A 72,089-nucleotide genomic window follows, 5' to 3' on the forward strand; every position below is an offset into this window, starting at 1 on the left:
AGAGAATCACTCATCAAACGATAAAGTCTGTGTGACCTTTTCGGCAGCCTCCCCAGAGAGATGAATGGAAAGACAAAGGCACCGACATAACAGATTCTCTAAACGGGCTTCTTATCCTCTCTGGCCTCCTTGGGGCTGTGCTGTTGGCCCTCAGATGGGAGAAACAGTGCAGCGTCGCCTTCCATCTTAAACACGATGTCTGCTGGAAAATAGGGAAAACACGCATCCATCACACGGCGGCAGAAACGTTCACCTGGATATCATTCAGAAAACCTGATTAATAACTGGCTTAATCTGCTCCACACAAAGATGAAGGAGGGTGTTAATGGACATGTAATAATTTAGGTTTCTGTACCCCTGCTGCACAAGACCAAAGAAAAAGAAGCTGTTAAGATTCATTGGAGTTCAATCAAAAAAACCTCAGCATGAGACATCCAAAGTACTCAGCACTTTCAATCTCCAATGGACATTAGAAGCCAAGAGAAACGTACACTTCCTAAGAATACAGCATGGCCCGTTTTTCTTTCTTTTTTTTTCTTCCAAGCAGCCTGAGGTTGTTATTTTTTAAACTGGTCTGGATCTGTTGTCCACTATGCTTTCCAACCGTCTTTCAAATGTTTTCTTTGGACCAGGACTGCATTTTGACACGTTTTGAGTTTGTGGAGTGGCAGGTTTCGTTTCACTGTCGTCAAAGAATTCATTAACTGCAGTCATCAGTTCCCCTTATTTTGCCACTGCAATGTAATGCTTCTTGCTTGTTTAGTGTTTAGTGTTTTTCCTCATGCAAAGCTCTTTGAATTGCCTTGTTGCTGAAATACAGATAAACTTCCCTCGCCCTGCTGCAAAGTTAAAGGGTCGACGCAGTTGGCTGAACGTCCGCTGATAAAAGTTTCATGCATTAGAAGACATGTGACCAACTGAATTTAACTGCATTGTCGAATTGAGAATAACTGATTCAAACTTTGAGATCTGATTGTGTTGGCTTCCAACAGTCACATTGGATTCTGCATAGCAGGAAACTAATATGACTTTTGTGGCGACTTGGGCTTACAAAAGTGACTTGATCCTCCAACTACTTCCTGCCATCTTCTTCTTCATGGTTTGTGCCAGAAGCAACATGCTGTTGTTGATCATGTAACTCGTGTGATGCAAAAAAGTGTTTCAGTTGCAGTTTTACAAAGTAAACCAATTTGTAAAACAGCCAAAAAAAACCAACCTCATCCTAGTGACAAAACTTATCAAAAACTAGTTTTTTTTTTATTTATTTGCGTGTTCCCGTTGAGCAAATTTATTTTCGAAACGTCACATCTTGCAAGTATGTGGTCAACGAAATAGCTGCATTTCAAATGCAGGCAGATTCTAAATGCAGGTGGCAAACAAGACAACTCTTGAAGATCAAATAAGTAATAAGCCAAAAAAAAGGTGAACAACCAAAGTGCCACGGCGTTGGAAACCTCTGCAGCAGAATACACGCATTGTTTCTGCAACCAGCTAGGCGTTCTTGTCCTCTCACACCTGCTTGTGCTTTACATACATGAACGTGACAGTGTGTGCTGACCTTTGGGATCTTGAAGTGAATGGATGAAGACAGAGTGATTGAGGTGCAGCCCCGCTCCAAGCGAAAGAAATGTTTTGCATGATTGCGACCACTCAGTCTGACGTGGGAAAGAAATCTGTTTACCCAGGAGCTATAATGTGACTTTTGTTCTCCATTTACATTTCCTGCCGCAGCCCTCCCTGTGCAGCCGTTGCAGCTCTGAGATCATTGTGAGCAGATCTGGAAGGTGTTTAAAAAGAAAGGGGGGGAAAAAAATGTTTTTATTCTGCTGGCCTCCTTCTAAAGTTCAGTAATTTCACATCCCTGAAATGCATTTGATTGCTAGAGTATCGACTGAAAGCGATATTGCAAAATGACAATTTGCAAGGGAGGTTGTAGGAATGAAAAGGATTTCTGTCAGGATTATCCAATCTTTGTCTGATTATCCAGGAAACACGAGGCCGTGTCAGGTAGAGGGGAGGTATGCAAGTCTGTTTACTACCAGCTCAGAGCGTGAGCGTTCGTGGCGTCCCCTTAAAAAGCAACTGCGCTTTGTACACTGACTGAAACAATTAGCATGAGAATTGAACCATCACAACGCACCAGCACGGCGTTTGATTGCCCCCCGGGTGCCCGCTCGATTCAGCCAATCCGTCGGCGTCTCCCGGCTTTCTCTAACAACAACAAACATTTCTTTGGCTGCGACATTAAAAGAACAAGTCCAAATCCTGGATGTGTTTGTTGTTCCACTTGAAGAAGATCAGCGGTTGGCTGTCAAAATGATATTCTGTCAGCGAGCGAAGCGCCATAACCTTTATTGTGAGGCACTTTCTTCTTCAAGAGGAAACGCTTTGCACAAATGACAGGGTAATTTCCAGGCAGCTTTGGTGAAACTGATTAAAAGTGCTGCTGTTAAGAAAGATTGTTGCTAAGACGTCTTGTTGCTAAAGAGCCAAGAGAGAGGAGGAAAACTATGTGGAGATTGGAAACACAATGGAATAATGAAGGCTTAGAGTTTGACTGAAAACAATTTGTTTCAAACTCTGATCCCAAGCAACTTTTTTTTCCACATTAATGTACAAAAACTCTCGATGACCTAGAGAATTAAACAGCTGTTTGGCTGCTCAGCAACGTTTAGGCAACACGTTTCACCTGTATTGAGAGCTACAAACAGTTTCATACCTCGTTTTGTCTCAGTAAAACTGTAAACGTCAGCGAGAGACCAACACAAAGTTGTGAATAAATCTGAAGTTGGAGGAAAATGACAGATGATTTAATATCAAGGGAGGTGGACTGATCCTGACAGAGTGAGGAAGAGCGAACCCAAAGGGTTCGGTCTGTGTGGATGGCAGGAGAGCAGGGGGACTGATGAAGGTTTGCTGATGGTGTCCAAAGTCATCAGAGAATTATTTAAACTACAAGCACAAAGAGCCAAAAACTAAAACAAAGAATCAAGAGAAACACTTCAAAGTTTCAAGGAACAGCACAAGAAGGTCAAACGGCTTCGTACAACCAGTGAGGTTAACGGTCGAATAAAGAGTAGTCATCCTGCAGCTCCTTAAAAAGCCCCAGCACACTGATGAAGAGATTGCAGACAGGTGTGCAGCAGGTAGCCCAAGCCATCCAGCAGAGATCCTCTATTAAAACACACTCGCACACACACACGAACACACTCAAGCACCAGGATCCTGACCGCGTGTGTTGAGCCTTGAGTGAAAACTCAACTGTGCTGGACAAAGAGTCACAAACACTCGGTTGTGGAACTGTTCCTCAACAAAGACTAAAGGATATTCACTCAGTCTCTGGGCAGATTTGAGAGTTAGACAAGAAAGATTTCAAACAGAAATAGAAGCAGAGAGTGATACAAAACGAGAGAAGAACAAGGGATAGAGCAAAATGGAGAGAAGGCTTTGAAAGAGAGAAAGGCAGCACAGCCTGAGGTTTCAGTATTTCGGTTTCTTTTCTTTTGTTACTGTTACCAGCAACTTGAAACTTTCCTTTTATTTTTGGGATTGTTTGGTCCCGACTCCAACTAAGAGCTTGATAGAGATGCAGAATTCACATCAGCTTCGTCCGGACATGAATTCTGGACAGTGAAAGCCCTCACAACCACACCTGCTGAGATCTGACTCCATGGATTAAGATCAATCTGTGATCCACAAGAGGAGCTGGAGCTGATTCACCTGGAGTCTCCGAGATTCACCTGGAGTCTCCAGAGACCTTGAGGACGAAATTTATTCAGCTGCTTTGACCAGCAGCTAAATTGAGATCCAGGGTGTGAGGTGGTGGTACAGGCAGTCTCCACCTTTCATTAAGAATTTTGGACCTTTAGCACAAACATAATATTGCCATGCTTATAAATATTTGTAAATATGAAATGGATGATGCATAATGAGTATAATTTTTCATATTAGTGAGCTAGTGAGTAACGTTATAACTAATTTCACAAATGTCTATTTACAGTCAGATAATGGAACCATAATTTGACAGTGGCTGACATGTACAAACACGCAGCAAATGGTGAAATGCGCTGAAAAAACACACGAATGATGCCAACTCCAAAACACACACACACACAAATGCAACAGAAAAATTATGCAAAAAAGGGCTGCAAACACAGACAATAGGGGCAAAGGGAAAAATTGCACAAATACCGCAAACAACAGCAAGTATGAAGAGCTGAAAACCTGCTCCACCAAACAAAAGTCCTCCAGACCACTAGAGGAAGTCAACCACCAAATCATTTGTGACCAGACACTCAGTAAAGATGGGATGTCATGATCTAATGGGATGTCTAAAAGAAAGCTGGAGAAAGAAAGAAAAGGTGCGAGCAGCATCATATTCATATAGGTAATATCTACTCTTGACTCAGCCTAGTGGTCTGGAGCATTTCCATTTTGAGGAGCGAGTTTGCAGCATTTTGTACTTCTTGATGTTGCCATTTGCAGTATTTTCCCTTTTGCTTCCATTTCCTGTGGTTGCATCATTTTCTGTTCCATTTGTGTTTGTGAGTTTTGGAGTTTGCGCCATGTTTGCTGTGCATTTGCATCCGTCAACCACCTTATAATCTAGCCTTGCTGTACATGTTCTGCATAAGAAGCAAAAACAACACAAATCAGTTCAGCCCTTTTGTCACTTTGAGGTTCGGCCATCTGGGGTGTAAAACATCATGTTAGGGAGGAACTTTGATCAACACCATGTCCTCGGTGCCAAATCACGGCAAATAGAAGAAAAACTCTGTAAATATGTTTAAAATAAGTAAATCTAACTCAACAGTAGGTTGCTGTAGAACGTATTTGCAGTATGGAAGACCACTGGCCATGTACCTGCGTCAGACTGTGCTGTCGGCAGCTGTCCCTGATGCTCATTTTCCCCAGCAGGGTTTGGGTTCAGCTGAGAGGTCAAGCAAACATTGTCATTTTGCTCAGCCCTGGGTGGGTTGGCCCTGCACCTCACCAACCTGCAGCACTGCATCAAACATCTCCTCTGTGATTACCGCCTCTGACACATGGACATAGCTGGCCAGCTGCTGCGCCACCTGTCAGAGTAAAGACCTGAAGCAGAGGAGAAATTAATGGGAGCGAGCACGAGGATGAAAGTTGGGCGGGCTTGAAGACATAAAGGACAGGGAATGAGACCAGAATAGGAAATGTTGGACACATGGATGAGAGAGTGGGGGGTGCGGGGGGTGAGGATAATGGAAATGTGTGGAGATAATGAAAAAGAGAAAATTGAAGGACGCAGAAAGGGGACAGAGTGGGGAAAAAAAAAAGACAAAGAGCGGGACTGAGTTCAAGATGCAGAATTCCAAAAAGCAGAGACTTCATGAAAGACATAATTAAATTGTGGCATTCATTGATTCTCTTTTGTAATGTCAGAAAACTGAAAGCGACTGCAGCCATAAAACGACAGACATTTGTATTAATTCCTGCGGGCCTCTTTATACGGAGCGCGGTTGGTATTCAGGGACATCATTACCAAAACCTACAAAAGCTCTTATCAGCTGCAGCGGGCTGCCTGTGTGTCTGAGGTGTGTGTTTGTTTCACACGACTCGCCTCCTATCTCTGTTTCACATCTTTTGCCATCTGAGTGGAATGGGCAGTCCAGCTCCTCTACTGTGTTTTTTGACATTTCCATTAGTCAGGATGAAAGCCGAACAGGAATCAGACTCACTGGACAAGCCTTCATACAGAGCAGGAACAAAGGCGCCGGAGCACCTTTCTCCGTTTGTGCAGAACTTCATAAAAATATGGCCATAAAAATATTTTCTGCTGCTATTCAAAACAGCTAGCAGCTACTCACAGGGATTAATGCTCCCCTCCTGGGGTTTTTCAGTGTCAGGGCTTTCATTATAAGGCTCAATGGGGCACGAGTCTTTCATTAAAGGCTCAAGATCATGTCTCACTGGGGTTCGGTCACGTTTGTGCCTGCAGCTATTTCTGTATGTAAGCACACTTTAGATTTTAATTTTTTTTTTTTTTGGACATTACAACCTCAAATGTCAATGGATTTCATTTTATATGACAATCCAACACAAAATGGAACCAATTTATTATTTCTTTTTTAGCAAATAATTTGTGTTCAGCTTCTTAATTAAAATACAGTGAAGATCATAAAGCAGGAAAGGAGATGCAAGGTTAGAAAATAAAACAATATCCCAAGCTTTGAAAACCTGTCTTCAGTACAGCGTAGTATGGAGTCCCAAATACTCTCGTTTCTGTCTCCTTATTGTTTGCAGAAAATTTGCATAGAGTTGAAAAAACTGGTATAAAATTCCAGTTCTCAAGGGCTGGTGCCCTGCAACTGTGTCCCAGTCGTCCTGCATCTGGAGCCGTCGCTGGTCTGCTTGGCTTTCACATAACTCAAACTGCGCCAGAGTTCGTTCAGCCACACTGAGACCAAGTTTGCTTTTTGGTCCGCATCAGAGTTTGGTTGCATATTCACACCAAACCCCAATCAAACCTGACTGTCTGGGAAAACGAACCAGAGTTCAGTTAAAGCGGACTAACCAGTGCTGGTGTGAATTCACCCTCAATGTCCAGATTTTAATTTTCTAATCATCTCTCAAAACAAACTGCTGCTCAGCATCTTCATTTAGGTGAAGCACATTTAAGAACAAAGGGAACCAAACAGTTTGTGACACGAAGATGGTAGAACAGCCTTCCTTTGTGGACTTGTGTTTCAGAAAGGAGCAATAAACTTGTTAAAACAGGCTTTCTGTTTACTTTCATTGTCTTTTTTTTTGCTGTTATTTTATCTTTCTTTTATCTGCACTTAGTTTTAATAGTCATTTTATTGGTTTTCCGCATAGTGTTTTCTGATGATTTTGTCTGTAAAAGGCACTTAAATAAACTTTACTTCAGAACTGCCTCTTTCCTGCAGTATGGACTCAACGGTGTCAATGCTGCGCTGGGCAGCTCAGTCGTTGGAGCATCGTGAGGCTGGAGTTCTTCACGCGTTCGTCCTGGGTTACGTTCCCAGTTTCGGGGTTCAATACAGAGAATAAAAATAAAAAAAAAAACACATTTAAACCATGTCAAAAACATTCCCCTGAAATGTAAACAGTTAAATAATCTGACCAACAATGGTGAAAATGACTTTGAGATACATTAGATTGAGCAAAATCTTCTTTGAACTCTGTGGACTGTGCTAATGAGATTGTCCAAAATGACTGTAAAGTCATGATATAATGTTTAAAACATTTATTGACATGCAAGTGCACTTTAAAGTCATAAATAATTCTCTTTCTCTGCTAAGTTAAGCTTGTATTTTTTCATTGCCGGTTTAATACCTTAAGTAATCCACTGTTCCAGACAGTAATATTCCCTATCTGGCATATTATGTGCTCCCTGTGCCAAGGTAAACAAAGGGGTCTAAAAAAATGTGAGCCTAGTTTTCCTAATGGCTATCTGTTGTAGACGTGGCACAAAAGTTTGACTTGTGTCTGAGAGCTGAGTCAGTGAAGTGTGCAGCAGAGTGGTGAAGAGTTGGTGCACAGAGCTGGAGCTGCACACCAAACAGCCTCCCAGAGAAAGAGTCCCTGGGCAGGCAGCGTCTGTGTGACCCACTGCTGACGATTCTTTCCAGGCCCAGAGCGACCTGATGGAACCTGGAGCAAGAAGCCCAGCCTGCTTCTGGGAAAGTAAACAGGATCCGACCCAAAATGGAGGTACCCTGGGCGGCGGATGACTCAGTTGGGAGAGCAGACGCATCATGTCCAGAGGCTATAGTCTTCCACGTCCTGGGTTCAGTTCCTGGTCTCGGGTCATTTGCTGCATGTCTTCCCCTTCTCTCTCTCTATCCTGTCAAATTACTGCCCAATAAAGGCCACAAGGGCCTAAAGATCTTTAAAAAGAAAAAATGGAGGTACTCTCTATCCTGTCATAAGACTGGTTTCTGACACCTGATCTGCTGACCTTCCTTTGTTGGGATTGTGATTATGAATTCTTCCAAACTTTCCCTTTAGACACCAGTCAGGTATTTAGAAATCTTAATTATGCGTGCAAACCAGAAGTTCTGCCTCCCAGAGAGATGTTTGATAAATTAAACCTTTTATCAGCTAAAAAAAACCTGAATGTTCATTCTCCAACTTCTCCCTTTAAGTACATAGTTAAATTTCAGAATCATTTATATCTTGTTAATTGATCAGTATATTAGTGATTCTTAATTGTTTGATTATTGAATCTATTAGTAATTTCCAAATAAATTTTTCATACATTTGAAACTCGTAAAGATATGTAATTTAAGGATTTATTTATTAATTTCACCATATTCCTTATTCTACCCATGCATCCTGTCTAAGCTTAAGCAGTGACATTTGTCGAACTACTCAATTTCCCCGCAAAACACTGCAAATTGGTTGGGGTTTAAATTACATTTACAACATGAAATTACGTATCAAGAAGTTGTACAGGACATAGATCTGGTCAGTGACGGACACTGATAACTAAAAAAGTTAGTTGCGCTAACCTTAAAGCCCTAACCATAAACACTAGTTCAGCCAATGCTAGAAAACTATGTCAAAATTATATTTAGTGGAAGCTAATGCTAAAGCGCTAACTTCAGTTCAAATTATATCTGCCATTGAAAGACATTATATTTTACATTCTGTAAAGCCCTTTGATATATTTGTATGTTGTTCTCCTCTAACCATGATTTATTTTCTTACTGTATGTTTCAAATAAAGCTCTTGGGGAGGAAAAAACGAGAATGTGAGGAGAGGAAATGGAATTGCCGTCTCTTCACGCACTTCAAAATAAGAGCATGAATACAGACGTCTGTCGAACTGACGAATTCTTAACCAAAACTTCGAGACAGATGTTTTCGACTGAAACTTGACCAAACAGACAAGTAAATTACAGCTTCAGAATTTATATGGGAAAATTAATTTATGGAAAACTAAACGGGGAGGATGTGATGTAAAGCAAGCCAAGAAAACATCCCACACTATTACACCAGCAGCCTGAACTGATGCATGCCACAGCTATCTGAATATGAGTGTAGTTCTCTGCTACTCTCTGTAGAACCGGCTTTAAAGTTCAACATGTTGTACGGTCAGAGACAGTATTTACATACCTGTCAAGTCTCTTGTTTTGCTCAAACAAAACATTCCTCTTTCTCGCTGTGCTCCCGTTGTTGTGTTTTGCTGTAAATATCCCGTATGTTGGCTCCGCCCACCGCTCTTTCATTGGTTTCTTCACGCAGTACGGCTTTTAGCTGACGTTTTTATTTAAACTATTAAAATTTACTGCATTTAAGTCTTAGAAGTAAAATAAGTATAAATGGTGAGGATTTTTTTTTTTTTTAAATCTGTTTTGGAGGATATCTTCAGTCTGGTGAGATCTCACGTTAAGACTTTCCACACGGCGGTGGCATAAGGCAATAAGGTTTGAACAATCACACCCAAATACAGCCTTTTCTATTCATAATTAGAGAAGGCTGTGGTCTCACTCCAGCGCCCCCCCACCCCACGCCACCCACGCCCACCTGGCCTCATTTCTCAGCAGTAATTTCTCCACAGCAACAGGTGGCACCTAAACCTCCTCCAATATTACCCAAGCACAATCCCTACACAGATCATACAGGGAGCTGTCTCGTCGAATAACGCCACCAGGCAGGTAGCAGCAGTACGTGCAATTGCCGGCGAGGGGGACCGGAGGTCCGGGCCTGATCTGTGTCCACGCTCTGCAGCTGTTCATTTTCAGAGCGACACGGACACGCAAACACACGGCAGTGCAGAAGGAGGGATTATGGGTCAGCACATGTAAATGCCAGCAGTGTGTTCCCAGGCAGAAAGGAGTAATTAATTGCATCGGTTCAACTGATGAGAGCAGAGTGACTGTGTGGCTTCACTGAGCAGGTGGCAGCAATCTCAACCTGCTCTCCATATTATCCAGATCAGGCTTTATTGCATCTCATACCTGCAGTGAAACATATTGGGAGAAGTTGGAGTCTAATCAAGGCGACGCTAAAACCTGGGCAGTGGCTGAGAAGACGACAAAGAGTTTGCACATTTGTTTTGCAATAGGCTCGTCCTTTACTGTGAAGGTTCTTTGAGAGCTTTTAACGACAGTTTAAAAAAAAATCAACGAACAGACATAATCTGTTGTCAGCAAGAATGAATAAATGATCCTTTTGGATGTAAAACTTGCATCTATTCTAACCTACATACATGATCTCATTGTTTAACAGAGGAACTACCAGAGAGAAAAGTCTGGTGTTTTAAACTTCAAGGTTTAGTTCAAGTAAACCTCAACACCTACGACAAGAAACCGACAGACTAATGAGCGCTTCCCGCCTGAAAAGATGGGGGTTTTGTTCAGCATCTTGACATGAAACACTGTACCTTCAGCAATTATATCCATCTCTGGATAAGTATGTAAAATGCCTTAAAAAATAATCCTCATAGCATAGCAGTAGCATAACATTGAAACTGGAAAATGTGGCCATTAATTGGAGTAAAAACAAAACTATATTTTTGTAAAAAAAAAAAAAATGCAGATTTCTCTGAATGCATTCACAGCTTTTGCTGGTTATTAAGGTTCTGCTAGGTATGCAAACACCTGAGTGCTTTAAAAAAAAAGAAAAAGAAATCACCTTCAGATTTATTCTTTCCTCCCTGTCAACTCCTAATTCTGGGATTGGCAGCTGGAGCCCGGCGGGGAGCTCAATGAATAATTTGTGGGCAGTAAGAGCTTCAGGCAGGTGGAAAAAATCATAGACAAAAGTAATAAAATGGTGGAGTCAACAGCTTCATGAACTATTTATCTCTCTTGAACTGATATGTCCTCCTTGAATCTCCTTCTGTTCTCCGTCCACCTCACTTGTCAGAGCCCGCAGCGGTCCGCACTTTATTGAAACCTTGATTCGGTTTCCCAACATGTCACTTTCTAAGGACTGTGTGCAATAAACGAGACGGGTTATTGGGGAGCAGAAAAGAGAAGATGGGGGCTAATGAAAAACTATATACTGTTGCTGGAAAGAAAAAAGACAAGAAAGTGCTGTGTGCGGCGTGACTGGCGGCTGGAGGAGACAACAGTTGACAGTGATCAATAACATTAATATGGGCTCCAGCGAAGTCTCTGCTTCTGGCATATTAACTATCTGCTTGCGTAGACAGGAAATATCAATGCGGTGCTTAACCTTTATTAATATTTTTAATAAACCAAACTCATCAAGTGCTCTGTTTTTAGGTTTTAGCAATTAGTGGAGCAGAGAAAGTTTATTTTACACCAGAATGGTTCACTTCTTATTGAAAACATGAAGGTTTGTATAAAAACCCCCCCAAAAAAACAAATATATCTGAGGTCATAAAATAATGAAGACAAAGGAAATCCAATTACAGGTCTGCATACAGTCAATACCAACTTGAATATTTTATTAGTTTAGTCATCTAATGATTTATTCTAAAAAAAAAAAAAAAACTGAACTGCTTCAAAGCTTCAACACAAGGTGAAGTATTTATAACATCCATTTTCACTTGTTTTACAATTGGTGCTCTTATTAGATAAATCACATAAATCTGCTCACAAAACTTTTCTCCAGATTTGTCCGTCGTAGTAAAGTGGTGATTTTAGAACAACTGTTTCTTTCTCGGTTGACATCGTTGATGTATATATATATATATATATATATATATATATATATATATATATATATTAGATGAATGGACCAATAGGTTTGGCTATCGGAGCATGGTGGGGTGTTTAAATGACACACAAAGGCAGTTAAATGAATTTAAAGAACAACTGGCTTTAGTGACATAAATCATAAAATTGACAAACGGTTGTACAAGACACACAATTATGAAAGTAAAATTACACACAATAAAACACAAGAAATAATAATAATACTTGGCCAAGTGCTAGTTCTCAGTTTTAAATATTTTGGGTGCACCCTGGTAATCTGAATTCTAAATAGTAATAGGCAACAAATTAATCAATTTCAGTTCCAATTAGGTTCAACTCAACACCGTTCACATAAGAATTTCCTACACAGCAGTTTGTTATAAAGTTCCAAATAAAAACTGGTCCAAAAGGTAAGGTCCAAAATTCCAGGATTTAAAAACCTGACCTGTCAACAGACAGGACCAGCAGAATAATAGAATTTTATTAAACTGTTCTAGATTTAATCCCAAAATCATGTTTCTGTAGACATCATATTTGACATCAATTTGTTATCAAATAATTTGCAATATAACAATTCTCTTTTACCTCAATGCAGTATTTCACTACATTGTCAATTTACTTTTCTGTAAATTGCAAAAGCATTTTTTCAAACACAATATTAAACATTACATTTTACCCACAATCAGTAAAAGTTTACATTTGAATAATTAAATAGTTCAGATAAACACCATTATTCAACAGAAATGTGATAAAACAAAAACTCAAATGAAAGGCACAGAATATGCTCACCGATCTCAATGCGACACGTTTGGGACAACAGCATGGTAGCTCTCAGTCCGGACCCGTGGGGCATTAGATAATGTAACAAGGCATATTTTCCATGCTTTAACCTCAATAATCTGAGCTTTCATCGTGAACAAAGTAAGAATATACTATAATTTAGGCTCAACATTCAGCTGAACGGAGAACGAGATGAACTTCGAGAAAACCAGTAGTCAATAAGAGCTAACGAGGCTAACGAGTTAGCTCTAACAGTGCTCGGCAGAAAAACTGAAGTTCAGTCTTTTTTTACTCACTTCACAACTTCACAAACTGGGAAAGGGTTTGTTTCGAGTTCGTATCCAGTACTACAACCGTCTTAACACACACCCTGCACAGCTTAACAGTTTCCTCCTCGTGGCGGATCTCTCCCGCTTACACACACAATGCTGTAGACACGGGGAAGAAGGGCGGGACTTACAGCGGCAGTCTGAATTCTGATTGGTTTAAACACACTGGAAACTAAACTTCCTATTGGCTAGGTAGACCACCTAGCTTCCCTAACCTTCATTTCTTAAAGAGGCATCCCCATTTTATGTGAGTTACACTCGCCCTGTGTCGTGGTAGTTATGGTTTGTTTTTCGCTGAAGATCCAAACCAATTTCTTTTCATCTAACGCTGACTGTTGGAGTTAAGTGGCTGAACTGGGACATAACATTTGGGATATCCTCCCAAACATCTATTTGGAACAAATAATGCGGGTTAATATTAAACTTCTTCCTCTGAACTATGCTTAGTATCTGGATCTGTGCCATGAAAGGAAACTGGTCACATGAAATCCACCAGCTGCATTCTTAAGTTTGGTAAACTTATAAAATAGTTGTTTTAATGTCCAACAACTACAATGCTAGATATTTAAATAGACAGGCATATATAAATATCCCAGGTAAGGGATATTTCTCAGCCATGCAAAATGTTCACCCAAAAATCAACATTACGATAACAGGAGTGAGTAGGACTGTAGAGATTTACCTAAAGTCAATTGAATCTATAGCAATGAACAGAAATCAGTCTGGAAACAATTTTTCTTGTTTTAAATTGTGCATAAGTAGAGGAAATTCTTACTTTCCTTCTAAGTGTTAAGTATGGATCAAGACCACTTTGAATGAATTACAAAAAAAAAACTATTTTCTCAAAGGTCAAATGTAAGAAATTTTGAGATAATGAAAAAAAAAAACAACACGTTGCTGTCCGTCTTTGCGTTCACGTTGCTACGTGTATGTCCAAAATTTGATAATTTAAATGTGAGAAATGCCACTGCTATCTCCTCACACAGCTATGAATTAAAGACATGAGGCCCTTTCTATTTTTTTCCCATTCCCACCCCAGCTGGGGTTGGCTGACGCTGGGCCTCCAGGGTGCATGGAAGTAGATTTAAAGCCCTGAACCAACATCAGTTATTCAATTTTCGAGGCAACTCATGACAAGACTTTGAAACTTTGTCGAAACACTCACCAAATGCTTCCGAGCAAGCACAGTTAAGATGTTTCCTCCATTTACACAAATGAATAATTGAGAAAAAAAAAATATTTAAAAGGGAGAAAAGCAAATGCGGCCCCCTTTTTGCCTCCCCTTTTAAAACGCTGTTTGCGTTCGGCATCCTCACTGTGTTCAGTGTTTTATTTAAAGAACAACATTTCAGTCTGACTGTCCATCTGTCGGCGCGCGCACACACAGGACATTTGTGCAGTTTTTCCTCCCAGATGCCTTGAAAGCCCAGAAACAAAAGCCAGAAAAGGATGTGCACTTCCATGAAAGGTAAAAAACAAGTAAATATCAGCTGCGTCTGTCCTGTTCTGCTGCTACTGTAAGGAACGCCGTCTAGACGCACAGCTGGTCTGTCTGATTCGCAGCATTCAACAAAGTCTTTTCAAACACTCCAGTGTTCCGGCTTTTACCCAAATTAGCCCCCTTTGTACGGCTCTGCTTAGCAACAGCGAGCGTTGCCGCGCCGTTTTCTCCACAGAGGCCTCCTGCGCCGCTCAGACCGGTAAAAAGGACACAATGCGGCAGGTACACTCCACAATGAATAAACCCGTGTGCTCAATTTAGACAGGCCGATGATGGATCTGAGGCTGTCTGCTGTGAGCACATCAATCCTGCCTATTCTAACACCAGCTCCCAGCTGGCTCGCCTTCACATTTTATTCAGGTCAGAACACTGACAAACACACGCATGTCTACATCGACTCACAGCTAGCCAAACATAATGCGACTTACAAGGAAAAGGCAAGGTAAAAAAAAATAAAAAATCAATTCGCAGTGCTGGGCAGCAGCCTTGTATTCTTTTTTATCCAGCCTACCTGAGGAGGAAGTAAAATATCCCAATATATTTGGTATTTAGACCTGCATTGGTTTAATCCCAGTGTTTTGATATTCTCCTTAAAGGTTTGCTTTCGAGCATAAAGCAATTGTTTGTAATATAATATTTCAGTCTTTTACACTGTTGCTACTTTTACACTGGATAGCTATTTACATAAAAATGTTTTTTTCATCAGTGATGTTCCATATCAATTTGCGTTACAAAACACAAGAGAAAATATTTGAATGCAGCGTAACAGTATGAAAATAACATTTGCAGTAGTTTTTAAGTTCATTTCTATTATTCCTGACACAACTTTCAACGCTGTTTACTGCATGTACAGACAGGTATAGATCATAAGAATTCATTTCATTCTTGAATTTTGTGAAAGCTCCATATAATGAACCTCTATGATTTGAAAAAGCAGGAACAGATGATCTATTTCACTATTTTCTATTTCACCCACAGAGCTAACAGTTATAGTAATGTGAAAGTCTACGAGACATTTATCTTTATGCCAATGTCACAATAGGCAACGTTAATATAGCAAATAATTGCTTGAGCTACGTTAAATATTATCTCATTAAATAATTGCATTACCAGTATTGTAATTACTGATGCTTGTTGTTTAATGCAGCAGAAAATGTCTCAGATGAACATTAAGATGTGTTGGTAAAGTCGTTAAGAATTTACCACTGCTTAATTGTCTAAACAGCAGATGTAGACAGATGCAACTTTTTCAACAAAACCATTCAGTTCAAATGGAAATCTTTTTTTTTTTTTTTTTTCCCCCAGTAGTTGGATAAACTGTTTTCAGTGTCTGCAAAAAAAAAAAAAAAAAAATCTAAATCGAATACTTGGCTAGTTATGTGTTCGTTTGTCACAAGTCATAGTTGCTACAACGTTTCCCGACATTATATTGCATGTGCAGCATAAACTAATTTACTTCTTAAATACAAACCTTTGGGTTCTTATTGTTTTCAGTGTTTTACTTAAAGAATATAATAGTAGAAATTGGGACGTCTCTACGCAGCTCCAAGTTCAATGGTGAATATAAATCACAGTAAAGGTTGCACAAAAAAAAAAATAAAAAAAATAGTTCTGACCTTTTGTATCACAATAAATCATAGGCGTACAAAAATATACATCGTGTTGTGTATTTTTGTTAACATTTTTTTTTCCCCCTTAGTGTTTCAGCTCATAAAATTAGGAGAAATACTGAGCGTTGTTTTTGGCTTGTTTTGTTAACTTTTAGTTGTCGCCACCACAGTCATTAAATCCCATCGGTTTTCTGCCTCGAACATTGCTCAACTCTGGTGGGAAGGAAGGCAATTCCCAGATCTGAGAACAAATCAAACACGGCATTAATTAGCATAAGGAGAGTTTATTTGATCTCGGAGGATCATGAAAAGACTGATAATTAAATTGGGTATTTGCCCACATATCTGATGCTTGCAGTGAACTACATCATGTCACTTTGCAAACTATATCTGGATTAGCTCAGGATTACGAGGTGATTCAAGATGCAACTCTACCATTCATACTTGTTTCTGTTTGTCTTTTCCTTATGGGAGTTTATTCAGTTTCTTTTTTTATATATATATAGTAAATTAACATCAATATTAATTTCCTGTGATGACTTGACACCAGCACCAACTGCAGTTTCCCTCCCGCATGAAAAAATAAAATCTCGCTTTAATGTTTAATCCGCGTTCTTAAATAAAACATAACGTAAAGCAGGAATGTGAACTTCCCGTCTTCTTCCTTGCCCTCTGCGATGGGTTCACCTTTTGGTCAGGCCAAATGACTGAGGAGGTAAAAAGAAAAAGAAAGAAAGAAAGAAAGAAAGCGTGAGGCAGCAGGAAGAGCACTCTGAGCACAGTCATCCCAATTACAGCACAGCACTTGGCCTTTAGAAGAAAAATCATAGAAGTGACTCAACTGAGGGTCAGCTTGCCAATAGAGATGCTGAGGGGGACCCTCCATTTTCACCTTGCCGCTGGTAAAAGCTCAAGATGGGTCAGGAGAAAGAGCCGGCCCGAAGTGGACGGGAACAGATGTTTGTTGCGTTCGAACGCAGCGAGGACTTGCTGACTTGAGTGAAAAAAAAAAAAAAAAAAGCGCAGAGATAGCCAACCGCTTTGGAGCATTTATATTCACGCTGAGAACTAAGAGCATGTTTTTGTGGATTTCTCTTTTTAAAGTGCACTTTCTGAGCTACGCTGACAACAAGAGAGACCTGGATGGAGTTTTAGCATCGGTTCATGTTTTAGGTGTAGGTTTTGTGTATTTACTGATGCTTTTTTCCATTCTCCTGGTAGCTGTTTTGCTACTTTATCTGTTATTCTGCTATGACCCTGTGGCCGGCCTGGTCCTAAGCCCGGTTTCGAAACACCGCTGTAAAAATATAGTTGTCCTTACAAATTCATTCTTACTTTGCTTTTCTGTCACACTTTTGTTTTTTTTGTTTCAATCAGACAATTACAAAATGCAACTTTTAAATGATGGTGTCAATCCAAACCAATGCATCCCTATATGTGAAAAAGCAGCTGCCTTAATAGTATTAGTTTGAATATCCATATTTTTGGATGGCGAAGTTAAATCCCACCAGCTGAACCCACATCTGACTCGTAGAATCAAGACATCACTTTTTAATGGAACCTGTCCGAGAACATGAAGCGGACTCAACACGTTTCAATCCGCGGTGAGAGTCATTACCCACAAACAGAGAAAACATGGGAGAGTCATGAACCTTCCCAAGAATGGCTGGCCAATCACAGCGACCTCATCCAGGAGGCAACAAAAGATCAAGAACCACAACTAAAGTGCAGCAGGTTCTCGGCGCTCATGGTTTAAGAATGAAATGAGAGACTGAGCAAAACTCGCATCCGCGGAAGAGTTCAGGGCCAGAAGAAAACAAAGGTCAGCTTCAGGTTTACCAAAGCAAACACAAAACATCTTGATTCTGAAAACTGTTGCCTAGAACTGCGAGATAAAAGTGAAACTATTTGGGAGGTCTGTGTCCTGTTACATCTGGAGTAACTAACAGCATTTCAGGACGACACCGACAAACACGGTAGCGATAGTGGTGACCTTTGGGCCGTTTTAAGAGCCACACTCTCTTGTAACTTCTCCAGTTCTTTGCACATAAAGAAAACTTCAGGTGAACCAAAATTTGGTCTGTTTATTGGTCAGATGGTGGGGAACAGAATGTAAATACAGGAAGTAGATGCTGTGATCTGAGTTAGTGGGAAACATGCAGAATTTAGTCATTCATTTGTATTTATTCATTTGTACGTTTCTCCACAGCATCTGAGTGGTACGCCAAACCATTCTGAGAATATATTTACTGTACGGCATCCCACAATGCAACTCAAATCTGGCTACAGGAAGGCATGTGGCTCAAAGATGCAGCTGTGTTGCATCAAGGAGCAAGCCATTCTGGAGTCCGATTGGACCTGTTCCTAATCCAGCTGTTGTGGTCACTTCTACACAACCGAACAACACCGTAGCCACTTCCGGGTTGATCGACTTTTCATTTCTGATTTCCAACTTTCAGAAGCTGTTCTATTTATTTTTTCCTATTTGCAATGAGGAATTCCCACTTCTGAGTACAAAGTGAAACAACGATAAAGACTAAAATCACATTATTATTGATTTTAGATGATTTATTTTTAAAAAATTGCAACCGTCAATAACTCACTGACCTCTTGAAATCAATTAACGTGACTTTGTTACATTTAGGCCGAGCGATGTCAGTCAAGTTCGATTCAAGTGATAAAATGGCTTCATGGATCAGCGATGGATTTAAGAGATTAAAAGGTTCACCCATCCTTTCCATGTTGTTGACACACTGCAGCCGATTACGGTCATTAGCATTATCTGGCTCATCAATAAGCACTTGGGTGGACCATCAATCTTCCCCTGTTGACCCTCAGAGGACGCTGTCCAGGGTTTCCGGCAGCCCAAAGCAGCCGCAGAGTCACTGTCCTGGTGTTTCCTGGACAAAGACGGCTTCTGTTCGAATGCTGTGTCTCTTTAAGCACTCCTCTGCATGTCAGCATGGCGGCTCTTTGCTGCAGTGGTCTTGTTTGTCGTGTCTGTTGACTTGATCAGTCTCTGAAGGTTTCTGCGTGGGGGGGCAGATTTTGGAAGAGAAAGAGATGCCTTCGATTTTCCCTCGAGTTGGAGGTTTATCCTGTATCCGTCAACTTCAGTAATGTCTTGTACAGAGTTATCATTTATACATGCAGTGTAGGTGTAGCTCTGAGTGTGTGACAGTGTAAATGTCGGATATGGCGGTGTCAGTGCCAGTCAGCCAAAAGACTATGGCGGTGTCAGCGGATGACAGCGCGATGTGAAAGAGCGCCGCGGTGAATGACAATGTCTGCACTCAGAAACCAGCAAGCTGTCTCAGAGACGGACCGGTGGAGGAAACGAGAAGACAGGAAGTAGAAAAGGATGCTACAATTCATCATGCAGGAGTTCTCCCTCGACGTTGTCCAAAGCGCCCATCAGCAGCAGGGCTCCAGTGGTGTCGTCTCGAACAAAGACGATGAACGGATGGTCGGCGTAGAACAGCTTGGGTCGCTCCGTGTTCTCCTCCTCCAGATCTGCGTCCTCTTTGCCAGCTGTGGGACCGAGCTCTAAGGAGGCCCAGTGGAGGGCGCCGCCGAGGTGAAGCTTCCCTTTGCTCTTGTCGGACATCCCGGAGAAGTCGGCTGCCTTCTGGTCCCAGGCGTCGCTCAAACCCAGAGAAGTCAGCTGTTTCTGGAGTTGGACGAAAACAAAAGTGAGCAGAGTTATCGGAGCATGTTGAACATGGACATAGAAAAAGAGACGCCACATTGACTTTGATGCCCTCCCTTGGCATCTTCCATATTGTCTCCATGGAAATTGGTATGATTTTAATTATGCTTAGTAACCAGAATTTCCAAATAAAGACTAAAGTGTTGATTCAACACTTTAGTCAAAATATGTTTTGTTTTTTAGCCACAACTAAATATATTCACCTTTAGGGCTAACTGTCACTCAGACTAAAATGAATTTTATCTGGAAATAAAAATAATAGAGTGTGTGCTTAAAATCCACTTAAATTACAGTTACTTACCTATGAAAAAACAGCAAACTACTAACTTTAACATAGTGCTTAAACTGCACTTAATTTTGCCATTTTGTCAAAAAAAAAACTAAGGGATAGAAGTAGATGGCTAGAAAAATAGACATATAGGAAAAACTACTTTGAGGTTGAACAGAACGGACACATAAGGCTAAAACAGATAGCTTGTCCGCTAATGCTATCTAGATAAACAAACCAAAACATCCAGTATATATATATATATATATATATATATATATATATATATATATATATATATATATATATATAAAATATATTTAGAAATGAGATGCAAGTAAAAACAAATTATTTTCAAACTGTACATTGTTTAAAACCTTTCAATATACAAGTTTCAGAAAGAGATTATTGGTTCAGCAGCAATGATTTCAAATGAACTGAACTTGAAACACTTTTCCTCACAAATGAGAACTTTTATACGCCGATACGCAACTTTGCGTGAAGTGCGTCGCCCAGGGGAACGTCGACATGCAACAGGAGACAGCGGGAATCGAACCACGACCTCCTGATCGCAGGGGAACTACTCCACCCACTGACCGGGGATATGAATAGATTAGAGCTCATAGTATTACGTCTTCATTGGCATTTTGCTACTTTTTGTTTTGCCTTTATTCATTTACAGTCCCGTTGCTAAATCCTCAGAATGTCTGGATTTGATCTACGTGTTCCCAAATCGGCTACCCCTGAGTCTCCAGGCCATCCGACTCGGAGACGTCCTGCAAAGTGTATGCAAACAAGCAGCTGCCAAGACGCTGATAAATTATGCACTCAGGGAGACCAAACGACGAGTGGGAGGGGAAGAATATTTTAAAATTTTTATGATGCTGTGACATTCAGAAGTGGAGACGTGCTCCTTCTCCTGAACCTCGTCACATGATTAACCTGAACTCAGCGCACCCTCCCCAAAACAGTAACTTTTCCGACTGGGTGGGGCTTCGGCGTGCCGCTTATTGACTTAGCATCCCCAAAAAAAAAAAAAAAAAGAAACCGGGTGTCGGGGAGGACACTGACAGTTGCCCTTGTTGTGATCTGGCAGAACAAAGTAGGCGACAGGCCGAAAGGAGACGGAAGGAGGAAGCAGAGGATGAATAATTTAAGAGTGATGCCCCGTGACCTCAGCACCTCCTTTGTTTTGCCTCTGATATGAATTCCACAGAAAGTCGCCGGCGTGACAGGTAGTTTATCCTCCCGTGGCAGAAGGCCACTCACAGTGACAGGCTTCTCTGGGGGCCACAGCAGAGCACGTGGGGGGGGAGGGGGGTGCATGTGGCCGAGCGGACCCATGTGTGGAGAAAGAAGCTGAAGCGGAGACGGGAGGGTGACAACGTGATTTTCTGGCACGTTTTAGACTTCGGCTGAGTAAACCGGAGATCTCTCTTAAATCATCTGGATGGGAACATTTTCTGTGCCTCCACGACGTTGTCAGGACAGATTTTGGAGATAATCTATACAAATTACCTGCTTTTCTGCAAAACTACTCACAGAAAAAAAAAAGGACCCTGGATGGAGAATTACAGGGATATTCAGATGTGTCCCTAATACAAACCCTCCTTCCACGGAGACTCAAGTGCCACCTCGAGCTCTAATGCACTTCTATTGTGTTCATCCATTATTACTCCACTTTTCCTCTTTCCTTTCCCCCGCCACCACTACATCACTGTCTTCCTCTGCTGCTCCGCCACTCGCCTGGCGTCGCCCATCCTTCATCTGACCCTCCGCCTGTACTTTATCCCCCTTTTTTTGTTCCTAACTCGGTATTTTTCCTCCTCACCTCATTCTTCTTTGACAGGCTTGCCGTCGCAGTTACTCTGTGCTCTAGCAACTTTTCGCTCTCCGTTTCAAGCTTTCTTATTGTTGGAGGAAACAGTCTTTTGCTCGAATTGTCCAAGACAAATGACGGCGCGTGTGGAACGGCTTGGATTGCTTTTTTCTTTTTTTTGCCTGTTATTCCAGGTTTTCTGATAGCTCATTTCCTGGTTTCCATGAATATTTTAAACATTTCTGGTTGAAAATAGTAAAACACTGAATATTTATTTTTTTAAATTATTTTCTCTATTTATGGACAGAAAACACACACAAAAACATAAAGAAACTGAGGATTTTGAAGAAACTAAAAATAATTAAACTGGTATTTTGAGTTCTGAATCTTTTGTAATCCAGTCGTGAATCACAAAAGTTTAAAACCAAAGTTCAAACTTTTTAAAATTTGTTCTCAGTTCAGTTTTTGCCAAGATGATAAACAAAACTCACCTGTGCATTTATATTCACCATTATTTACAAAGATTATGTCCATCTACCACGTCCAAAATTAAAGAGTATTTTTACAGTATTACCTTAAAAGTAAAGTAATACTTTTAAATGCCAGACAACTAAATAATCTACAGAAAACTAGGGACACTGGCCCCCGTTGGCCCCTGTCTAGTACCGCCCATGCCCAGGTTTTGTTTTAAAAACACTTCCTCTCAAAGTAAAAGTCATCCAAAAATGTGAGATCTTCTAGTTAAGCAGTAATTGAGCAGCATTAAAAGCTTAGTTACCAACAGTTGGAGATTTTTATTCTACCAAAAACATTCACCAAATTTAGCTCCTTTGTTACAGTCTGTGTAGTTGCACTTTTCCCCCTTTTTGCCAAGTTTAGTGTTAAAATGTTTCAGCCATTAAAACTGAAAGTGAAAATTGCCAACATATTCCTAAACAATACAGTAGTACAGTCCAAGTTCACACATGCAAAAACACAAAATCAGTCATTTTTGTCTAGTTTGTAGAGCAAATATTGCAGTACACTTGGATTAAGACAAAACTGACTTACAAAGTAACTTTTCAACAAGATACAGCAAAAAGTCTGGCAGATCATTTCACTTATAACAAGATATTTTCTTCTCTCAAATAATCTGCTAGTAGTACTTTTTCATTAATATTAAGGAATTATTGACTTAAAACAAGCTCCTACAGTGCAGGATACAGAGAGGCATCAGAACCAAGGTCCTTCATGTTTATTTCAAAATCCACTATGACATAAAAGAAGCCCGTCTTTGCTCTTTATGAGGATCAGCTCTTGACATATTGTCTCATTCAGGCCTTAAACGATATTAAGTAGAAACAAAATGACATTAAACTAAACTTCATTGTCGATAAATACGTTTAGAGCGCTGCATGGTCAGTGCTGCTTTTGATTGTTGTGTTTGAGGGGAGCTATAAAAGCTCAGTCGTTATCCACTCTGGAAATATTTCCGTCGTTTTTCTAAATTATAGTAATAGTCCACAATATTTGTGCAAAACTGCAGGACCTTTCGGCCATCGGTCAATTTTTGTTAAAGGTGAAAAATCAATTTAGTCACCTGCTATGCAATCAGTGCGTCGACTGTTTTTTTTTTTTTTTTACTTTTCAGCAAAATGAGTTACTTAAAGTAAATAAAATCGATCATGTAAATCACAGTCAGTCACTTGTTGAATTTCTTTAATTATTAATATATTTTTTATCATATAAACAGCACAAATCAACTTGAAACGACAAGGTCGTCTAATCTGATAATTTCTCACATTCCAGCAAAAGCAAAAAAAAAAAAAAAAAAAAAGTGCTTAATTGTTTTTGGAAGCGGTGAAATGTGAAACCGAAGGGATCAAGAAGCGGCACGGGGGACGAGATGTAAGAGAAGCCCTGCAGAGGTGTGGCACTGCATTATTTTTGGGAGGGAAAACCTCTGGGAGGTGCTCTTTGGCTGCCCTTTCTCTTCGGCGCTCCGCATGAATCTTAGATGGAGGCGCTCTGGGAGGACTGCTGATGCCCCCACACACAGCATCCGTCAGACATTTGTCTGCGAGTGGGAGCTGGAGGAGCTGGAGGAGCTGGAGGAGCCGTCAACTGCCGGTTTCTTCCTCCTCCTCCTGTGAACATCTGCGCGGCCTCTTTGGCACGCGGCGCCGCGAACGCTAACCAGGCCTGAGGAAGCAAACCGTCAGCCCCCAACCCTGCCAGGCACACGAAACCCCCCCACCATCACATTATTTCACCTTAATGGTTGGACAAAGTAGCTCTGTGTATTTGTTATAGTGCGAGGGTTGTCGAAATGGGCAGCTTAGGGGCACCTGGGGCGTGATGGAGGATCTGTGAGGAATCACTGCAGATTGTAAAAGCGAGTCTTAATTACGGCTCGGCGAAAAAGAAACAGAGACGATCTTTTTTTCTTTTTTATTCCCACTGCTGCGTGCAAAACTTTGTGATGCGAACTGGGAAAAGACGCCAAGATCAAAACCTAAGAATTACAAGGTAATGACTGCTTCCACCAACAGACAGCTGGTGTATCCTGTCAGAGAAATTAAAGTGAAAAAAAACAAAACAAAACAGGTAAGCTGAGAATTTCACACATAATTGGTTTATTTGCGGCCCCATTTGTACCGTTTCTTTTTTTTTTTTTAATTGTCTTTTGTGAAGTTTTATATCTACAAACTGCATATTGCATTTTATTGTTTTTTCTTTCTTTTTTTGTTGGAATTGCAGCAGTGGAAGTGGAAATTTTGCCCAAGGGTATAATTAAGCATTTTTTTTTGTTTCCAAGTTAATCTGGCAAAAAGTCCCTGCTCAAAATAAAAACTGACATCCGTCAAAAAAACATTAATCTCTTGCTAATTCTTTGTACAAATATCTGAGAGAAGGCAATCAAACCAAAAAAAATTAAAAAAAAGATTTCAAGGAGATACTGAGTGGGGAAGCATTGGGAAAAAAGACGGTAAATTGCATAAAGACCCAGAGCAAAGTGGGCTTTATGGAAGTAAGGCTAATTTTTAAAAGTTTCTATCAAGCCATCTCACAATTTTAGAGATAATTTTTCTGAATTTTGCTGAACAGACAAAGTCCATTAACAAAAGCCTTCAACAGAGCAAAAATAATTAGTCTGCATAAAAGACATAAAACTAGTTCTCAGGGGCAAAACCAGGAGAAAAATAAGCTCCAGTTGCATATCTTGTCAAAGTGTTACGATGAATACTGAACCTGTTTGTTCTCCAGCAGAGAAAACTTTTAATGGGATTAGTTCTGCTGCAACAGAACAACCTTAAAACTTTTTATATTAATCAAATGTTTTTGTTGTAGCTGGTTTTTTTCTTCTTCTTCAAAACCTTTATTTGAATTAAATAGATCTTAACAAACGTGAATATTTGTTGTCTTCCAGCTGAGATTAAAAACGTTTCCATGTCCTCGAGTCTCGCCGATGAGAAATCTGTTAATAAATTTCTCCCGAGGGTTCTGAGAAGCCCACACTGTCCAGGATTTATGATTATGATGCCATAATACTTGTTTGGTGGGATGGATCCAGGCCTTCATGCCAATTGTTATTGTGACACTTCCATCTAAACCAGTGTTTCTCAAACTTTTTTTCAGGCCGAGGACCATTTGACCCACTTAACAACACTCAGACAACCTGGCTTGAAATTTCCGCCACAAAAACACAACATTGTGTTCAGGCACGTGCAGAGGGGGGGGGCTGGGGGGGCTTGAGCACCTGCCCTTTTTGCTCCTTGCCCCAAAGTGCCCTTTTGGTCTTTTTTTTTTTTTTGTTGGTATTATTATTATTATTATAACTGGTCAAAGACGGAAAATATTCCACCAATGCGACCTCTGGGTCGCATGTAACGAAGCACAGCACATGGCACATGGCAAAAACAGTGACTTGATGTCACATGAATAGTTTTCAGTTTCTGATTCATAATGTAATACCATAAGTTGTTGTGATTAAATTCCACGACTGTGTGCAGACAGATCCTACAACTTTACATTCCTCACGATGCTGAGACAAAAGTCAGAAACATCTTAACTGGGCTACAGAGGACAAACAGCTGGACTGTTGCTGACTGGTCCAAAGTTTTAATTTCTTTTGGAAATCAAGGTCCCAGAGTTTGGAGGAAGAGTGGAGAAGCAAAGAATCAATGTTGCTTAAAGTGGGGTGGTTTGGGTTGCCATGTCTGCTCCTGGTGTCGGTCTATGGGGTTTACTGAAGTCCAGTCAGCTCAACCATCTACCAGATCATTTTAAAGAACTTCATGCTTCCTTCTGACGACAAACTTTACAGAGATGATGATTTCATTTCCCATCAGGCCTTGACATTTGCCTACTCTGCTAAAAATACCAACAACAAAAAAAAGGTTCAACGGCCATCGTTTTCCTGCTCTTGATTGGCCAACAAACCTTTAAACTGTAGATGGAAACAAAATCATTTTACAAATGCAACAAAAAAGAACAGTTGACCACAGAAAGCCTAGGAGATGTTTACCAGAGGAAGCAAATCTCTTTACTCTGCCTGACTCAAATAAACGTCCTCGACGTCAGTGGTCCCCAACCTTTTTTATTACTGCTGACCGGTCAAGACTTGGACCGGTCCGCAGCCCGTGGTTTTTCTCGGTAGAGACAAAAACCACTGACTATTGCCCCAATAACTTATAATAAATGAAATTAAACGACTCCACTTAAATTACCAGCACTTCACGTGCTGGGGTCTGAACGCACAGCTTCACAAATTCCTCCTGGTTCGCATCTGGAGAGAAATCTGCGCTGGTTCATCGGGCAGTTGGATCTGTCTGATCCATTAAACTTTTCTTTTTTTACCCTGTGCATGCGAGGATTTTTTATATTTTACTTTTTCCGTGATTTCACTTCCCCGAAACAGACAGACGTTATGTCTGCCGTGCTTATGAGCCGCTCTCCTTCTGGGTGCGTTAGGGTCACGTCTTCAGCTCCATTAGTTAAAGCCACAGGGTGAGTTAAGTTTAATTCTTTGCAGCGGCAGAGCCGCGTCCGCGTTGGTTGTGCAGCCGCAGCGAACTGCGCGTGTTACGATCTAATTAACTTGTTCACCGTTATTTATTTCCTCAAGATAAACTGCCGGCTCCTCTGTTTAGACTAGAAATGGGTTCAACATTGCATTCTCTTTAGTTTTCTCTGTTCTGTATGTAATGGAGACTGAAATTAAACGCGCCATTTCTACCAAGATTTTTGAATGGGCTTCCTAACCAGACGCTCCAAAGCGTCCGGTGTTATGCCCAGGTGTTATTCTGAAGTTATTCTATCTCACAAATAATTGTGTGAGATCCCAGCGTGGAGCAAGTAACTCCAACACTACAATCAGATTGCTGTGGCACATCAATATAAAATAATTGATGTATTAATATACCCAATTCATATTATTATTACTTCACTCTTACTTATATTTTACTTTTGATTCCACAGTCATATTTTGTTTTTCTACCTCATGTTTCAGAAATGGAACAATCGTGTAAATGTTTTTATCTGAAAACTGTTATTTTTTGAATGTGAGGTAAAACATTCATTCATCATTCACTTTAACCCTCCCCCTGTGAGTATCCCCCCGAACAGGTGCCCTCACAGAGGGTAACGTTTCGGACGAAACATTACCCGACTCGTTCGCCAGTTGAACATCGGGGGTGAGCGGGTTAACGCCCCTGGGCAGATCACCAGCACATCCCAGGGGGAACATAGAGACAGACAACCATGCACACACATTCACACCTAGGGAGAATTTAGAGGGACCCCAATTAACCTGGCAGTCATGTTTTTGGACTGTGGGTGGAAACCCACGCATGCACAGGGAGAACATGCAAGCTCCATGCAGAAGCGTCCGGGCCGGGTATCGAACCCACAACCTTCTTACTGCAAGGCAACAGCTCTACCAACTGCGCCAACTGTGCAGCACGTTATAAACACCTAAAAATACTTTTAAGTTTTATAATAATTACGTCATGAGGGAACACGTGACGCAGCTCGGACCCTGTGACGTGTTTGACCCATTCCATTCTGTTCTATGTGACAACACCGCCCTCTGGTGGTCTTGTTTTGTTCCTCCTACTCATGGACTTTCACTGGCGACATTCTGTTAAGTCGTCTCCGCTGTTCTGATTTGCTTGATGACTTTCAAATGCCCCTTTTCCACCGGCAATAGAAACAACCCGGTTCGGCTCGGCTCGGCTCGGCTCTATTTCGGAGTGACCGCGTTTCCACCGGCCCTTCTTGGCTCTGTAGCAGGGTGCCGCCTCCTGGTGGTGGGGATGGGGGTGTAGCGCCATGTGCTGTGCTTCGTTACATGCGACCCAGAGGTCGCGTTAGCGGAATATTTTCCGTATTTGACCGGTTATTATTTTTAACTACATGAAAAATTAAAGCCCGTCGGTCATTTGACAGGTTATAATTAACATCCTCATGCGAGGACGTGATAGACTTTACGCAAAGAGTGCATCGCAGAGGAAACTAAAATCAATCAGTAAAAGAATCCTTTCTGAATATCATCTCATGGACACTGAACTAAATGCGTCTTTCTGACCGGTGTTATATCTTTAAAGTTTCCTCTTCGGTCATATTTCAGTCCGTTTTCTCGTCAACATGCGAGAGTTTAGAGCGATGCGCGCTCCCGCGACAGGGGATGCAATTTTGGGCAGGCATGCGTTTCTGGGCATAACACCTGTCACCTTGTTACCTTTGACCTTTTTGCCCGTGACGCATGACGCAGTTAGATAAGGCGGCTAACTGGAGCTCAGCATAGCGAACGTTCCAGATTACGGAACAGTTTTTGGTGAATTATATATATAAAAAAACGTTTTTGGTGAATAAAGTGGAGCAGACTTGCTACTTGTCAGATGACGGAAAACGTTGAACGTTGTATCGTTTCTGCTTCAGCCCGGAGTCGCGGTTTAAGCAGAGAGGTAATGAAATACAACAGACACTGACAGGCCTCTGCGTCTGGTTTACTCTGAAGAACTACTGAGCGGGAGGAGACAGCCAGGTGAGGAGAAACTGTTCTTATCTATCGATTCAGTATTTTTATCATACAGACATTAGGCTGTTGTTGTTGTGCTATTAGCTAGCTGCTAGCTAACGACTTTGCTAGCAAAGCTAGATAACTAAAAAGCTTCTTCCCTGTGTACGAGGCAAAACTTATCATCTCCATAATGTCCGATCTTCTAATTTCCTTTGCTGCATAATGTCCATTGCATTTATTCTGGCGTTAAGGAATAGCACTTAAATAAAAGTCCAACAAGGATATTCATTTAGAATTAAAAATAACTCACCCTGAATTACCATGATAGATATAATGTATGTCATTAATGAAGGGGAAAAAACTCAACCCAGACTTTTAAGTTTAGGGTCTGGTTCGCAGAGTATGTAGTTAAATTTTTTCCCCAATTATTCAATGGGAAAAAATAAAATAACCTCAGTTAAGTAAAATAAAATTTAAACTTTTGGAATTGTAATGATTTCTTTTTTAAAAACAAATTGTTTTGTTTAAAAAACTTTTTTTAATTAAATAACAAATTTTTGTCTTGTGAACTTAAAAAGTTATTTGCCAAACATAAACTTTTATTTGCACACGTCAGAAATCTTTTGTTGCGATTTTGGCTCCTGCCCATGACTTCATGTGAGAATCACAAGCAAAACTTTGAGTCAAACAAAAACTTAGAATATCAAGAAAAGATTTCTGACATGCACAAATAAGTTTGTTTTGCAAAAAAAAATCCCTTCATGAGACAAATCTGTGATTTAAATGTTTAAAAAAGTTTTAAGCAAAACTCAGTAGGCTTTTCCCATAGTGACATGCATTAACGATTCAATTTTTCTTTTGTTTTTTTCTTTTTTCCTGCAGTTCCACCTTAAAGTTTGATGCAGCTCTGCTTTCCTGAATGGACCATCTTCATCTCCACTGCAAGTGTAGCTCTTTTTTTTATAGATTACAGTCACTAAAAGGTTGCATTGTGCCCTTGTTTATATTTTTAATAGTGTAATTCTGTAAAGACAAAATATGTAAATCAGAGCTAAACCACCAGCTCTGATTTACATATCTTGCTAAATTGCAGGTTTGAATATTGCAATACTTTCCTATAACAAAATAGACCTGCAGAAAGAAATTACTAATAAAATATCTTACATATGCATAGTTGTATGCTCTATATAGAGATGTTCCTTAGCTTTGATTGTACAGTATATTTCACAATTTTGTAATTTATCATTGTTTATTAAACTCTGAAAGCTGTGTGACTTTGTTAATATTCTGTCCTAGAATGCAGTAAGACGTGCCCCTTTTTTTTTTTGAGCACCTGCCCCTTTAGTGGTCTCTGCACGGCCCTGATTGTGTTCTAACAACAATAAAAGATCTGCAACTCACTGAAAAATATCCCTGCAGACATGGACTTCTCAGATCATATAAGAAGTCTTGGTGTTGTTTTCTTTCCACCGGAGTCATCCAGCTTTTCTTTTGAGTGGCCCGGTCTTAAACTACTGATCCATCATTATTTTTAAACACAATCCTTTGGAAAGCTAACGGTGCACGTCGCACTTTGAGCTCAAGGCAAGGTAAATGAGCAGTCATTTACGTGTAGTACCTTGCTGACCACTGGGGGGCGCCCACAGACCTCAAGTGGTCCAGGAACCAAGAGAAAGACCAATCTAAATGTTAAAATCACACTTTAAAAGACTAGAGACATGATAAAGAACCGACATTTACTGTTGACTCACTTTTCAAAGACTTGAGACTTGGCCTGATCTCCAGCTTTGAAGATTAGAGAGAGTCACTGGCTGAAGACTTGAGACGTAATGAGTTCAGACTTGAGATGTAACTCAGACTAGGTCTTTGAAGTCTCAATACTAGACTTAGAGTAAGGCTAAGTTGGTACTTAGTTGGTACAAGACTTAAAACTCGACTCAGGCTTTAGAGACTTAAGAATATATTAACACCAGAAAAGTCCTTTGGTTGTTTAGTTTGGACCAAAAGCAGGCTTTATGTTTTTGGTTTGGTGCAGCAGTTTGCTTTCACATTGTGCTTTCTTGCAAGCGAACTATAATTAGCGAACTATAAATAGCATACAAAGCCATGTGGGTGACGATCATTGCTCTCATTGGTCAGAAAATGACTTGGGTGGGACTGGGCACAAACCTGTAAAAAAAAAAAAACATCCATCCAATTCTGCTACATTTCTGTTTTGCACCTTTGTGCAGCTTTTACAACTGCAACAGCACTTTAAATGTCAAGAGAAGACCATACGATCAGTGTTTTGCCAATTTGATATTCCTGATCTCGGAACGGCGTCGGAAACATGTGCTGCAAGCCGAACGAGACGAGCAGCTCTGAGTCAGGTGACCCACGACACGCTGGCAGCAGCATCACTAAACAGAAGACCGAAGATCAAGCATGAAAAACAATGTCATTTCCATAGCGGAAAAGAGCGTTTTTCATAAAACATAAAATTGAGCTGATTCTTTACAAGAATATGCAAATTTTTTTGAGAGTTTGAATAAAGTCAGCACATTCCCTAAAGTTCTGACATCGCTTTGTGTTGAAATATGCTCCCTTGATGTCATATGATGATTAACAGCCAGATTCCCGAATCTACAACTGATGCCATTAGAAGATTAGCTTTACCCTAGGCACCTTTTAAACCACAAATCTCGACCATCATTCTTACTGCCGTTATTACTCCAGGCCCCATGAACTGTGCTATCAGTCTGATCTGCATATTTGTCTTCAGTTTCCTGCGGTTTATTATTCCGGGGTGTTTAAGAAGAAGAAGAAGAAGCAAATATGAAGTAGCGTTTTGGTGCAAGAACATGTACAGAGCTGAGGGAATTAAATGAGCAACTGTAGCAGTTTGTCGGCACGGAGAGAGTTCCATAAATCAAATGAAAAACAATCGCGGCAACAAACCCGGAGACAGACCGTCTCTGCCTCCACGGCTCGCACCTGTGGCTCCCTCTGGTTCCCCCGCTAACCAGCCGGAGACGCTGCTCTAAGCCGCTGCCACCTTGAACAAATGCAGACACGTTCTGCTTAATTCAGCGCTGCCCATAACATCCTGAGTGGGTGGCTTAAAGCGCGCGGCGGCTCTGGCATCATGGCTGATGATGCGGGCTCAGAGGGAGAAATAAACAAAAAGCTCCATTTCTCACGGCTCCCTTAAGACTTCAAAGCCTCTCTCTTCCTTTATTGGATCTCATCAGCTCCACCGGTGTATTATCTCCATGGGCTTTTACCTCTTTTGCATGGTCAATACGCTCAGTGTCTCATTCAACTCGCTCGCGCGCACACGAGAACAGCTTGTTTTTGTTCCGCAAGGCCATATCGGCACAAAAAATAAATAAAATAAAGGAAAAAAAAGAGGTGAAAGAAGGGAGCTTTTGCTTTTAGCGAGCATCTACACAAATGAAGCACCTCTGGTTGATTCGTAACAACGCCGCGTCGAAACAGCAGCCCCCTCGACACTGTACACGGCGGAGTGAGCTCTTGTAAATATTTGATGCCCTCTTGACCTCATTAGCTATGATTGAGTGAGCTCTGTGGCGCGCACTCATATGTCTTAGTCACCGGCTGGAGATCCAGCCATTAGTGTGTGTGTGTGTGTGTGTGTGTCCTGGTCAGAGGAGGATCACTGAGGGAAAAGGGTGGCTTATCGCTGACCTCTTGTTAAGAGGGCCCTTCGTCTCCGACCGCGGACCCCCGACGTAATGCGCCCTTCGGAGGAAAACACCGCAAATTGGAAAACGGAGGAAAAAAAAAAAGAGAAAGCTAAATTCAGCCGCTATTTATAGCTCGGTGTTACGCTCTCCACCTTGTCCCTGAGCAATCTTTGACCCCCACTGCCACCACGCTCCTCCGCATCTCTCGCTCACTTCCCTGCCGAATGTCACTTCCATTTAGGTCAGAAGGGCTGAGATACACTTGCTCGGTGATAGCATATTAGAGGAACATGCGAGTCCCACAAAAAAAAAAAAAAAGGGAAAGGATTTAGATCCCTGGGACTGATAAGAGGGCGAGGACAGGGGTGAAGCAGGAAATGGGTGCATCTGGACAGGAGGAGAGAATCTGCTCAACCTGACTCAAAGGAGGCTGATTTTGTTTGCTCTCATATACGGCCACACACACACACACACACACACACACACAGAGACATAACAATAACCATCTATTTGTCCAGATGCTGCCCTCTAATCTCAGGGCTGCGGCCGACCCAAGCGCTGACAGACAGAGTGGTAAACAGAATTAACCAACGGTGATGAGCAATTATCTGCCAGACCCAGTTGGAAGAATAACCGTCAATGAAGACATGGCGGGCTGTCGCCGGCCGCAGGGCAGAGCAGCTCAGCCTGATTAGAGAATCTCACGGTGCGGCGAGAGCGCACGACACGGTAAAAATCTCAGGATGTAAAACACGATCAGCTGTAATTCACGCCGCTGTAGTAACTGCATTAACATGTTTGTTACTGCCGTTATCTACGACATCTATTTACTCGCATTTGACAGACTTAATGCCATGTGTGGACACCAGTGGGTCAGAGGGACTTACGTTTTCTGAGGCGTAACTGAAAATCAAATGTTTTGCTTTTGTAGTTGTTGACTAAGAAGAGCCTTCACGGATTATAAACTGTTTTAAAACTGTAATAGTGGAAAATATTTCAGTTCTGGTCAAACCAGTCGATTGGCTTTTTTTTTAAATGTTCTCTACACCTAAGCAAGATCATTGAGTTTTAAGATCGGAGCGAAGATGCCCTAGATCTAAAACTAAACTGTTTTAAGGAATCTGCATCAGCTGAAGCTGCATCAGCATCAGATGACATGAGATTCTGACGAGCGAGCCGTGATTTTGATGGTATCGTGATAACAGCCTATTCATGGTTGAGTATTTATGGATTTTTCTCTGGAATGTGATTCCAAGTTATTCCTGAAAAATGTGCCAACATTTTTCTGCAGATCACATCTAAGTCACACAACGCGCTATGGCAAAGTCAGAAACAAGTCCCCAGAGCAGAAACAGAGAAAATCAGGATTATCTTTCTTTTTTCTTTCTTTATTTCTCCAAAAATATACTAGTTGAAGTCATGAAGAAACCACTTTAAAATGGTAAACTTTGTGTTTGAATTCGACTTGTTCACGGAGCGCATCTGAACCGTTGGGTCAAACTCACAGCTGATTAACATACTGAGCTTTTTTTTTTTTGGGTTATTCACATGTTTTTGTCAGAAGGCTTGGGCCAAAACGTTGCATGTTTGAAAAACAAAACAAAACAAAAAAAAAAAAAAGCATAATGTGCAAGTGGCACAAATCAGCCTTTGGGTGTTGAAAATATCAGAATTGGGCCGTTCTAAAGCCATGAAAAAATAAAAATAAAAATCTGTCATGGTTCACATTTCCATGTTATATGAACATAGCCTTAATATAATTAAGAGATATTAGCTGGATAATTATTCTGGCTAACTGCTTGCTAGTTGTAGAAATGTGTAGTTGGTTTTGTTCAGCCAGCTGACCAGCAGTGCACAGCAGCCCTGTCAGGCTGTGTCGTTTCTGTCTGGCGTCGTATTAAAACTGCAGGAACAGCGCGATTCCTGCGAGAGATTTATTAAAACCTCGGTATAACCGGTAACCTGCTGAAGCCTTTTTCCATCACGACTCATCAAACACACCTTCTGATGACTCAGAAAATCACAGGCCAAATTTGACTACATAATCAAAACACTGATTCATGTATTTACAGGAATTACAACTTTCTTCTTTTTTTTTATTTCCTTCAGCCTGACAAACTCTTTCATGGAACAAATGGAGATTTGTGCAACACAGAGTTTTTTTTTTTTCTCTCCCTCCTGCTTTCTGACGCAGGGCCGTGTCAAAAGGAGTTGTTTCAGGCTTCAGCACTAGATTACAGCCTCCTCCTCCTCCTCCTCCCCCGGAGCGTCCTGACAATGTTAATGTCAAAAGCTTGTTCTTCAGGGCACGGCCAGCAGAGCAACATGGCAGCGTAGCTCTACAGAGATGTTTGTCAAACCAGAAACGAGGGCAGAGCAGATTTCATTAGTCCGTGATGAGGTTACAGCGTGCACACGAGGAGGACATGGTAATCGGTTTCAGTCAGCATGCCCTTCCTCTGGGAAAAAGCTTTTACTTCCATGTCATCTGTATACGTCTGGTCCAACTATTCTTCCAGTCTGTCTTTTTTTTTTTTTTTTTTTTGCTCCTCATGTCTTTGTCACCATCAGCTGCAGTTCCATGTTTATAGACCGAAAGTTGAAACTGAATATTTGAGAAAGGTGAGAAACAAAAGCCGGATACGGGTCGCAACTGCCTGTCGTGTGAATGTAGAGTAAGTTAGTCCAGAAGGAACAAAAGCCCATGAAATGGTTCAATGCCGCAGTTTTTCATTATTTGTGAAACTTACAGATAATGAGTCCTGACTGCTCTCCAAGCAGGTTCAAGGTTAATAATAAAAGTACTTGGATGTTCAGAATGTTTTAAAAATGCCCAAACAAAGCCAGAGTCTGGAAAATCTAAATCCGAAAAAGTAAAAAGAATTTTGCAGGGAGCAGCAAACGACCGAAGCTCATTTACTTATGGATCCGGCCACAATTAAAAAATCAGATGCGTTTGATTTGCAGCACCTGGCTGCTGCTGCTTTCCCACTTAAATCCAATAAAAGCAATGAAAGCGTGGTTAGCGTCGGACGCGCACAGCATTTCTATGTAGTTACTGAAAAAGAAAATTAAAATCATAATAGTGTGGAATCTATTTTTGAATTTGTGGTCCGATTTGAAAAAAAAAAAAAAACAACAAAAAAAAAACATGTATCTACTCTCTTTGGATTCTTTAGACAGATTGTTTCACAGACTTCTTCCATAAACAGAAATACAACATTTCATTTATTTAATTTTGACGTTAACTCTCAGATCCTTTCAAATTATGAAAGGATCTGAGATAGATTTTAATAAATCTTTTGTTTTTTTTGCATATGTGCTGGCACTGTACTATTATGCATTTTAAACATAACTTGTAGGGCATTACTGTCCACTAAGTTGTGAAAATGTCATTCATTTTACGTTTAGTTGAAATACAAAACAAAAATTTTATAGAGTAGATATTAACAAATCTTGATAACCTTGGGTCATATTTAATTTATTAAGAATGAAGATTAAAATAACTCCAACCTAAGGAGAATAACCCTCCAGCATCACCTCCCTTCACATCTGAAATGGCAGCACATATAATGGGATTTAAGCCAAAACTTGAACAAGTCAAAACTTTTGTAGCATGACCATCGCTACTCAGAGACAAACTATACTGGAATCCTATTGAATTTAAGTACGTGCTTTAAAATATTACAAAAAATGAACTAGAAATAACATTACTTTGGCTCATACTTCGACATGCAGAAGCTCTGTCAGCGCTGATGAAAATCCTTGCATAATTCCCATACCGAAGCTTGTTAAAAGTGCGAAATAAAAACATTTATGTTCACAAATGGCACCGCTCTGTCAGAAAACTGTGAAAGCTGTCATGCAGCCAACATCGGCGCACCGACCTGCAGACTGAGTGAGCTGCTGATGTTTGCCTTGGGCAGAGAGAGGGTCACACCGGTAACGGCAGTTCTCTCCAGCCACTTTGACAGCAGCTCTGGGGTCAGCAGCTTGTCCAGCCTGGCCAGATTTTCCACATGAAAGGGCAGCAGGAGCACAAGGCTGGCCCTGCCCCCCCACAGAGGTGCCTCCAGAACCTGCACCATGTTGTCAACGTCTTCATGGAAGCGATACCGACCTGCAGGAGAGGAGAGAGGAGATCACAGCACTGAGGACAGGAGCATTTTATACTTTACTACTTCAGTGCTGAAGCTCTCAGCAGACATGTTTTTTTTTTGTTTTTTTTTACAGCCACTCGAGTTTGCGTCGTTCGACTCAGCTGAACTCCAACAGGAAGCCAGACGTTCAGGCTGGAGCCACAGAGTGAACTAAGTTTCTCTCAAATTGAAGACGACATTGTAAAAAAAAACAGCATTAAAATGAGCACGATGCATCTTTCTGATGTCTTTTACTGCCTTAATGGCACAAATTCACTCTGCCCTGTTGTTGTTTGAAGACAATCCATAAAACATAAAGAGCATGCTTAATAAATCATAACCATGACAAATGGGCGGGAAACAGATTGGGCCTTACAGGAGCTGAATCTCTTGTATGTTCGGTTATTTAGCATCAAAAAGCAGCCGGCTGCGCGTTTTCGTCTTTCAGTTCTTTACCTGCTCTGTGCATCATAGTCACTTTGGTGTATTTCTTCCCCAAGAAGGTGCGGCGATCGGCGCTCTCCTCGCTCAGCTCCCTCTGCCACAGCCCTGAACACACGACCATCATCAAGCATCGAAAGCTGCAGTAGATGATCAAAGGCACTCGAAAGGACACGACATCCCTAAGAACACATGCAGCGACGCAGAGCATGAATTATCGATCATTTACTGCCAATTAAACAATGTAAACCTCTCCCAAAAGCTGCTGAGTTTTGCAAAGGCTGTTATAGAGTCCAGAAGGCCACTGTGTACCGCTCATTGTCCGACACGTCCCACTTGGCCCTGCTTACTCCCCCCATGACAGCTGTCAGTTTAAGAGGGGCTGAGAGCAGTGGAATTACTGCTGTAATAACCTCAAAACACACTCTCAAAGCCACTGGACCATCACAGTGTGTGTGTGTGTGTAGGTTGACGAAATTATGACCGTTTGGGCCTTTGTGAATGACACTTTAGACTGGCTTTGGCAACAACAAATGATGACTCATTACAGATTAATCTTTTGGAAAAATCTCCACTCTCAGCACACAATGCTGCCGGAGAGAAGAGGTCCAAAAACGACAAGTGAGACGGTTTGATAACTTATCGTGATCAAAGGCTCAGATTGAAAGGAGTGTGAAGCATCATGTTTTGTTCCCATTGTCGGATGATTGATCTGATTTGGAGGCAAAACGTACGCAAGGTGACATTTTACAGATTGAGGCCCTTAAAAAAAGAAAAAGACTGAGAATAAAAATTAAGCTGCCTTCGTTGGGCTCTTTGTAGAAAAAAAAAAAAAAAAAAAAGCTTCAGACAACTACAGAATGTTCCAACAATGAAAACAATTGAGAAAAGTTTGCTTTTACTAAGTGGGTTGTTTTGACCTTTTTATACAATTTCAATTAGACTAAGCAAAAAAGAGGAAGCCGATGTAGGACAGAAACATTTTTATATTAATGATTAACATCCTTATCTGAAAAAGCCTCATATTTAGAGTGGACTTTTTGATAACCCTTCATCTTATTTCAATTTTCCAATAGTCCAGGAGAAAACAGAATGTTACTGCTCATTTTAAAACAAAAACAAAAAATATAAACTAATTGTAACCTTTTGGACGTCAATATTCACCCGTTGTAGAGCATTGTTTAGTTTAAACGAGACCACCACCGCACAGCCAAGTGTTGATGCTGTCTTTACCATCAACACCTGATGATGCAGATTCTACACATACAGAGGATGATACTGGAAGGTCTTTACCACTTACCAGACTCTTACCTTTAGTTAATCACGTACAACCCCATTGAAATCCAGATCTCATTTTCCAGAAAGACAATTCCATTTCCGTAATTTACATCCTAAAACGCAACGTTTTAGTTTGAGCAATATTTAAATAAGGCTAAAAATTGTGCCCTCCAAAGAGGTTGTAGCTATTTGGGGAAAAAACTCACAAAAATGGTTTCTGTTGAAGAAAGCAAAAGTGGAAGTATGGAAAATGGATTGATATACTGGGGAAAAAAATGATGTTGTTCAGTCTAAAACATTCCAGTGAAAATCTTAAAAGCTTTACCTGAAGAAACTGAAACTTGACCCAACTATCCAACTTTAAAAACATCAACAAGGTTTGATGTTCAGACGGGTCAAAGCTAAAACCTCAACTCCATTCATATTTGCTGGATAACATTGAAAAAGTCAGCTTGTCCCATGCTGTGTATGTATGCACCTTCATTTTAAACGTGTGTGTCCTATTTTCATTTCTTAAAATAATTAAAAATGTTTAGCTGGTTCATGATCTCACCCTGGAAATTCATTTGAAGGCAAATCTTTAAAAGCACAAAATTATTGACATCTATGGACACGAGCGAATAAAAGCTCTAGACGGAAACTGTGCTTCAACTTTCAGCAAAAGTCCAGACTGAAATCAGTGAGAGTGAGCACTTTTTCTCTGCTTCCTCATCAACTTCTGATTGCGTGGCGAAGTGGGCTTTCAGAAGCTATTATTTGAGGATAAATATGCAGGGACTTGTTCCCCCCCATGTTTTCGCATTGCCTTGTGTAACTTTGCCTCTCCTGTTCCTTTCACTGTATTATTTCTTCTTCCACTGTCACCGGTGTTTCTCTCCGACAAAACAAAGCCTGAATTAATTAACCAGCATGTACAAGAACTCCCAAGACGAGCTTCTAAAGCACCGATATTTCCCTTTCAACCATGTCTGCCAAAGTCCCTTAGTTTACCGTTCTTAGTGTTTCGCTCCTTAATTTAACTCTATCCAATCCCCCCAGTGCTTCTTTGTCTGCAACCCGTTCACACATCTGTTTCGGTTCTTAGTTAACAAAAGAAAGAGTTCACCACCAACCAATGACCTGATCCTTCATCTAGGAAGTGAACATTCAAAAACATCTGACTTTGTTCCCCCAATAAGTGAAGACAATCTAGCTGAACTGCTAAGCAGCAGCTCCTCTTCAGTGTAGAAGATGCTACTGACTAAAGAACAGAATAAAAAAAGCTGCCTTGATATCAAATGGATGTCTAAATATGAAGTCAAAGACAATATAAAAGGCTAATAGAGCAGGAATTTATATTTTCTAGTTTTACAGTCTTCTTATAGTTAGTTGTTTTTAACACAATTAAAAAAAAGAATCAGCGAACTATGATTATCCACATTTATGCATCAAATATTTCAGCGTATGTTCCCAGTATTTATGTGATTTCTAATAAACTCAAACTCCAGATACAGATCTATTAACAGGGCCCGAAAATCGAGCGATTCTTATTGCAAGTTTAGAAAAATGGGAAAGAGCCTAAATAAAACTTTATTGGTGCATCTTCACAGCTAACGCCATAGCAACCGTCGTACTTCTACCCTGAACTGCGATCCACTAACGATTACTTTTTTACCTAAAGGAAAGCTGGCACCTTGTCAGAGGACAATGCCCAATCACTGCCATCACTAATTTAGGAGCCTGAAATCAAAAACAAATAAATAAAAGCAGCGAGGAGGGGCGAGAAGCAAACTATCGACCACCTCTAAATTGCGAATCAACACTATAGGAATCCAATTTTCTGTAATCTACTTTGTGTGCCGTCATGGTCTGAATAATCTAATTTATACATTTCCAACCACAAAATTAATGAACCAACGAGAGTTGCTGCGCAGAGAGAGAGAGAGAGAAAAAAAACTAATTTCATAATAGAGTCAAATCCTCAAACAAAGAAAAATTAATTAAGTTGCTTATCAATGCTCACTTTGTTTAGAGAATGTTGTTTTTGGAGGGGGTTCTCAACCTGTCCCCACTTCTGCTGCCGCTGCCTAATAAAAAGAGAGAATACCTGCAGGGGGGAAACAGCGGCAGATAGACGCAGATAAAGACGCAAACGGGGGACGAAGGAGGAGGAGGCGGGCAGGCGGGGGAGATAAGGCGTCTGATAAATAACGACAAAAGCAAGAAAAACAAGGAGGGACGGCACAATGAGAACAAATGTAACTGAAGGATATATTTAACATGGTATCAGATTTTCTGGAGAGTGGAAAACAGGAGGAGTTGCATTGACACATTCAAATTCCTTTAAGGCCGTCATGAAAACGGACAATGAGCCCGTTTCGTTTGGCGAGCAGAGAAAACTCCCACAGCTCCCCCCGTTTCTGAAAGGAACATTTCACCTCTAATGATGCATCTCTGCTGCCACAGTGGAGTAGTGCTGATAAGGATTAGATGGATATGTTTTGGGAATGCAGCTATTAAATCACAGATGGAGGTTCTGACGGACTGGATTGGAGCCTGAAACAATGACAACTTTCCCACCACCGCAGCCTGCCACCAAAAGAACAGAGCCGAGCTGCGGCGCGGCAGGCTTGGAGCGCTCCGAGCGCAGATGTTAGGCATGACGGCGAGGCAGAGGGTCCGGGCACTTGTTACTCAATTATTTAAGACGACATATCACCCCCCCCCCCACCACCACCAATGAAAGATGGATTCACTCTCAGCGACGGACCCCAGAATCATCCTTTATCCGCAGCGTCCACCAGCTGGAGTCCAATGCATCAAGGACGCGCACTCTGAGCGCAGGTGGCCATGCTGGCATGCAGCCTGCAGAGGGTATGTTGCTGTCTGAGCAGGAGAAAAATGGTGCCATGTTCACATGCAAGGATTTTTTTTTTTTCCCTTCCTCCATTCAGCGCGGCAAACGGGTCCAGAACGAACAGATTGGATAATTCAACATGACTCTGCTCGGTGCAGAGACGCTCCAGTGTTTCATGTCTATTTTATCCAAACAATTATGTAACTGGAGATTCGCCCAGATTCATCCATGCATTTTCTATACACACACTTATCCTTGCAGGGGAGCTGGAGCCTTCCTCCAGACGGGATTCACCCTTACACATCACAACAACCGTCTACCTCTCATTTATAGTTTTGGTTTATTAGGGCTGAAAACCAGTTTCACCGGGATTTTATATAATAGAGCAACACAAAGTGGTGTATAGCTATACATTTCTTTAAACTATTCATTTCTTTTAAATAATTTGATAATTGAGGTGTGCGTTTGTATTCAGCTCCTCCAAGTCGACACTTTGTCGAAACAGGATTTCAATTACAGCTAAATATCCGTACAAGTTCACCCAGTCCAGAAAGAGACATTTTTTTGCCCCATCGGACCAAACAGAGAGAAAAATCCTAACGTCAATTTTCAAATCTTGCCAGAGATTCTCAACTGGACTTCTGCCTCTACTTTGAATAGGCCACTGTGGCCGGATTAAATCAATCCCGCATAGGAGAATGAGCCAAAATCCTGATTTAAAAGACTCACTGGCTGGTTTTGGAAAGTCTTAATGGCATCTGTTGCTACCAACGGTGGCACAACTACTTATCAACTTAAGAGAAAAGATCATTTTTCACAATTTTTATCAAATGATGACATTATTTCAATATTCCATCAACCTTTTCTACTGATATTTAAAAAAAACTCATTGATGGAAACACGGCTGTTGTCACTGAAAGGTAATTTTAATGGAGAAAATTTGCCTTGATCTTGTGTTTGTTGCTTCTATCTCTTCTTTGGTACTTCCCCCCTCACCCCCACAAACTATTTTTTTAAGAAACAGATTGCCCAACCTGTTGTCAGGATGGCAAAACAAACTGGGACACACCTGCTCCCCAGTGTGAACGTGCAACAGGAACTGGTAGGGTTAAGGTGTGGGCAAAAGGTTGAAAGAGGACCGACCCAATCGAAACTCTGCTTTACCACAAACCTTTAAAGTGAAGAGCATTTGTCAGGACCATGGCTCCGGCTTTAGCCTTGATTTCTGCCTCCAGAGGAGCCCCTTCCTTCCCACCGAGCGCAGCCTCAGCCCACTCACACAGCTGCCTCAGGTCAGCCTTGGCGTCCCCCTTCCCCAGCGTCCGGTGCTGCAGCCTGAACCGGCTCTGGATCTCCTTCGCGAAAGCCTGACCGACGGCAGGAGCCTGCTTGGTGAACACGCAAGAGGACGCGTGGATCTGGAAGCTAGTCCCGTTAGCTTTAACGAAGCTCTCTAACGCCACGGAGAGAAGTTCCCCGACCGCCTCTTTGGTCCCGGATGGAGGCCTGAGAAGTTCTCGAATCTGCTCGGCAGTTTTGCCCGCCGAGCCTTCAGACAGCGCCTCAAGCGAGGTCGCCAAGAGGAGAGGGGAGAAGAGCGTGTTTACACAGCCGGGGTCAGAGCGCAGGGCCTGGTAGAGGCGCACGCCCAGAGGCCAGCTCGGGTCGTTCACAAGAGGAGGAAGAGAGGGGCTCACTGAGGCGGCGGGGCTCTGTGACGATGTAGCGGCGCCGCTCTGCACCAGGAGGACACGCAGAGAAACCAGGAGGCAAACGGCGAGTCTGAGCAGCATGGCGGGCCTGCAGCAGAGCACAAAACGATAAGGGAGTCTGAGAATTACGAGCCGCAAAGAAAATGACATACAAAGTGACGCACATTAGTATTCAGCCCCTTTCAATTTGATACCTGATATTCTGATATTGAATGTGATATTGTTGCTAGGTAACCAAAGAGACAGCGACTGAGTGAGTTGATCCCACCGACCTCACCCAGGTGGCAGTGAGAGGTGGAGCAGCTACAGCCTTTAGTCTGCCTACACCCCCCAGAATGCCGTGCTGTTCTGGGGAATGGAATAATTGAAGATCAAATATTCTAGCAGACGTTTTTCTACCGACATTGATCACGTGTCCATCGCGATGTTGTTATTGACTGATTGTCCAGCACTAATTAAAAGGCACGTGAAGGCAACTCTAAACAGTTGGGCTTGTTTCGGCTGTTTCGCAGTTTTCTGGAAGTTTGTTCCAGATTGGTGGAACAAAAACTGTGTGGTGTTACTCCATGTTTGGTTCTGGGGAGACCTGAATGGTCTGGAGGGCAGATACAACAACAGCAGGCGTTACTGACCCGTTAAATGATTTTATAAAAACAAAAGTATTTATTAAAGTCTGTTCTCTAGGCTACTATAGGAGCCAGTGTGAGGACTTTAGAAAAAAGCTGCAAACCTACAAAAACATGTCCGTCCACCTTATCCGACAGGAAAAGAGAGCATTAATTATAGAAGGAGCCACACAGGGTAACTCTGGAGAAGCAATTAGAGCCTGGACTTGTATTTCTTATCAGGAAGGATTTAATGCCACGTAAACTGCCCAAAGCACTCCAAGAAACGACTTTATTTTAAGATCAACACGTTTTTTGGCTTGTGACCTTCAGGAAATAATCAGAGAGGCATTGAAGAGGCCCGTCGTAACTCTGGAGTAGCTCTACAGAGAGCCACATAGGGTGGAGTCTGTCCAAAACACAACTGTTATTTCATTAATAGCGCCCTGCACGAGTCTGGGGCTTTGAAAGGGTGGTAAAAGGAAGCCATTGTTGAAAGAAACCCAGAAGAAGTTTACGGCTGCAACATGACAAACATCTGAAGAGCCTCCATGGGGAAAGAATCCTGCATTACGTGGAGGATGAGAGGAATGCCCCCCCTCTGAGTTACAATGCAAGCAGAAGAGTGCAGCTCTATTGTTCACGCAAACCGGCGTCCCTTTGAGCAGCTACTTTAGCTCGCTGTTAATATTTGAGATAAAGCTCTATAAACAGCCGGAGGGTTCCCTCTTCGCTGTTAAAACTTCTACATGCGCAAAGCGCTCCATGCAGAGCCGCAGCAGCGAACTGGATCTTTTTTTTTGTTGTAAATTCCTCCCCGCTTGATAATTATCTCTCCTGCAGCGCCAAAAAATCAAAGTACGACAATTAAGTTTGATGAAGTTGCAAAAAAAAAAAAAAAAGAAGAAAAGCTTTTCAAACTGAACAAGCGGGTGAAATTGATACACTAAAAAGCATTCATGTTGTTGAGGAGTGTTGGGGAGGAAAAAGAGGAAAGAAAACCCCGAGTTATTGATTGTGAGGAGACGGGAAACATCTGCCGTCTGGTTCTGCCTACTCTGTTCTGATTAAAAAAAAAACCTCCTGACGACAAACAGAGAGGAAACAGAGGAGAATGGCTCGATTTGTTCATATTTACCGTTAATTAATTCACTCGTCTCTCGCCGCTGCTCTTCTTTCTTTCCACCTGAGCCACCGGAGGAAGTGGGAAGAACCGGAGGCTCAGACGTGGCAGGAAAGAGAGGAGGATGGATTTTTTTTTTCCTCCCTGCTTTTCCCGAAACTTCCCAGGCTCAGCGCCTGGCAGACCGAATCTGAAGTTGAAGAAAAGTCGACGCGGTTTCCGACTTGTTGCAAATGTAGGTTTTCCCGTTTGTTGTGCGGCTTTAGTGTAAATTGTCACTTTAATGGCAATTTAAGAGCTGAATGAATAAGGCTACAAAATCTATACGATGCACGATTTAAAGCGATAAGTCGATAGTGCGGAATACATTTATATTTTTTCCAATACATTTAAAACTAAACTTTGCTCACGTAATAAACCTGTTTCTCAGAGGAGGCTGCAGTTCTCCATTTATTCAAGCGGGGTCACTACTGATCTTCTCCTTGCTTCTCCTGAAAGAGTTTTTTTTTCTTCTTCTTTCTGGCCACTAAACGTGACACACACCTCGGTGCTTATGGATATTAACTTGCAAATATGACGCAATTTGCAACTAGTGCCTCTGGTGGGGAGCTGGTCCTGATTTGACAGGGCCGGTCCAATGCAGAACGGGGCCCTGAGCAACATCTGATCTGCTCAGGTATTGGACATGATCTAAATCCAAAATTATTCATACCTTTTGCAGATTTAGTTATTATTATTATTATTATTATTATTATTATTATTATTTCTTTAAAAAAATAGGCACGTATCCCTTTTTTAAAGATAAAATATATTTACCCTTATTAAAAAGGAAAGGTTAAAAATGAATTTGAAACAGTTGAGAAAATTAAGATTATTTTAAGCCTAAATTTGCCAGGGATTTGACATTTGGGACACAATCCCCATTATGCCAACATATTAACCTTTTAGCTTTTTCCATCTAATATAATTACAGTAAATAATTGCAAATTAATTTATATTTATTTTATACAAAATCATTCCATATGATTAAAAACCCCATAAAAGTAAAATATATGAGCTCCTTTATTGTTAAGTTAGTTAATGTTAGCTAAATATTTACCATGTAAAAACGATTTAACCTCTGGCTGCATGTTGACTATGGGAACTGGAAGTAAGTTTCCTTTGCAGATATCAAGCATCCCCACAGCATGATGCTGCCATCACCATGTTTCACCATGGGGTCAGTGTGTTGATGGTGATGTGCAGCGTTTTTGTTTGTTTAGCCAAACCTAGCGCCTTATAGCCTAAGAAACACTTTTGATCTCATCTGAGATGCCATATTTAAAAAGTTTCACAACTAAAAGTTGCTAAATCAACAGATTTCCTCAGCTCTCCTTGGCTGCTTCTGTGACTGCTGCTCTCTGGATCCACCCTGTCAGTTTTTGTGGGTGGGATATTGTTTTATAAGCTAGCCCTGCTTTAAACTTCCCTACAACTTTCTCCCTGACCTGCCTGTGGGGTTCCTTGGTTCTGTTTGTTTTCTAATGTTCTCAGGCCTTCACAGAGCAGCAGTTATCAGAGGAAAGGGAGCTGAATTCAAATGCACACCACAGTTTCCAGGTCGTAAATCTAACTATACGTCTAATTTCTCTAATATGTGCGACTTTGTGCTGGTTTAGTAATAAAATCCCAATAAAAAAAACAGAAAGAAAATGTGAAAATCTTCTGCAATGCCTTTGGTTGGCTGAGCAATTTGAATTTGTGCCTTCTTTTTGGCAACTGTTACATCAAATCTTGATAGATTCTGGCATGCTGGCCCCCCAGAAGTCCCTCATTTCAGCTCCAGGTTGAAGTTCATGTGATAAAATTTCCAGGGGACCTCTTACACATGTTAAATATCCTTATGTTGCAGAAAGTGCTGCCCTCTGTCAAGAAAATCTAGGGCAAGCTTGCTTCATGTCTGCTTCGACCCTTCCAGACGACCTCATTCTGCTTTCTTCTCCTCTTTTTTTTTTTTTTACTTTCCCAAATTCCCCCCTAAACAAAACAAGGCGTGGAGAGCAAATAGGTTGTAACAACAGCACTTTGAAACGGTAGATTATTGTCCAAATTTAAAGCCACGCTGAGCTGTAATCAATACAGCCGGGGTTAGGCTGAGGAGGCCGGAGATGGATCAGAGAGGGATATGGAAGATGATAACTGCACAGACCACCGATGCTCTGCAATCAGGCCAAACATGACAGCTTGTAGACCCAACCAATTATTCAGCCCAGCCAAATCAATAGAGCTCCGGCTGATGGACGGCCATCAGTTACTCAAACACATTCGCAAACACATAAATTATGGACCTGTTATGAAGTATGAGCCTCCAGATAGATTTCTTCAGGTTTCACTAAATATTAGGCACGTTTCAAAGGGGACATGTTGTGCAAAATTCACATTTTGCATGTTTTCTACTGCTGAAATCAGCCCAAGCACTTAAAAAAAACACACCCCGCTGTTTTTTGGCAGTAAGTGTTTTTTGGTGTCTCGAAAAAGAGCCGTTTCAGAAAATGTCACGAATCACCAGGCACTGCTCCTCCACCCCAACAAAGCCCAGCCTATTACCTAGCAACCCAAGCAGAGCTCCAGCATGTTTGGTCAGCTTGTTGTACCATTATATATGCTGTACAATGGCTGCTGGAAAAGACAAGTGTTTTGTTGTTGACTTACATTTCAGAAACATCTTCTGCTTTTCAAAGATGTACGGCTATTTACACTCAGGATGTACAGACTTGCTTATATGCTTCGATTCATATTTAGTCATCTTGTTAAGGTTTTTCTAGTACTAAGCAGGGGGGAAAAAAACCTGTTCCAAATAATCCCAGACACTTTGTTTTGTGTGTTCTTTTCCTGATGTGTTTTTGTTAGTTTTAACGGGAAATGGAATGGAATGGGGGAAAACGGCTTCTAAAAATATGAAAATATTTTCCCAAATGCTTTTGGGATCATCAAACTGTTTTTTTGTTTGTTTTTTCTTTGCAAATTTGAGATGTTAATGTTGCTTTTCACCTGGGAGCTCTCCCAGGAATTACAGTTTTTTTTTTTTTTTTACTTCTTCTGTCTCATTGTTGAATCATGACCAATGATATGCAATGCTCTAAATGTTCTGGGTTCTTCTGTTGCCTCACAGATAAGCCGTCACTCTTGGAGTAATTTTGGTAGGCCAGCCTCTCCTGGGAAGGATTCCCAGTATTCCCAGTTGTGAGGTGTGGATTTAAGAAAGAGCCACAATGCAGATGGGAACCTTGAATAGGCATTATAGAAGAATTCATTAATAAAAAACTGGAAGGTAGCATATCAAAAATAACACTGGCAATGTAAAACAGACTGGTAGTAACGGAAGGAACCAGTGGAGAACAAGTGGAAACAGGAAGCTAAATATACTGAGGAGGGAGTGGAAATGACAAAATGACCAGAAGAGCTAATTGCAGGTGAATGGATGCAGCTGGGGATGGAGCAGGTTGGGGAAAATGAGGACGTTAGTGTTGTGGACGAGTTACAGAATGGTAGGCCGAGCTCTGGGGAGAAGACAAACAGAAACAGAACCAAAGGGAGAACAAAAATAAACACTAACCTGCTGAGATGAATCCAGAACATAAGCAACGAGAATAACTAAGCTAAACACAAGGAATAAATTAAAATGTCCAGACATGAGAAAAACAAACAATAAAGAAATGGTCAAAACTGAAAATAACAGAAACTGAAAGTCCAAACATCTGAGGATCATAACAGTTCCATGTTTTCTCCATGTGTCATTCATAGCAATTCAAGATTTTTCCAAATGGCCTTATAAGCTATTTCAGACTGATAGATGCGAGTCTGTTCATCTTTTTTGAGTTTGGAGCATCATGTGTTGAGATCTTTTAGGTTCTGTTTCAGAGGTTTCTTTGAGCTCTGCCAGTCATCAGGCCAAAATGTGGCCGTTGAAATGAAACCCACCGTCACTCTTAATTCACGATTAGCCTTTTTTACAAACTATAAGAAGCAGAAATCGCACACTTCCCCATATTTTAACGCGATCGAAGCTTCGCTGACAGCCAGATAGATACGTGGTGGTTTCAGTGAGCCTGTAACCCCCATGAGATGTGTCACCTTCCTCCTCCCGAGACCCCCTGGGATCGCATCACGGCGAGCCTTGTCAGTAATGAGCTGCGACACACATTACAGCGTAGGTGATTCAAAAAAAAAAAAAAAAGAAGCCAGGCTCACTCCTGCAGATAAACGAGTCCCAGGGGAGCCGGGGTCGGAATGAGAGGAGCGTCTCAGTCAGCAGATTGTCAGGTTGCACTCTCACCGCCGGTGCATCTGCCCGTCTCACCCCCTCGCCCCGCCTCCAGGGGGCTCACCTGCGCCGCGCCGTGTAGCCGTACGCCCGAGCCCTTGATTCGGGTTCGCTGCTCCAGATGTTATTGTCTGAGGCGCTGGAGATTGTAATTCAGCTCACATGTTGTCCATTTGTGGGGCTGTTAGCCATTGTTCTTGGCTGCTGTTGAGTTTTAATGCCCCTGGCTCAAGGGCTCGGCAACAGAATCAGCGCCTCGCATCAGAAGTCCTCACAGTCCCTGCCAAGTCGCCTCCAGTCATCGACTCTCCACATGTTCAGCTCTCCTTCTGACTGATTCACTCCGACTGCGGCGTTGGCTTTATTCTGCTAACGGCTTATAATTTGTTCTTTGAAAAATACACACATTTTGCTTCACAATGCAATCCCATGCTTTTTACACCAAATTTCACTTGAAAGCATCAAATGCTAGGCTTCACTGCTTCATCATTTCTTTAGTGCCGTGTGAAACCTCTCAGCCCAACCCAAGATTTTATATATATTTTTTTGCTTTAAAGGGGGTCAAAGATGTAAAGTCCAATGAAGAAAATAACTTTAAAAGATCATAAGAAAGTCTGACATGCTTGTGAGGAAAGATTTCTTGGCTTATAAAGGAGAAGCTGCCCATTCATACACTGTTTATAATCATGCAATAATATCTTACATTTTTAAAATTTAGTTTTGAATGCAGTGCTCATAACACATATTTATTTCATGCGATAGACTGACACCAAGTGATGCAATATTGGGAATTGGTAGTACAAGTTCACTAATAAAATCTGAAATGTGTGGATATCGATTTCACTTTGATACTTTGGTTGTAATAATATATTGAATATTTAGTTCTAAAAATATGAAAGTTTGATTCAATTTAAGATCATTTTTTGTTCAAGTTGAAAACGGTTTTTAAGTTACTCATTTCTACCTTCACACCTTGTAAAAATATTTTTTGCATTCATGTTTAAAAGAGTTATCCTAATACTATGAAGTGTTAAACTCCAGTGATTTAAAAAAAAATTCTTGCATTTAAAAATGTCCTCTTTTTTAAATTCCGAACCTTTGGTACCGATATGGTCCAACTTTTATATTCTTAATTTTATGTATTTTACATTTAATTTCCCCTTGAGGTTGGTAAAGTATTTTTGAATTTGAATTTTTAAATATCTTCTAAAGTTGGATTTTACTTCTTCTGTTTGAAACTTTTTGGCCCCAATTTACCTCCGTACTGTATGGTCTGCAGCCTGGACGGCCACAGAAGGTTTGGGATGGACAGATGGGAAAAGGGAATTATGTGTTTGTCTCAGTTGTTGCTTGGTGGAAAAGACGGGCAGCGTATGAAAAGTGGGGAGCAACCGTTGTCGAGGTGAACATGTCGACCAGAACCAAATCACAAACGAATCTACCGTTCATCGCAAATGTTTTAAATAAGCTCTAAATGTTTCCCAAAGTCCTGTGAAAGCGCACAGAGCTGCCAGGACAGAAAGGACTAGTGCTATTTGATTTTCTCTGTGTGGAAGCAAAGTGTGGTCTCTCTCCCCTTTTTCTCATTAGACACTTCGATAAATTACCAGAAGTTCTGTGAAAAGCACAAAGGAAAGGGTACGGGGCTCTCAGGGAGCACATCTACACATCAAGAAAGGCAAATAAGTGGCTTTTAATGCGCTCGCTGAGTCAGACGGAGAAGCAAATGCCAAGCGCCCACAAGAGTACACAGCTGCTTCGAGCAAGTGTTGACAGCTATCTTTATAGGAATTAAATATTGCTCTGAGCCCCGCCCCGAGTAAACCGGCTCACACCTGTGACTCGGATCACTCAGGCTCAGACTCCGCCTCCCTGACTCAACGCCGTCGCTTGGCGCCGTCATCCCACTGTCAGAGCCGAGGACACACACCTTCAGAAGACAGACATGCCGACATCCCCTCACACCCTCGTCCACGTACACAACCACACTGCTGCTGTCCTCTGGCTGGGAGTTCGCCTGCAGCCAGCTGGTACCGTCATGTCTGATAGGCTGGAGCAGAGACAGGGAGGGAGAGGAGCTGGGGGAACGTCTGCAGCACAACGTGTTGGTAAGACGACGGACGGATGGACGGATGGATGGATGGATGTTCTTCCTTTAAATCAAAACCACCTGTTTAGAGTTGCTTCTGAACCATAATAAATGAAACACTGGCCAACATATTTGATGTGTGTGATTTTGGTGGCTCTCATCAAAATGTAACGTTTGTTCGGTTATTGACTGCATGGTGTTTTCTTCATAACTTTGTAATTTTCTGTCTTTATTATGTAAAACACTTTGAACCACCTTGGTGCTAAAATGAGCTGTACAAATAAACTTGATTGATTCCTTTCTTACATCACTTCCTTCCTTTGCTCCTTTCTTCCGTCCTCCAATAATTCCTGTTTTGCTTATTTATTCCTTCTTCTCAGTCCTTCCCTCCTTTGTTTTGTCATTTGCTTGTTCCTCTTTCCTTCCTTTGTTCACTCACTCCTTCATTCTGTTTTTTCTTCGTCTGTTCTTTGTTCACTCCTTCCTTCCCTCTTTAGTGTTTTCCTTTCTTAGTTCGTCCATCTGTTCCTTCGTTTAAAAGTTCTTACTGTGTTAGTTATCGTTCTCACAATCTGTAGCGCCCCCTTGGGGCTCGGCCCGTCAACGATCAACGTCTAGCTCCGCCACTGCGACACAACAAAAAAACCCTTAAGTTGCACAATGGCTTCTACACGCTTCTTCAAAACAATGACTACCGTTTTTGTTTAAATGCAATATCCTCAGTTTGTTCTCTAGTAGGTACAAAAAAAATTCATATCATGTGACAACACTAAGGTAGAGAGGGATCTGCTACTCTGCCCCTCACAGCAGGGTAACCAGAACCTGCCAACAACGCCACCTTGGGAATTGCACCCAAGGAAATAGACTGCCAGTAGGCTCGAGGTTCGTGACCAAGGAGAACAACACTTTTTAAAAAAAATTACATTTTATTGTTTCACGTTAAAAAGAGACAATGACAACATAAGCAACACAATGGGAAGGGAGTGTACAGTACTGAGGCCTACCAGCAGGGGGAGGGCGGTCCAAATGGGAACTGGTTCCTAAAATAAATGTATAAATCCAAAATAAATCACCCCAAACACTTGTGAACAGGCATTCAATCGTGAAGAAATCCCAACACCGGCCACTCGCACGACACACAGTTCCAGTCTCCCAGGAGGCCCCTCCCACTACCGTCAGCTCTCAGCCTGGAGACAAAAGGGTGGGGTTAAACAAGCAAATACAAAAAACAAATACTACAATTTAAACTTGGCCACAGACTAAAATAAGGTTACCTCCAACAAAACCAATTAAAATCATCAAACCTTTAATAGAATAGTCTAAAAGAATTCATGGCTGCTACCTGCAGCAAGGCTGGAGCCACACAAAACAATAGAATGTCCCAAAGTAAATTTAAACCAAAGAAAACCCAAAACTAAGCAACTAAACGAAACAAATTAAACAAAGCAGTTTCAAAAATTAAACAAAATCAACCAATGAAACAAGATAAAACAAAAGAATGAAAGAAAACAATGAAAGAAAACAGCAGGGTCTCCAGCTGCAGCAGCGTCAGAGCTGGAATTGAATCAAAAGGTTAGTAGGTGATTTACAGAAGATGGAAGCCAGAGGAAACCATCGTCACCTACCAGAGCTGGATGACTTCACCCCAAACCAGAGGATCCTTTCCAGCCCATAGCAGGAGGATCAGCTTTCCAATGTTCTATATATGAATAATTGTTATTTTTGGTGTTATGGAGCTGTATGGGGGCAATAAAACAATACATACCCGTTTTATGTGAAAACTGCACTGGGGAGGGTGAATTACAGCCACACCCCAGAACCAAGCAGGAGACTTCCAGTGGTTTCTAGATTTAAACAATTCAAATCAAACTCTGAATTTGTAGGTCTTATGTAGAAGGAGAAACATTACTTAGTGATGTTAGAGCTTAAGACCTGCATGCTTTCCAAGCGACCTTCCCAACAGCGTGTGACCAAATGCCAGCATAAGCAACCAGGTGAGAGAGTCTCCCTTTATACTCTCCAACAATCACGAGGCGATTAGGGGGCCAGGTGTTCTGAATATTGGGGCAGGCTTCTTCCTGCTACAATCATTTTACAGCTTTAGGTGTTTTTTTTGGCAGTTTGGAAGCCACTTCCCTCACACGAAAAAATATGAATTGTTCTCGTTATTCCTGCTGTGAAGTAGCACCGCTTCACGCGCGCTCCCTTCAGCACGACCTGCAGATCGCTGCGACATTTGAACAGGACATTGTGGAGTCCTCACAATCACAGCCCCAGAGATTAACACCCATACAGGGAGCCCTCGCCTGTTGCATGTTTTATTCACAACCCCTCTCTGTGCATTACCATACATATTTATAGGCATAACCGCATCTACATGCGCGCGCACACATGGAGGTGCAGCCAGCGCCGCTCGCAGAGGTTCAGCCTCTCCCCGAGGGCCGAAGCTGTCGTTCCAGTCCTTCACAGCGGTTACTGTTCGCATGTATCTCATGGATCGCCTCTTTGTGTGAGCCTCTGTGACTGAGATTGACTGATAGGCGACAGCCGCGGGGCAGGAGCGCGTTGAGTCATCCGAGGGTGCGGGGACGTGGGTGGGCGGGTGGGTGGAAGGGGAAATTGGTGGAAACATTTTTAAGACGGAGAGGAGGGGTCGGAAGAGACGGAGTCAGGTGGAGGTAGGCTGTCGATCAGGCTGCCACTCGGCCTCATGGGAAACTGGTTGCAACGCTGCTGGAGGGTACACGGTTTGAGGAAGCCGGAATAATGTGGGGAGAGGGGAGGCGGGGGTAAAAGGTTAAAACACAAAACTCTGGAGTCACCTCTAATTTCTTTATGCTCAGTTTCCAAGGTACCAGAGTTTCCTGTAATCTTTAAATGTGAGCCCTTCGGATTGTTCCTCAGGCTTTTTATGAAGTTTTTCCTGGACTTCGGCTACTTATTTCAGAGAAATGTTTTCTCTTTTATCGCCTGTCAACCCTGACCTATGAATTAATTAGATAAGCTTCATAGCGTAACAGATAAACCAAGTGCTGAGTCTACAGAAGGGCTTTCCAAATTTTTCATGAAGTTAAAAAAAAAGAAGGTTATAATAAGATATTTTTTTATCCAGGCTTGGTTTCTTGTCCAATTCACAAAAGTGATAACACTGATTTCACTGTTTTGTGGTTTTATGCAACTTTCTTAGTTTATTTACCTTCAGTTTGTTAAAATCATTGTGTTTAGAGTTTACATATTTTCACCGCCGACCACTGTAGGAGAGGCTGCTGTAGAGGATAACTGTAAAATACTTTTTTATGATTGAACACAGCGTTATTTTACATTATTATTCTATTATTATTATTATTATTATTATTATTATTATTACTACTCTAGAACAAGGAACGACCCAATGAAATATGCTGTGGAAAACTTGTGACAACTCATGATGTGCTCAAGAGCCACTATGTTTCATTGAACATCTTAACGTTTCTGCTAACTTTGAAAACATTTAGTGCTCTTAACTTCCTCTATACGAACGTTTCCAGATAAATACTAAAGTGATGACGTACTTGCCTGTTCTGTAAGTTGAATAAAGTTCAATATTGGTGTTGAAGTTTTAGTTGTTGGCTGAGTATCTTCCAACAGTGGCTCTCTTCTTGCACGTACATCACAGTTTGTGGCTAGAACGCCAAAAAAAAAAAAAGGGAAAATATTGATGATCAGTTTAAGAATGATGCATCTTTCAGGTCCTTAGTGCATTTTTCCGTCTTTACAAAAGAGGTTCCTGTGAAAAGTCGTGATAAGAAATGAGTAAAAAGCAGCCGAAGTACAACAAAAACCTTTGAAAGACAAATAAGCCTTTAGAGCTACTGATGAAAATTGCAAGACACTGAATCTTAGAGGTAGAAATAAATAAGTTGCTTTCAAACTCAGCACCGCTTAACATGGAAGATGCAACAGCAAATGCAGAATCACAGGTTTAGTAATTCTGCATTAAGTGAAGGATCAACGGCATCGGTTTAGAAAAATCAAGATGCAACTGAAAGACGGAGAATTTTCTGCAACACTTTACACAGATCAGTGAAGAATTTCAAACGTAATTCATCAGCATAACGCGAATGAGCGCTTGTTGTTCGCCCGCACACATCCCCCTTCACGCTGGATTTGCAGAGTCAGGTTTGGTATGTGGTGGGAAAAGGGAGTAGGAAAAACTCTGCTGCCGTCGCCAGAGCAGAGAGTCAAATGCCGAAGCTGCCTCTTTCAGCTGGGAGATATAAGCTGCTGTAAATGTCGAGGGTCAAGTTGGGGTTTTATTTCGCTGCTAATGTTCCTCCGGGTCAAAGGTCATTTAATACCTGCTCAAAATGACTGCTCAGACACCATATTGCTTATGAAATCTACTAATAACGCTCCTCTGGATCAACAAAAGCTTTTAGACTCCAGAAACGTCGTCGTGTGGACTCTTCTGCATCCACAGCACATTCGCATCCACCTTTTGGACCAATCATTAGCACTGCAGCCGGCTTTCGTACGCTTCTGACCTTTCGCTGATAGCCCCACTTTGGCCCTGTACTTTCTCAAAAGCACTACAAACATTTTTGATGATGTAATATTGTAATAAAGAAATGACATTTTATGGCATTTAGTCAAAGCGCGCGCATTTGAAGGAGGGGAGGAAAAAAAATAAAAATCCCTACCAAGAATATATTAATTCAGCTGGCATTCATCAAAATTACATTAGTTCCAGCCGAACCCAGTGTGAATTCAGAAGACTCAGACGGAGAGAGGCTTGTAAATATGACTTCACTGTAATTCAAAAGTGGCCACAGGTGCAGCTTCATGCATTTATTAAAAGGAAATTTGAATTTTGGAGCTGTTTAATGACAGGTTGTTCTGATGCCAGTCTGTACATTTAGTTCATTACGACCAGTAATAAATGATTTACTGGACTTTAACGGGGGGACGCCTTCTCCTCTGGGACATTTCTGAGGAATCCTACAGAACCTGGAGAATAAGTTGTTCCTTGTTTTTTAAGGAGGCATTTCTGCATCTAAACTTCCATGCAGTGGCATCAAAATGCATTTACGCCCTCGCAGATCTCTTCTCTTTTTGCAGGTTTTCTTTTTCACACTTTAACGTTTCAGAACGAACAAATTTTTACTAAATCTGTGAAAGACATCCTGCATTTTTCAAGTAATAATTTACATTTATTAATAGTTAAACATGAAAGCAAGAGTAGAAAAATGTTTTTTGAATTCTGTGTTTATATCTTCTGATAAAGTGAACGAGACAAAACTAGTACTGGCACGTCCAAGATTTACGAAAACCAGAACCGCAAATTGTTCTACCTCCACAGGGGGGCAGCACTCCAGCTCCAACACCAACTGTTCATAAAACAATGAACCGTTGGTGTTTCTAAACTCATGACATGATTTTAAATACCCTACCCTGGCAACTTCTTCTTCTATTATCATCAACTTTCCAGCTGACGTTGTCAGCTAAAAGTTTACATGAGCATAAAAGACAAACTAGCTGGAAAGGTGAATTTTCCAACCTCATCTCAGTATTTTTCTCATGTGTGCTCAGCTCAACGTTTCTCCCCTACATTCAGGCCTACAGCAGCCCCCAGGTGGAACATGTTCCCACAGCTCTGCGAATCAGGCAGATAAGATCAGGTCTAACACTCCTTTTCTGTCGCCATCTCAAACGCTGTCAAGTTAAACTCTTAAGAATCCCAACATACATGCTTGTTAAACAATTACGGATGAAAGAGATATCCTGTTCTTTACACAGATATGTTCTTATTATGTGTCATAAGCAGTGGCAAACACCAAAACTTAACCTTAATGCATTTTCTGACTGAGAAAATTTCATTTATTGCTGCCTTTAACTACACTTTTATTCTCTTCGTAGAAGGTACACCTGGCCTGGCACTGTCATTTTTTTGTTTAATTATATAAATTCTAAAATTTAGACTGAATATCTACATGTCCAAATATGCTGAATATTTTCCAGATGCTATTATCGGTGTCATTTCCACAAATTATATTTTCCCTGATTGCCTCTGGTGTCCCTTTAAGTGTCCCTGATTGGACATTACTTATCCAGGTCTAAACCACAGGCTCCATTTACCTCTATTATTTTTAAAAACTTGTAGGGAAAATAATATATTCACCAGAGGTTCATGTCTAGCATTTACAATTAATTTTGGAAGGATCAATGAATTAGCTATCAGGCTAATTTAATTTAGTGTAAGTGCCATTTAAGAAGATTTAATCTCTTTTATACAGAAGTGACTGAAGGATTAGTATATGGATTAATGTTGCTAAAAAAGTTGAATAAAGTCCAGAAAAGAGAAGGTGAAATTTAACGCTGAAGAGTATTTTCGAAGAGTGAAAGGAGACATTTGGTTCTCTGTTATTCAAGGATGTTAAAGTGTAATCTACAAGAGCCAAAACAAGGAGGGATGATTAAACAAAAATGTTATATTTTGTTCTTGCCCACTCGATCCGTTTATTGACTCCTCTTATAGAGGCTGTGAGAAAGTTTCAAGGTAAAATTGCATTAAGCACGTCCCCATAACGAGACCTACTCTGATCGGAGCGCAGAGGAAACAGAACAAATGCTGCACTGCTAAAAAACACTAAATCTTACCGAGCATTTTATAGTTTCTGGTGCAAATATCCTATTACATTTGAAATAAGACAAATCTAACTTACAAGTAGCTTTTCAGCAACATACAGGAGCTTGTTTTAAGTCAATGCTTCTTTAATATTGATTAAAAACAGTACTAGTTCCACTTGCAGATTATTTCACTAAAGCAATACATTTTCCCCATGTGATAAAAAAAATAAAATAACCTGCCAGTGGAACTAGAACTTTTACAAAACAAACAAAAAAAACTTAATAAGATCTTGTGCTTTTTAAATGTAAAGTGTAATATAGGAACCTTTTCTTGGCCTCTGTACTGAAAACTATTACTCATTTGAGATCAGTGCTTCACCCATCTGCTAACCTGGGACGTGTACACGCTGCAGACAGCGCTGACAGTTGTACAAACAGCAACGTCTTTCTGTTTCTCAGGGTGTTGCTTCCTGGCATGCGGTCAAAGCCTCTGGCAAAAGTCAGAGATTCGTTCTGGCGCAACAGCTGCAGAAATAATAGATGCTGACAGCAAATGTCATTCTGAACCGCTTACATGAAATATGAGTAATTGTCAATTTATGAAAGCAGTTTTGAAGCAGGTTGAAGAAGAGGCGGAACAAAGTGATACGAGGTGAGAGCTCAAAACGGCTAAATACTAAAATTGGCTGGTATTTTTTTGTATTTTTTTTAATGTGTGGTTAAATTTAAGAATCATGCCTTTTAGGCAACACATTTGGCAACAATTTAGCTGCAAGGTGAGCCGCTGAAAAGGGGTTATCTGAAGATAGACGCAGATTATGAAAATGAATCAGAAAGGAGCTATTCCACAGTGTTTTATTAGGTTTTTTAAAGGCAGAATTGCTGTTACTTTTAGCACTAAGACGTCTGGACAAATTAGTAGAATGTGATGCTGTTGAAAATTTTAGTAAATAATATAGAAATATTCTAGAAAATGATATTTTTCCTACAAATGTCATGAACAGGATGGTATTGATTCACCTGCCATTGATACTGGGACCATGGGACTTTTATTGTGGTGGCTCTTAATTGTTGAAATATTTTTCTCAGGAACAATGAATTTTGAAAAAAAAAAACTATACAATAATTATCTAATGAAAGGAAAAATGAAAGGAAAAAAAAAGTAAATTACCCTTTATTTTTGAGTAGCTCAAGTTGTTTGTGCTTCTATCGCAGCTAGCTATGTTGCTATGCTAATGTTGGTATATAACAAGTGGAGGTCAGTTTTTGCTTTGTGTTTTTGTTGTTTTTTAAAACTTTTTGTCACTTTCTACAGCTGCACTAGATGCTTATAAAAATAGATGCTTATAAACACATAAGCTACATTGTTCTTTGCAGCTGCCAGAACAACATTTCGGTGAGGTGGCTAATACAGTTAGCCACCAAACGCCGCTTCCTGCTCAAACTGTTCAGCCTCACTTCTTGTCATTTACCTGAAAATCTCGGTTGAGTTTTTGAAGGATATGTTTCCTATATAAAAATGCTGTCTTTGTGTGGTTACATGGTGCCTTAGCATCCATGTTTTATTCCACAGTCTAAACCCGGGAATGCTAATGCTAGCTTGCATACATGGAAACTAAACGCAAACAAGTTGTTGTTTTTTCCTGAAGCTAGCAGCTAAATAAGAGCACAAACTTTATTCATGAAAGTCGCTTTTGGTTAGCTGTAAACAAAAACTTCTTCCTGTGCTAATGGTTACTTAATCTAATTGTTTATCTATGAAAACTTTGTTGAATTTTGCTTAAAAAAATCAGATGCTGTTTGTTAAACAGTACTCAAGTGTGGGTGGGTTTTCTTAGGGTACTATTTTTTCCACCCACAGTCAAAATCAATGCATTACCTCAGGTGTGTGCAAATGTTTGTTTGTCTGATATGTCTTTACATTGACCTAGCAATGAAGTGCCAGTAAAAGCTACAAGTAGAAAACTGATAAATAGTTTCTTATTTCAGGGAGTCCAGGAAGAAATTAAATGAATGTCCTCCCAGATTATTTTGTATATAAAGCCATGCATTTCACTGTTTCTATTTTTTTTTTTTTTTTTGTATTTTACTGTAAGCTGAATTTTCTTCAACCCCTGCAGCCGCCATCCTCTCATCCTACTTTGCTTGATTTTACGGTTGTTAAGGTAACCACTCCATTATGGGCCTAATAGCTCCGACAGAACAATGCGAGTCATAATTCTGACAGATTTCCGTATGGCTTGCAGGAAAATCACTGTCATTATAATTGTGATTACATGTGTGTACCTCAGCATGAGCGTGTGGTTGGGCACCCGGCGTGTGTTTTTAAATGGTCGCCTTCCGACAGCACAGACAAAGAGGGTTAGAATAGCAACCAGTGTGTTTCAAGCTGCTTTTTTTCTCCTCCAGATTCCAACTGTTCCGAAAGCAACTAAAACCGGAGCGGAGGAGGTAGGCGCCGCGCGAGAATTTAATCCTGTGGAGGGTTTTTGTTAACATGATATTGTAATTTCGGAAAACATATGGGGAAAGTGTCACCAGAGGCAGGAAAATAAGAGAAAAAAAGTTCAGTTTGACTTAGAAAATGTTTCATTCTGACGATTCAGCACCTATTCTGATATTGACTAAAACAACTTATGATGGGAACCTTTTTTTTCTTTTTAATAAAACTGTGCATGTAGTTTCTAGACAGAGACGTATAGGAGCCAGCTTTGTTCAATGTCAACCGTAGGTGCAAACATTAAGAGGGATATTTTTTTTATGAAACTGCTCTTTGCGGCTAAGAATGCCGGCACAGACAAAGACTACAGAAAGTCTCACACGGAACAATACCAGTCAAAGTTTGACAGGTTTCTGTATGACTTGCTGGGAAGTCCTTGCATTATAATTAAGATTGGAAATGCATATAGCAGCATGAGAACGTACTTAGGCACCTGGTGTGTATATTTTAAACGGTCTGCGACTGACAGCACAGACAAAGAGGGCAGAATGAAAACTGTACTTAAATCTGTTGCACGCTGCTTTTTTCTATGTTTTCTATTTAATATATATATGTTTTTTTTTTGACAATTTTCACAATCAGACAGTTGGAGGTTGACGCAGAAGCACAAGGCCACGATTTTTCTGTTTGGGTCTGTTGTGAAAAAGGATCGGTTCCCTTCGGGTTTCTTCTGCTTCTTTTTTTTTGTATTTTTGTTAATTGTTTTAGGCCATCTAGAGTAAAGCAATCTGGATAAATAGAGAAATCAGTCTGTTTTTATTTATTACAGGAAAAACATCTGTCCAAAATGACTTGCCCTTATGTGAAAAAATTCTTCCCCCTTCATTAAATCATGAAGTAAATGTAAAAATATGTCTTTTTTTAGGCTTTGACAAAGTGAAGACATCAAGTCACTCCTGTTAGGATGCAAAGTCACTTCTAAAGCTTCGTGACTCCATTGAACCAGAGTGAGAGCCATTGTTTCCATTTAGAGACAACATGGCGGTGAACCTCAACAGAAGTGGCTGATACCAAAATTACTCCAAGATGTTAACAACTTATCCAGGAGGTCAAAAAAAAAAAAACAGATTAATATTTAACATTGCCTAAAAGTTTGGTCCACCAGTTCACTGATTATCTTCCAAAGTCTTGGTGTCACCAGAATGTTTTTTTTTTTTTTTTTTTTTTTTTGTCAAATGTGATACGAGTCAGTGAGTCGTTTTCGGCCAGCCAATGTTTCAGTCTTTTTTCTTTTTGAATCATATTTACTGAGCTGGACGATGCAGACGAGGCCTGTAGTTCTTTATCCGTTCCTCTGACCTCCTGGATGAATCGTCTATAATTTTGGGATGACTTTGGTAAGCTAACCACTCACGGGAAGGTTCACCGTTGTCCTTTGTTTCCTACATCGGTGGGTCTTGTTGGAGTTTAAAAGCCTTAGAAGTCAATCTTTTCCAAACAGATGGTTTTCTCTCCTGAGTTCTTGTAGTTCTTCATGATGTGTTGCTTTTGGAGATATTTTAGTCTAATTCATGCAGTCAGGTTCTATTGTTTTTACTCTGTAGGTTTGACTCAATAGAGAACCTGACAGCTTCTGAAAAACAAGGTCAGTCATTGGTCTTTTATGGCTGAACAAGGCGGCTCATTGAGTTTTTTCAAGGTTGGTTCGGACAGCTTTTCTTCCTTCACAAATAAAAACCATAATTTAAAAACTCCATTTTGTATTTACGAAGCCCATCTTCGTCTGATACTGACACTTGCTTGGTGATGTGGAACATTTAAACTGTGACAAAAAGAGCAAAAGAAAACCGGAAGGAGGGAGTTAGCGCCGTACAGACTAGTGAAATTAAAAAAAAAAAGAAGCCGACAGACAGACGAGGCTCAGCTGAGGGTTTTTGGTGGATAATACTGCATTGAGCTCCTATTCTAACAAACAATTAGCTGGTGGATGGAAGGTCAGTAAAGACAGTAGGAGTGTGTTGCGGCCTCTTTTTTATCCCTCAAGGTAGTCAGCTTTAGTCCGCCATGAAGACGCTGCACACAAATATGTTGAGAAAAGAAGCAAAGGGAAAGTGCAAGTGGATAAATTTGGAGTATCAAAGAGGGAGGCTGGTCGGAAGGGGAAGCAATCAGCCGCCTGCTCCCAATCACGGCCTTTCCCTTTTCTTCTTTTTTCATCCCTTTTTCCCACTAAAGCTATAATCCCAGCTCCACATTTGGACACATTAAGTTGCCTAAATTATTTCATAAGCTTCTCGGCCCCTCACCACCAGCGAAGGCGCAATGCAAGGGAATGATGTAAAAGGAACTGATTAGGCCTAATTATGAATCCTGATTAAGGCTTTTAATTAGTCGAGCCAGCACTTCAGCTGGAGAGGGCGGCAGAGACGGAGGAAACAGCGGGAGGGAAGGGAGGAGGAGGAGGAGGAGCGCTTTGGGGATTTAAAGGAGAGAGGAAAAGTCTGATGTGAGGTGTAAAGTGTTAAAATGCAATAAAAGAATATAAGGTGGATGGGGAAAAAAAGGTGTAATGTGATATTAATAATGTTAAGAATTAATGTATGTAAGTTCTAATACCAGAGAATAAAGGGAGAGAAACGTATCCGATAGGACAGACTGAAATATTTCTTGTAGCTGAGAGTCAAACTAGGTGACACTGAATCAACACAGACACTGATTATGGTTTTTTTTTTTTGTTTTTTTTTGACAAAACTGGCTTTGTGATTCTTGGACAGAGATATTTCCTCTGGCATCGTTGCTCTAAAATGCAAGACAGTGATAAATAAATCAGAACTGAATAATTAACATCCACCAAAATGAGCCCGTTTTGCAAAATTAATTCAATCACAGTTGAAAACTTTTCAACTGTTTTTACATTCCAGCTTCAGAACTGTTTCTGCTGCCACATTAAGCTGCAGGTATACTTTTTTTTTTTTTTATCAAATATTGTTATATTTGAAAACAAAAACTGACTCATGGTCTGTAAGCTAGCATAGTGCCATCCATCGCTCTCACTAAGGTAAATAAGTTTTTAAAGATATTATCAGACAAACTTTTTCTCATTTTAGGTCATTTCCTGAATCTATTTTATGAATCTATGATTATTTAAAATCTTCAAGATTCTAAACAATAATTACGTTGAGGTTTTGATTATCTTTCAGTGCAAAAAAATAAAAAATAAATCCTGATCTCTACCTTAAACGTCTCTTCTCTGCTGCAGAATCGCCCATGTCTCCCCCCTTTTTTTTTTTTTTTTTTTTTTTTGCAGTGTCAGCAGCTGAAGGAAGCTGCACGCTCCGCTCAGTGTGCATCTGAAGGCCGTGGGGCTTTGTGACAAAACGCTCATGCACGTAAAAAATAGCCAGAAATCACAGTAGAGACGTTGTCTTTAACTTATGTGATCGGTGGCTGTCAGGCAACGCTGCATAGGAGTAGAGCTGCAGCTTTGACACGCTGTGAGGGTGACCTGTCAGGAAACGTGGTGAAGGAGGAGGAGGAGGACGTGGAGCTGACAGGCTGGAGGCAGCAGGTGAAGAGCAACTCAAACTTTTAATATCCTGCTAGATGGCAGCAAAATGTAAAGCCCAGTGGAAGGAGCTGAACAGATCTGGTCCAAGAGAGGAGCTGGGAAAAGGTACCGACGTAAATAAAGGGAAGGAAAGGTCATTTGGGTCGAACGCAGGACTAAAACCAACAAAAGCTAACAAGATCAAACCATCAAATAAAAAAAAATGAGACGATATCCTAACCTACAAACGGCAACCATTCATCCGTAACGAGCATCTTGTCTCAAAATTTCAGAAACAAAATGTTTTTTGTTTTTTTTTCTTTGCAATATATGTAGAAAACATGCATAATAATCAACGGCTGTATTAAGGACTTATTGGGGTTAGGTTTCAAAAGTCATTTCACAACCGGCGGGGTGAACTGAATAAAACGCTCCACAGTTATTGGCAACCCTGCAGTTTTCAGTTTGAGCAGCCGACTTTTCCTAACAGGACTGGACGTCTCTGATGCCTTGTCACAAGGTCGGATCACGCAGTGAGAGGAATCTTTGTTCCTCCTATTCCTGGATCTTCCCTTCAGGCCTTTCTCAGCTCTGGACAGAGCACATATTTTTGTAAAGTTTGTATTTTCACTGCAGACTCCTAGATGGCAATAATGAGCTGGTTTACACACGGTTTCCTCAAAAGTGGAAAAGGAAATACCTAAAAAGGTAAATTAAAGTTCATTCTCACTACAATATCAATGCAGTTTCTGTCACGTTGTTCCAAATAGAAAAAAATATCCAGACTGGGAAACAATCAGATTTCTTTTTAACAGGTAACAGTGTTGATTTCCTTTTTCTTCTTCTTGATCCGACTCTTCATGAAGTTTTTCCACCATCAATTTGGTGCTACGTTCTGAAATATCACTCTGTTGGTGCACACATTCAGCACCAGCGAGAAATTTGGGCTGGACTCTATTTAAAAAATGCATCAAAAGTGGGTAACGGTGAATACATCCTTTCACAATTTATTACTTATGCCATTTTGGGTGTTTCATATTCAACTTTTGCAGGTGCAAAATTGAGCCCCTTGTCAGAGGACGTTTCTTATCAACCTTCCATCAAAGTGAACCAGAAGTGGGACATTTTGAAAATCCATTAAGGTCAATTTTGACACGCCACTTGGTCTCATTGGAAATCTATTTAAGGCCAAATGTTTGTTTATGGGTACAAAAAGGAAGTAGGAAAAGACGCATTAGCTTCCCGGGGTTTCACGATCGCTCCTCCAAAAGCGAATTTGTGAGGTCAGACGCTGATGAGTCTCCACTCTGAGTCAGCTTCAATGTGTCCCGTCAAGGCTGAGACCACGACTCTGTGCAGAGGAGTCGAGTTCGGCACACTCAACCGTCTTTTACATTCAACTCACGCAGTCAGACAAGTATTGTTCTCCTGGCGACTGCCAAGCCCAGACAATGAGGCACGATTTGGCACTGAAGAGAAACAGAGTGCTCTTCATCACTACATGGACCTTCCTGCTCCTGGGCTAATCTGAAGACAACATGGAGTCTAGAGGTCTCTGCCTATCGACTCTGCAGAAAGCTGGTGGCCACCATGGCCTTCCGATGGACTTATTGCGACGGTGGCATCGCAGAAAAGCCCTGAACATCAGAGTATTGTTCACGGGTGTTCGTTGAAGCAGTCTGCATGTATATGTCCTTTTACACACCCGTGGCCTTTGGAAGTGATTGAAACACCTTAATTCACTGATCTGAAGAGGTGAGCCAATATTTTTGGCAGATTAGAGTATTTCAGGTGAAGGACTCTCTTTCTGCAGAAGAACATTAACCTCAGCGGTGTTGATCTTCTCTAGTTTAGACCAGATTTCTTTGTTAGGAGGACAATGTCTCACCTGTGATGCTCTTCAACCTCTCATCTTTCTTTAAGTTTTTCTTTTTTTTTGCATGTTTCCTTTGGTTCATCTCACCATCTGTCCCCCTTCCCTCAAACACGCACCATTTCCCTGCCTTCCCTCTCTCCACTACAGACCATTTGGCACAAGGCTCATCTCTCCTCTCATCCCTTGCTCTCACCTCAATTTTCGGCTGCTGCATAATTAATTAGCAGCACTGTTCACTATCAATGCAATTACTCCAGAGAATGGAGGAAGAGAAGAAGAGCAGGAGGAGAGGGGGGGTGGGGGGGGATAAAATAGGAGAACAGGGCCAAAATGGAGATGCCATGAAAAACACAGACTGAAAAGGAGGAGAGACAGAAAAGGGAGAGAGGAGGGTAATTTTAGCTCTTACAGGGACGGAGTCAATATGGGCTAAAATCATAGTGGTAATTTTGACAATGCAAAATCCATTTGGGGACTCGGGGATCCAGATGGAGACAATGCAGGCTTGGTTCAAAAGGGAATATCATAAAATCCTCACATGAAAAATGGCTTTTCTCTGTGCAGCATCACTGATATATTTATTTATCTGAATCACATTCAAGATTTTCGATAATTACACACGTCTGAGCTGTTTTGTTTCCTCCCCCCGAGGCAAACTTTCCCAAATAAACATCTGCATATGCACCGGCACCATGGCAGATTTATACACTAAGTCATTATACGAGTGTTTGCATGTGTGCAGGCCTCAAATAATTCATAAACGCATGTCAACACTCCCCTGTTTAATCTTGTTTGGACAAAAATCCAGACTGGTTCTAGTCAGGCTCTGGTGATGCGGATGCGTTACACCCGATTGTATTTATATAGCTTTTTTTTTTTTCCTTGACCCCTATCAGCCGCTTGTGTAGAAATATTGATGCTTGGATACTTGAGTACTTTCCTCGAGTTCTACACATTTCTTTCAGCAGTCAAGGCCACGTTGTGGTCGGTAGAAGTGTTTTTCTTCACTTGACGCCCACATTGAAGACACCGATATCACATAGGCCACTCAAAGTGCTCTTGCACTTCAAGTTAACTCCTTTAGATTGTTTCAAGTTACTAATCATCTCATCTCACAGGTTTTCTATAGTCTTTGGTCTCATCATGACCATGGAAGAAACTTGAGTTTGAACCCTTTCTGTGTTAATTTAGTCTTATGTTTCAGTTCGGCATCCTGCTGAAAGACACATTGAAAATATACTTTTAGTATTTTTTGGCAGAGTCTACCCAATTCCTGCTCAAATGCCCCAATATTTTAGAAAGTAATTGATGCTGCTCACTCCAACAACATTCCCGTGGCCTTTGGGAGAGAAACCAGCCAACAGCATCACAGATCCTCCACTCTTCTAAACAGTGGACATCTTTCCTCACATTTCTACTTTATTTTACTACATATCAGACACATGACCCATGTTAAACAGCAAAATGCAGCTTGGGAAGCTGAAACACCTAATGCCACTTGACGTGTTATTGGCTGGCATTGGCAGACCATCCAATCAAAGAGCAACATTTGCTTTTCTCAGCACTGATTGGCTGTACCCCAGTTGTATAAAGATGGTTTCCACTATGCGTATTAATGGATATTAAGGTATATTTGGTGTCTGAATGACTAAATTAGACAGTTGCTAACATTTTCAGAGGGTCTCCAGTATTTGTGGATATTAGCAAATTAGCCGCTGTGGTCTCTAATCCCTGCAAACACTTGGGGTCTGCTGTATTCCTACACCTACATAACGTGGCGTTCAAAGCCTTTCCTAGACACATCAACATGTGGTTGGGGTGAAGTAAGGGTGTTAGGATTTGGGTTCCCAACCTCTTCGTTGGTATCTAAAAGGAGAGGCCAAACCGTAAAAGACTGATAAATCTGTTCTCCGCATGGAAGACGAGAAACACGAAAGGCTTGTATTTCTTCTGGAGGTCGATCCATCTGCTTCGTGGCAGATGAATAAACAGAGTCACGGTACAAAGATGACAAATTATTTTTTGTGTCAAACACACCATTTTTCATTCGATGCCAGAGTGAAAGTGAAAAATCACACTCCAGCCCCGTTCTCTCTCTCTCTGGTCCACACAGGATCTTTGATCATTCTCGTCTAAATGCCCTGTGGCAGAGATTTACTCAAGAATGGTTCCTCACTGTGTGTCAATTAACTGCAAGCCAGGCCGTTCAAGGATCAATGCCACTCGTCTGCCTTTAAACTGTCACCCAGACATCATATCATGCAGCTGATGCTTGCGTCCGGCATTACAATCAGTGACTTTGGGATCCATATGGAGAGGCTCCCCAAACCAGTTTGCCCATCAGAGAAGAGACGTCGCCTGGACTCTGACAGCCAATAAATGACAGATGGACTAATACGACTTAATTCCTGCCGCCTGGAATGTTTTGTCCTGCTCTTAACAGTGTAATTGCTATTTTAGTTGGGGTGTATTTTTGCATACAGAGCAACTGGTGTCATTATGCGCTATTCCTGGAAGCTAGCGACAGTTTGCCAACATCCTCTCATGCTTGCTGGATGGAGATGATGCACCTAACCCTGAAAGTGCTGAACAACGCAGTCAGAGAAACACAGTCGACATATATAAAATTTGACTTTACTTCCTGCAGGTTTAGTTTCGGGCATCGAGTCAACAGATTGTATTATTAAGACGAGATGCATATTTAATTATTTGCACGCACATGAACGCACAGACCCAACAGAAATGGAGGGTTTCCCCTAATTAAAGGCAAATGTATGCAGTGATATTGTTGCAGCACAGGATGCGATTTGCATTGAAATGTCTCTTTGCTGTTGTGTTAATTGTTTGCTGTGGGCTAATTAAAGCTCGTCTGTCAAAAACGATGATCGGCGCTCCCCGCAGATGGAGACAATGGCGACAGACCCCGAGAGAGGCAGGACGGCGGGAACAAAAGGAGGCTGACAGCGCGCGCACACGGGCGCAGGAAGGTCGAGAGCCCGGAAGCGGTAGAAAAAAAAAATACCCCAAGTCACAATAAATGTGTCGGTGCATGTTTTGAAACACGCCGTGGCAGTAGGTGGGGGAAATAAAAGGGATATTTTATCATCAACACATATTTAGGAGTTCATCTCGACCATTTCCAGTATTTATTTTATTTTTAAGAGCATGGATAAATGGAGGGAAAGAAAAAATATTTCAACACTTTCATGCATGAATTGTGTCAGGATTTTTTGCCACCTTTTTTTTTGGATTTTCTTAAGGCATAAAAAAAGGTAGGGAAAAAATTTGTAAAAATTTCTTTTTTTAATTTTTATTTTTTTAGGTGATCTATTGTAATTTTCTCCAAATACAAAGATGTTTTTAAAAAAAAAAACAAAAAAAAAACATCAGTAGCATTGTTCTTTAACGGTTATCTGATGTCACAAATTTCTTTTACCTACAAGAGTCGTCTACAGTAGGAGGAGGGACCGGGTCAGTCGGCATGCTTTTTTTTCCCTGTCGGCCATTTTGGATTTAACAAAAATAATTTCTTGCATTTGCAGCTGATGGCCAGTAGTTGATGGTGTTTTTTATGATGCATTAGTGTCCACTTCAGTGGTCTGTGTGCATTTATAACACAAGTAAATGACTTTTACACAGCTGTCCACTGTAGTGACCACTATGCATGAAAGGGCTAAAAACAGATTTTTGAAATAGTGGTAATGTCAATGTGTTTGTTGTTCTTTTAAACCAAACTTTTTCCTGCGAGGGCCACATAGCTGTTCCTTTCTCTGGTCGGGGGCCGGTCATAGTTTTTGGAGAAAGAAACCTTAGAAAATTCTTTTCTACGGGGGCTGTTCTGTCTTTGAAACTGTCTAGCAGGGGGGCGGGACATTCGCGTTTTTACATAGATTTTTACCCAGAATGCAAATGGAAAAAACCGTGAGTGAAACGGTGACTGGGACTGACTAGTATATATTCCATTGAGGGAAAGTTTGTTTCACATCTGCTCAAGCCCCCTGGTGATTGAAGAAAAATCCACATATAAACCAGAAAATACAATATATGGAAAAAAAAACACTGAATGCTCTCTGGTATGAGGAGGCAGGCCAGATCCGGCATTGTTCAGGGGGCTGGACCAAATGACGTGGCGGGCCATATCCGGCCCGCGGGCCGTAGCTTGGGGACCCCTGTTTTAAAGTCATCTTAGCAAACATTAAAATGAAATTTGTCTTTACATTTTTATTTTAAGAAGCGTAAGGACCTGAAAATAAAGTATTTGAGGAAGATCTTACGTGAGAGACCAACACACTGTATGGAATCAAGTGGAAGTCTCGAGTGTTTTGCAACATCTAACAGGGAAGCTGGTCAGAGTTGATGAGAAGTTGGAAGGACCTAAACACAGAAACCTGGTTAAAGGTAGCAAAAGATTTGAAACGTTTTGAATGTGACCTGGTTTGGTTTAATTAAATCCAAACCATGAAGGTCCTGGCTGGATCCCAAACAGATGGGTCTGAAATCGATGAAGATGTCACTTTTTCACTCAGTCGTCATGGATCAGTGGTTACAGAAGTCAACTTGCAGTTAGGAAGATGTTGCTTCGATTTCAGCTGACAGGAGGAAAAGTCTCTTCACCCCAAGCTGTCTGCTGATCTGCATGTCAGTTCATGAATTTACTGAACTGATCTGAGTGCAACAAGGCGAATGTGGTTCTAGTACGGGAGACTGCGACCTTTACAATCCAACTAATGTTACATGACCTTTGAAAGAAGACAATTTCTAGTTTTTGTGTAATATAAAAGACTTTTTGATTTTACGTCCTAAAAGAGACGTGGGGGGCGTATTATTTCTGGGATGTTGTATCTGGATCTACAGCTCAGGAAAAAACAAATTAAGAGCCCACTTAAAATAATCAGTTTCTGTGATTTAACTTTTTATAGGTGTATTTTTAAGTAAAATGAACATTGTTCTTTTATTCTATCCAAACAAATCTCCGAAATTCCAAGCAAAAATTTAGTATTTATTTGCAGAAAATGAGAAATGCTGAAAATAGCGAAAAAGATGCAGCGCTTCCCGACCTCAAACTATGAAAGAAAACAAGTTTATGTTCATTTAGAAACAACAATATGAATGTTTTAACTCAGGAAGAGTTCAGATATCAGTATTTGGTGGAACAACCAGGAGGTTTTCAGTCGGGTTCAATGCAGTGGGCTCTTCATTTTTTTTTCCAGAGCTGCATATATAAAATAATAAAATAAATCATCACTGGTAGTGTATTTCTGATGTGGAAAAAAGGAAAATTGCTAAAACATAAATTTACAGCTGGATCCACATTTAAAAACATTACTTTGTTCTTTATCATTCTGAGCCAAAACTAAGAAACGTTGTGCATAGAGAACCAGGCTGCAGACTCCTGAGGTAGCAGCACTTTAAATGGTCAGTATGACTACAACGCAATCCTTCTAATAAATATAGGAAATGAAACATGGACATGTTATGTAATCCCTCCTGGGGCCCATTTCTTCTGCCTTCAAACCGTGTGGGTCCCATATGTAAATGCTGAATTTAGAACGACGTTTTTATGGAAAAACGTATGCCTACATGATTTGCTTGTTGTCTTTGTAGCATGTTAAAGTCAAAGCCCTGTGTGTCAGTCACTGTTAGCCTTGGTGGATGTGTTTGTTATTGGAGGTCTCTCTAAATCACACGGCGTCCATCCACATTAGATCCCGCTGTAGCATTAAGTGGCACCCTTGAACGTACGCGGCGACCAGGAGTGTTTATATCTTCATTTAGGCCTGGCAGCGGGCGATGTGTGCCTGCCTGTGGCGGCGCGGCGCCGAATGAGCCGCTTCTGTATGCAGGCCGTGCTCACGGAGCTGGAATTAAATGAAGAGATTTGAAGTAAAGCTGATGGGCTGCGTGTACGTCGCCTGTAATGAGAAATGTGCGTTTGTGTGAGAGAGAAAAGATGAAGAGACGGATTATAAATGTGGGGAGAAGGCTAATCTGTGCTGATAAGAGAGGAGAAATTACAGGTGAAGGCTGCTGATGTGGAATTGATCAGCAGAACGCGGGGCAGGTTCATTCTTTAAAAACAATCTGGGCAGGAGGCAGTCGGGGGGGATTCAGCTTACAAATGAAACCAAATAAAGTGAACGCTGCAGAAGGCGAGGGGGATCCGAGACTCATGATGCAAATTCTTGCTGAATCAAACGAGTTAATCAAACGAGTCAAGAAAGACTGACGCACATTCGTCCAAAACAACAAGACCAAGAGAAGGGAACTCGGCTTGGACTCGCTCAGACCGGTTCTGGGCTCATGTTTGAAAAACACGGTTTTATCAGCAGAGGAAAACCGAGAGCTTCGTCTCTTTCTGCATGGCGATGACTGATGGGTCTGCACGTGTAACGTGGAACAGGAAAGCTAAGACTGCAACACTAACAGCAACGGGCTGTGATTTCTCCTACCAGAAGAAGCAGTTATCTTCTGGGCAGCAGCCACAGAGTTGTGCAAAAGTTTTCCCACTTCTTCATACGAGCATACTTCATCTGCCAAGTAGCCAGATGTTCATGTCGTCCTTTTAATTGGTCTTGATGGGTATTGCTCGCTTTAATACAACCTGTCTGACAACACAAAGCAGGCATCCCCCTCCTTATAGTAGTCAGCCAAACTTGAGCTTCAGATATAATTAAACAGGCATCTGTGTTTGAACATGGCTCCGAAAAGGCCGTGAGTGAGGTGA

General features: G+C 41.1%; 1 protein-coding gene across 1 annotated transcript; it reads right to left on the reverse strand.

Annotated features, from left to right (window-relative positions):
• Window positions 1-17,949: 17,949 nt before the first annotated feature.
• Window positions 17,950-44,764, reverse strand: serpinh2 (serine (or cysteine) peptidase inhibitor, clade H, member 2). The gene is made up of 5 exons (XM_088015864.1): window positions 44,520-44,764; window positions 42,236-42,864; window positions 36,966-37,058; window positions 36,258-36,490; window positions 17,950-19,555 (listed from the first exon to the last, which is right to left on the reverse strand). The coding sequence occupies exons 2-5, from the start codon at window positions 42,855-42,857 to the stop codon at window positions 19,250-19,252; spliced, it is 1,254 nt and encodes a 417-aa protein (XP_087871990.1). The 5' UTR covers window positions 42,858-42,864; window positions 44,520-44,764; the 3' UTR covers window positions 17,950-19,249.
• Window positions 44,765-72,089: the final 27,325 nt, after the last annotated feature.

The sequence above is a fragment of the Poecilia mexicana genome, unplaced genomic scaffold, assembly GCF_051168715.1.
Source record: "Poecilia mexicana isolate PSO_F unplaced genomic scaffold, ASM5116871v1 scaffold_18, whole genome shotgun sequence".
In the NCBI taxonomy this organism is placed as follows: Eukaryota; Metazoa; Chordata; class Actinopteri; order Cyprinodontiformes; family Poeciliidae; genus Poecilia; species Poecilia mexicana.

Excerpts from the sequence above, each read along its gene's own strand:
- serpinh2 (XM_088015864.1), bottom strand. The coding sequence starts at position 42,857 with ATGCTGCTCAGACTCGCCGTTTGCCTCCTGGTTTCTCTGCGTGTCCTC. Across the intron at positions 36,491-36,965 it reads GACTATGATGCACAGAGCAG|GTCGGTATCGCTTCCATGAA; the intron begins GTAAAGAACTGA and ends CCTCTCCTGCAG. Across the intron at positions 19,556-36,257 it reads GCAGCTCACTCAGTCTGCAG|AAACAGCTGACTTCTCTGGG; the intron begins GTCGGTGCGCCG and ends GTCCAACTCCAG.